Source organism: Sphaerodactylus townsendi, linkage group LG02 (assembly GCF_021028975.2).
Source record: "Sphaerodactylus townsendi isolate TG3544 linkage group LG02, MPM_Stown_v2.3, whole genome shotgun sequence".
Lineage (NCBI taxonomy): Eukaryota > Metazoa > Chordata > Lepidosauria > Squamata > Sphaerodactylidae > Sphaerodactylus > Sphaerodactylus townsendi.
The window spans coordinates 157,848,599-157,920,687 of NC_059426.1; positions in this window are offsets into that span (position 1 = coordinate 157,848,599).

Below are 72,089 nucleotides of genomic sequence, written 5' to 3' on the forward strand. Positions count from 1 at the left end.
GAACCTCGCTTCATGAGCGAGGTTTTTCAAAAGTGGTGCCTTCCACGCACTGTCGTGCAAACAGCAGCTCATGGAAGGTGGCATTTCCTCCCGCCTTCCCCAACTGGCTTACCTGCTTCTGCTGGCTTTCATCACGTTGTGGAGGCCAGGGGACACATACCCCTGGCCTCCGTCTCCAGAGCCATTGCTTTGGCCAGGGGGACATGTCCCCTGGCCTCCACAATGCGACGGAAGCCAGCAGGAGCAGGTAAGCCAGTTGGGGAAGGTGCAGCCTGTGTGAAGGCTGTGCCTTCCTCTGCGCTTCTACCAGAACCATCTGTGTGAACGGTCCTGGGGAGCACCCCACTCAGCGCCCATGCGGAAAGGGCCATAGTGAGAAGGGGGCTTGATGATGTTAACAGCCTAGTGTTATACAAAGTATAGAACTGCCCAAAGAAATCAGTAGAAACATTGAGAGACTAAAAATGGAATCAAATCCTAATATGGTCTCAGAGATGTAAAGTACTAAGGGGTGGATTGATGTGAAGTAAAAGTCGCCTCAGCAGAGATTATTGTTTCAGATTGTTTTATTTATTGTAAATAATTTCATGTAATTTTCAAGCTAAAGGACATATATAAATAAAAATTTTAATTGGTTAAATATAACCCAGAATCCAACAGTAATTTCCTCAGTACCACATAGCCCTTTGAAACTGCTCTAAAGCTCAGATTTTACCTCTGCTTCGATCATTCTGATCATCCTGATGACTTTGTGGTCAATTATTTGCTTGCACATAAAGACGACACAGTCTTGCACGCAGTGGCGAAGTTTTGTTACAGTGCTTTTAAAATCCAAAAAGCTTTCATGGGTTAATTTATTAGCTAAAGAGTCTTTTTTACAGATCTGTGTTGTGTAATGCTTGTTCTGAGCTCTGTGTTGGACGATGGCTGTAATTAATAAACTGAACTGAACGGAGAGATGCGGAAAGAAAGGAATAAATAAATAAAAATATTTTGCACCCATTACATTTATTTACAAAGAAATGATCGAGTGGTCGTCACACCTTACCTTGACTGTCTTCCCCCCCCCCTTCCTGTATCTGTCTAGTCTGCTGTGGGAGGGGGGATCGCACCTGTTGTTTATTTGAATTCTATTTTTAAATAACAAAAGAAAGATATAAGGATGAAATGCAGCCATAATTCAAAATTTCCCATTTCAAAGGGAACAGAACAGGAATGACAATTTTCAAATGTAATATATTTTGTCAGGTCAAAATGTACATTTGGTTATGTTTGAGGGTCGCTACTTTGGCTTCAGCTCTTAACACCGCCTCAGCAAACACCAAGAAATTTGAGGGGTGGTGTCCAGGGAGGGAATGTCTGGGCAGGCAGTGATGTCACTTTCCGGTGATGTTCTAGGTCTTTATCATAGAAATTGAGGAAATCCTTCGAGCCATTTTCCCTACTCCTTAATTCTTCGAAAGCAAGAAAGTGGGACTAGGGGGTAGGAAAATCTCAACCCTGGGTGAGAAACTGGAAGGTCTAGCTTTGGCACATTTGCTTGAGTAACGGATTTGCTGAGTACGTTTGCTTGAGTAACCATTTCTATTTAATCTTGGAGGAACTACTCGAGTTGTGAGTATGCTGTAGTAGTTAGTGTGTTGACTAAGCCTGCAGAGCCCCACATGTCTACTGTGGCCTGTTCCTAGTTCTATTGCATTGTTTGTTTGCATTGTTCATCTTATACTGTCTGTTCATTCTACTACTCAAATTGCCATTCAGTTTTGTACTCCTAGCCTTATTGGGCCCAGATTTGGATAGCATAGGCTAGCCTGATCTCATCAGATCTCAGAAGCTAACCTGGGTAAACCCTGGCAAGCATTTGGATGGGAGACTGCCAAGGAATATCATGGTCATGATGTGGAAGCAGGCAATGGCAAACCATTTCTGAACACCACGTACCTTGGAAGCACCACCAGGGGTCATCATAAGTCAAATATGACTTGACAAAAAAAAGCCCTATTGCGTTGTTTATGTGATGTCCTCTATTGTATTAGTGAGAAAGGTGAGCTATAAACAAGATAAATCAACCCCAATCAATAAAACACAGCTGAAAGGATCAGTCACTCTCTCTAATCCAAACCTAAATCAGGGGAGAGAAGACTTGAATACCAAAAAAGGAGATAATGTTTTTGGCTAAAGTCTGTGGAGCATCATGTTGTGGGCAGAGATGTGGCAGGATGAAGGCGGCAAGGAAGTTCTGCTGCACTAATGGAAATCCTCTTCAGTCAGTGGAAATTACGGCTGGATACAAGCCATGGTTTGTAGACCATTTTATCCAATCTACATTTTGATGTAGTTTCTCTCTTGTGAGAAACTGAATGTGGAGTCTTTATTTCCTCATCAGTTTCTCTTTCCTCAAGCCAGTTTCTCCCCATTAAAATCAACATGTTTTCAATGGTATTTTTTTGCATCAACTGCATATAAATGGTGCATAATATATAAAATGCATGTATATGGCATATAAATGGTTCCCGTACATAAAAACGGTGCTAAAACTTTGTAAGAGACTCTGGAGAATTATCAATGACAGCAGCAAGAATATGGCAAACAAAAAGCAATGACAGTTTACAAGATCAAAAATACCATGTTATCCCTCTATTCAGCAGGTAAATCAGAGTAGGAAGAGTTGAAATGTCTGAAAGCCACTGATCTAGGCAATCAAAATACAGTAACTTTACCAACCTAGCAGATAGAGATATTGTCATGCCCCCACAAAAGTCTTTATTATTTTTATTGTTAAGTATCAGTTTCCCATAGATAGCAGGGGTTTAGTCCTCTGTATAGTCTCTAAAGGGAGGGAATTTTAGTTAGCCCCTGCCCTTTTAAGAAGTTTCCCAAGAGGCAGTCTTTCTGTTATCTCCCAGCAATTCCCCTGTTTAACTCAGTTCAGTTCGGTACAGGTGCCTAAGGAGTCAGGAGGCAGCAGTATTTTGTCACGTCAAAGGTGTACAGAGAGCACAAAGTTCAGGTTTACAGAGAATAGTAGTCAGTTAAAGACTCAAAGAACTTAAAGAAGTGGACTTTCCTGGAAGCAGTCAAAGAAAGAACAAAAGTCTACAGCTTCTATTGTCCAGTCAAGCAAGTACTTTATTTTAGGCAGACCCTGGGAGGAGTTCGGGTCTCCATTCTTCTAAATATTAAACCTTTTGTTTGAACCTTGCTGGTGACTCTCCCACTCTGCTCCGGCCGGGCACAGGGCACCAGAAACAGTTTTGCTTGGGGAACAGAACAGATACAGATTATAGGGGATTTTCAAAATTTCAAATCAACTAAAAATTCTATGTCATATATCCTTGGCACGTGCCCACAACATCGCAGTTGCCACACTGATAGCGCGTGGGTGGGCAAATAATCTACTGGAGCTATCCAGTGCTTAAATTCAGAAAAGAGCTGTGTTGCAGTGGGAAATTTTGTCTTGTTTGAGAAATCTCTTTCAGCACAGAAAATTCATTCTGTGTTAAACACTGGCTGTGAAGTCTCCCTTGCTTGGCTTCCATTAAATCCTATCCTTCAGACTGACTAGTATTTGTTAGTCGTGCTAAAGGGTGCTGATCAGTTTGAATTATCAACATCTTTGTCCATGCACACCTGACGTGGCCTGGTTCAGTGAGCATTTGTGGTTGCTCGGCATGAACGGACAGACTGGGTGGTTGGCTCACATTTGATCACCACCCTTGAACATGGTAAGTTCAACCATAAGACATGTCTACAGTGAAATTTGCAGCATCCCCAATATACCTGTGTCCATGTTGTTGTGTTAGACAGCTGCCAAGAAAACTCTGACAAATGGATCAGTAAATGCTCAGTCTAGTAAAAGATGAACTGAGGGCATGTTGATAACTGCAGATTATGGTGCAATTCAAACTCACAGGTATCCTTTTTAAATGAAGGTAAAGATAGTCCCTTGTGCAAACATCTGGTCATTACTGATGCATGGGACTATATAACAGCACAACATTTACTGGGCAGATTTTGTTTAGAAGGTGGTTTGCTGTTGCCTTCCCTAGTCATCTATACTTTACCCCCAGCAAGCTGGGTACATATTTTAGCAACCTCAGAAGAATGGAAGGCTGAATCAACCTTGAGCCGGCTACCCGAAACTGACTTCTGTCAGGATCAAACTCAGGTCATGAGCAGAGCTTTGACTGCAATAACTTACCACTCTGCACCACCGGGCTCATTCAGGTATCCCTAACTGGCACTAAATGTTTCAAATCAACCTCAATCCATTCATTAATTCATACCTATTGAAATATTTATATCCTACCTTTCCCCAGCGTTCAAAATGGCTTACAATTCTAAAATAAAAACATAGATAATACTACTGTAATATTTCATTCTGTTCCTCATCTAGTCAGACCACAAGGAGGGGCACTGCCCAATTAAGCCATTGTGATGGTATGGCTGTAGCACATACAAGAGCAGCAAACAGACCCCAAACATCCGTGATCTAATTTTTTAATAATTTTGAGCATCTGAATGGAACTGAACATGTTTTCAAGTGTCAGGAAGGATGCTGCTCACAATTTGCGATCAAACTGTGAATGGTACGGAAGAATGTTTGCACATCTCTGGGGAGAAAAGGCAATGCAAAGAACAAAATCGTATGAAATAGCAGGTGGTCTGAAAGCCAGCTATCAATGCAGCTTGGGGAAAAAACATATGTTTTCACCTGGACGGCTCTCCCTCCTTTCCAGGGGATAGGGTAACCTCCGGCACCCCCACTATCAGTGTGGCATTTCAGAGCCACGCTGAGAAAAGAAATGGAGCAAATACTGAAAGTACTCAAAGATTTTTCATTGAGCATTAACTACATTACTTTCAATATAAATAAGCACAGCAAGAAAATAAGGTCTGAAATATAACCTTCCTTTGTATAGTAAAGGTCAGCTCTCGGGGCACACATTATCTATTTTATTTAAACGGATATAATCTGCAGTTTGGGATGGTATTTATTCACCTTCTCCTCTCTCCTTCTTTCTCTTTTTGTCACTTTTTTTGTGGTTCTCTGGTAACCTTCCTTTCCTGAACCTCACAACCGAGAAGAAAGAAAAAAAAACGATAACAACAGTGAACTGAAAAGCAGATAGTGCTAATGTCTATTCAAGCATCTGGAAGCTTGACAATTTTTTTTCAGCACTTTACAACAAGAAAAAAAAGTCAAGATGATTTTTAAGGTTTCTTTACTTCCCCAGAATGCAAAAAAAAAAAATAAAAAACCATCAGGAGATGCCGCCAGTTTAACATGCGCCACCATTTGTTGACAGTGTCCTTCCACACTCTGCATTGGACGAAAAAAACCATGCAAAAGAATAAATGGACACAAATCTGACATTACAAAATTCCAGTGTTTGGAAACCAGCAGGGAACATTTTAATCTTCCAGGACACACAACTGCTGATCTGAAGATGTCAAACCCCAAGCCCCTTGAGTGCTGCCATGATCGTCCAAGGGAGTTTGGGAGACTGTGATACAAAATAATTCCTTGCTTGTGCTGAGGCTTCCCAGTTATTGGTCGAATCCCCACTCAAAATTAATCGCATGGTACTCACGTGAAAAAAAGAGGTTTCAGGCATGCCTCCTCACTGCTTGAGCGATGAAGGGGGTTTCTTCCCGGTTCTGTCACTCGTCTCCCCCCTTATTCTGTGTTGTTGCCGTACCTCGTTGGAACTACAACCTTTTCCTTTACCATGCTTCTTCCCAGCCTAGAGGGGAGGAGCGGGGGACAAATCCTCACTTATTTCCCGCCCTGGAGCGTGACGTAAATCATGACGACCAATCAGCGGTCGCCGGGCGCTTAGGTAGCCGCCCCAGCACAGCACGCCAGTCAATGGGGGGGGGGGGAGAAAAAATGGAGATCAATTTGCTGTGGCGAGTGCTGGATTCACAGAAGCCCTCCATCTCTTTGCAGAATAAATCTGATGAAGGGAGGTTGAAACCCCGATTAAAAGGTGCAGTTTTTTTTTTAAAAAAACCCCTTGATTTAGACTTGGTTTTGACTTGCTCACTCAGCTTGAGAATGCTTCCATTTTTGGGGAGGACTGTCAGGAGAGGCGGTGCTTACTTGAGGATATAGACTGCTGCTTTGCATGGGAATGCTGGATTCAGCAAAACCCTTTCTGGAGTGCATCTGTTTGTTACTCTGATGCAATAAATCTGATTTCTGCTCCCCTGAGTCTGGTCACTAGGAGGAGGTCAATGGGAACAGTTGAAGGTGGTTGTTCTCCAAAAGAACTTGACATGTAGCAACCAACATGAAAGTGCCACATCAAAATTCACCTAATGGGTTGGATTTCTAACACGCTGTTGGTGGTAATAATTTGACATGTCACACTCCTTACATTAATTTTATTATCTCTTTTCATTCTGCATGTTTATTTTTCGTTACTATTGTTGGTTGGGGATGTTTGTGGAATGGTATGGTATGGTCCAGTCTCATCCTACCTTGCAAGTTGAGTAGAGTCGGCAGAGACGTAGCTGGGCCAGAGGGCGCCCGGTGCACACTCTGTGACTAGCCCAAGGTCACCCAGCAGGCTCTATGTGTAGAAGTGGGGAAACAAATCCTGTTCACCAGATAAGACTCCATCTGCTCTTAACCACCACACCATGCTCGCTCTCCAAAGACAATGGCAAACTACCTCTGCTTCTCACTTGCCTTGAAAGCCCCTTGCTGGAGTCACCATAAGTCTGCTGTGACTTGATAGCATTTTACATACACATACAGTGTTGGCTGGCAGTGTGTGGAATGGTATGGTATAGCCTAATCTTGTCAATCTCAGAAATTAAGCAGGGTCTAAGAATGGGGGGGCAAGGAAGATTCTGCACAAGAAGACAATGACAAACCACCTCTGCTTGTCACTTTTCTTGAAAGCCCCTCCACTGGGGTAACCATACATCAGTTGAAAATTGATGGTACAATATATTGTTGCTTGGGTGTATCTCACTCCCACTTAGGATAAACTGATTGCTTATTTCATTGGATCCTGTTTTACACCCATGTCTGTTTGTTACACGCACATACTTCTTTTTCTGCTCAGTGACTAGCCAGGTCCAATTGATGTACACTCAAAGGCATCTGAGGAAGCAGGTTCTGACTCACCAAAGTTTATGTGACAGCCTTTCAGATACTTAAAGAGGACAGTCATGTCCCCATTCAACCTCCCCTTCTCCAGACTGAATATTCCCAAGTCCCTCAGCCTTTCCACATAGGGCTTGGTCTCCAGGCCACTGATCATCTTCAACTACCTCTCTGTCAATGTCAACATCAGCTCAGATACCATGTCTTGCCTACTACCGTGTCTAGAGAGGTCTGTTCTCTTCTTCAGGGGAAAAAACTGAGACAAAATAGGCTTTGAGCCTTTCAACTTTCTTTTTGTTTTCTGTCAGAGTTTCTCCATTTTCACCCAACAGGAGTCCTATCATTTTTTTACCATGTGTTTGTTCCTCACATATCTGAAGAAGCTTTTGTTGTTATAGCGAGCCTCTCTGACCAGCCTCAACTCACTCAGAGCACTGGCTTCTCTGATGGGTGACCCATAGTACCTAGCAATCCATAGATATTGTTTTTCTTTAGAAGTATGTCCTTCCCACCATTTCTTGAACATTTCCTTTTTCTTCCTTAGTTGTATTGTCGAAGGCTTTCTTCCTTAGTTCATCATGGCGTTCTTGCTGCATCCACATTTATTTCTACCTTGTTCTCCAGCGAGGACCTAAAGTATTTGCCTCTCTTCCATGTTATCCTACAAAACCTTTTGATGAAAGTTAAGCGGAGTGTAAGTGATTTGCCCTAAGTCATCTACAGCGCAACCTTAAAAGGTAAGTCTCACTGAATAGACCTAATTTGGATTCTGAGTAGACCTGCTTAGGATTGCACTGTTAAACAGGGATGTGAATTTGGTTTTTCGTGAGCTGAAATTAAACATGAAATTAGCTATTTTGGGTATATCTAATTTATTCAACAATAATTTATCTCCCAGAATGTTTGGAAGTGTTTGGGTTTTTGGAGGTGAAGGATCACGGAAGAGGAGACAGGAAGTACCCCGAGCAAACTTGATTAGCGGCCCATGTTCCCTTCACTGTTTTAATGGTCGTTCTTTTCTAAGGGAAGACCTAGTCTCCACACTTCAGAGACTAGATTTACCCCCATAGAAATAATGACATTTTGAAACGTGTCACCAAACGGCTGAGGGGAGCACTAAACGCAGGGGAATAGATATGGTTTCTGAATCCAAGGCCAGGTCTACCACCCCTAAAAACTTTTGGACCTGAGGAAATGCTATAAATTGTTGTGTTCATTATCTCTATAATGATGGCAGTACAGATGATACCTGACAATGTGTCAAGAAATGGGTGAATGTGTCCTTTTTTTTTGGTTTTCCTTTGTTCTCATGCGTTCTTTCCTCACATTTTCATCGCTTGTGTTCTCTATTTACTTGCTCCTTTGATGCCCCCTTTGACACAATTAGCACATTCCAAGCCATTTATATGCAACTCATGCCACATTAATCTTAAAAACGTGAAAAGAAAGGCTCATGGGTTCACTCCGCACAAGGGACAATCCAAATGAAAATAAGGGTTTTTGAGCTGAACCAGCAGTGAGAAACTGGTAGCATCCATAAACATAAGTCGCAAAAAAGAAGAAAATTCTTCAAGTCTTTAAAGTGCCACTGGACTCCTGCTTAATTTTACACATAAGAGCTGCCAGTGGGCATAGGTCGATAGCATATATTTTTATTCTGAAATAAAAACCTGATGGAACTTCACATTAGCCCTGGAAGTCTTGCTGAGCTGAAGACCTTGGAAATTCAGTGGGGAGATAAAATCTAACTTGCTCACTTAAGTGGCTGAGTCCCTCCTCTGCTAATTAACTGGCTAAAACATGAAAAGAGCAGCTCTTGTACCAAGCTGTGCCCTCTGGACATTGCCTATTACCAGGTCTCCTCTGGTGGTTTCAGTACTGCATCTTATTTGTGGGTACGTTAATCCCACCACAATCCATCTAGGTCCAGGTAAACATATCTCTTTCCCACACAAAGAGCTACTAAAATGCCCTTTGAAGTCATTACTGACCCTCAAGGGGGCAGTGAGAGGCCCTGTCGAGCTGTTTGTGCTTCTTCATAATGTATTATATGTTCCCAATAATTTCCTTGGAGTAGACAAAAGCCTAATGAAGCTCTGGATGCATCTGGAGATTTTTGTCTTATTTTTATCGTGCAGAAAGAAGAACAAACTGAGGGTGTTGGGAGAAAGTGAGAAAAGTATCTTCTGAAAGACCACACTGAAATGTTTCTGAGGCAAAATTAACCTTTGAATGTCTGTCACATTCACTAGTGGGAGGGCCTGTTGTTGTTTTTGTTGTTATTTTTAACACAAAACTGAACAAGAGTCAAGGAATCTGCTCTTCATTTTTGCCTAAAATTGCCAACCTTCAGGTGGGGCCTTGCAATGTCTTGGAATTACAAGTGATCTCCAGAGTATAGAGAAAATGTGCTGGGGGGTGTGCTAGAGAAAATGACTGCTTTGGAAGGTGGACTTGCTGGCCTTTTACTCTGGTGAGATCTCTCCCCTCCCCAAAGCTTGCGTTCCCCAGACTCCACCCCACAGGTCCAGAAACTTCACAACCAGGAGTCAGAATCCCCAGCTGGCTCAGTTGCAGGACACATTCTGAGTTAAATCTTTGGTATCCCCAGCTAAATGAACTAGTGTGGCGTAGTGGTTAAGAGCAGGTGGACTCTAATCTCCAGAACCAGATTTTATTCCTCACTCCTCCACGTGAGCAGTGGACTCTCATCTGGTGAACCAGATTTGCAGGGGTGTACCTTAAGAAAATGGTGCCCTGGGCAAGTCATTAAATTGTGTCTCCCCCGCCCACAGACAACCTCCTCTCAAAATTGCACCCCTATCTGATCCAACCACTGGGGTTTCATGTTATGGGGAGTAAGGCCTTGCTTCAGTCCATTTGCTGAGTGAGGGGGTGGGCCAGGCAGGCCGGGTGGTGAGTGGGCGGGCCCAAAAGTGTAAGGAAATGTCAGGATTATTTGTCGCAGCTATTTGTATCCCATACTTCTGTTTAAAAATAAATACTTGAGACAGCTTCAAAATATTAAAACCCATGCAAAACAAAGATAGATAGCAGCTGCTAAATTTTTACAAACACCGGGGACCCAATGGAACTGAAAGGGCCTTCCTGAATACAAAATATTTTCACCGGATGATGAAGGAATACTAAAGAAGAAACAATTTTCACTGCAAGGAGTAAGTTCCAAAGAGAAGGTGCAGCTGCTGAGAAAGCCCCAAGGCCGGGGGGGGGGGGGTTGCCCCATTTGAATTCCTGTGACCAGGATCCCAATAATATGATCAGGGTCCTAATCAGTGGTGGGATTCAAATAATTTAACAACTGGTTGTTTGCAAACACCATTTTAATAACCGGTTTTGCCGAAATGGTGCAAACCTGCTGAATCCCACCGCTGGTCCTAATAATAAAGTTTCCCAGACAACCTTAAAAGCACAAGTCGGTTGGGATGCTGGCCTCCCTGATGGGCCTCTGCTGATTGGCAGCTGCAGCACAGTCTTCTTCCCAGATGTTGGGAAGCAGAATGCAACCACTGGCTCTTTCTTCCAGCAAGTTGTTCAGTGATAAAACAAGTAAAGTGTCAGGATCCTTTTTCTAAAATCTACAGCTGAGACTTGCCTGGCCTACTAATATTAGTATTCCAGGGCCTGTATAAATGGGGTGGGACAGGTGGTGGGGGACGACAACTAAGAATTGTCTTAATTGCTATGAGCAGCCTAGTGCTAGGGTGCCAGACTCAAGGTGGTGTCTGGAGATCTTCTGGAACAGAGATCAGTTCCCTCAAAGAAGGACTGCTGCTTTGGAAGATGGACTCTACAGCATTTAACCGCTCTGAGGTCACTGCCCTCCCCAAACCCTGCCATCCCCAGGCACCAACCCCAATATCCAGTGGTGGGATTCAGCAGGTTCACACCACTTCAGCAGAACCGGTTGTGAAAATGGTGCTTGTAAACAACCGGTTGTTAAATTATTTGAATCCCACCACTGCCAACATCTCCCAGCAATTTCCCAAGCCAGATTTGGCAACCCTAGCAGTGAAGTGTAGACGACACTCCTGCCCCCCTTTCACAACTACTCTGTGAAGCTGAATAATCTAAAAGAGAGAGTGACAGGCCCAAGAGCACCCAAACAAGCTTTTTAACAAATGTATACATACAGTAAGATCCTTAGCATTCTGAATTGTACAACGTGTGTGGGTAGGTGGGGAAATCCTGCCATGCAGAAAACTAGTGATCAGGAGAAAGATAGACTAGACCCTTTACTCTTCTATGGGCAGGAATGCAAACCCCATCTGTAGTCTGATGAAGTGGTACAGTCCAAAACCGCTTTGCTGGGAGCTGAGCTGTTTATTTGGCTGGCCGGCTTGTCTCTCACAATGCTGCAAAATAACAGAAGGGGTTCAGCAAGAGGTGGAGGAAAGCAGCGCCCATTACAGGTGCCCCCTTCGTCACACATTCTCCACCCATCCGAGCCAGCTGCAGCTGTTGTCAGATTCTTTTAGAGAGAAAGAATGGCATCTGAGGTTGGTCTGTGATGCACAGTAACAAATGTGACATACAATGATAAGCCGTGTTTGAAGTGTTGCTTGACTGAGTAGGGGACAGCATGCGTGTTGGAGAAGGGAAACGTGAACTGTCTCTCTAGATCGGGAGTCCTTTTCTTGCACCACTTCCAGGTTCCTTGTCACTCATAATATCCGAGGAAATGCTTCACGAACCAATCATGCAGCTGCCCTGAAAATCTTCCAGAGGAGCTGTCAAACACCCTATTAACACACTTACCGACACTGGCCACAGATGACTGTCTTTTAAACATGCCAGACTCAAAGTATAAATACTTTTGTTGGAGGATTGACTCCACAAACTGGAATATTAGAGCGCTGAATAAATAATGTTGTGTTTTACTTTAAAATATTAAAACGCAACTGCATCTAATGGGTCTCAGCTTGGAGGCTGCCTAGCCATTCATTTAGCCCAGAAGATTGAGGAGTATGAAGAAATCTGGTTAGCGCATCGCCGTGAGCCAATAATGGGAATTTGCATGTACATGGTGTAGACGAAAGCTGAATTGAGACATCCTGACAGTAAGGGCTGTTCGACAGTGGAATGCACTGCCTTGGAAGGTGATGGAGTCTCCTTTTTTGGAGGTTTTTAAACAGAGGCTGGATAACCAGCTGTCAGGAATGCTTTGATTGTGTCTTCCTGCACAATGCTTGCACAATTGGGCAGCGTTCCTCAATGGGTGGTAGGCTTGTCCTCTGTGGTACCAGTGCTTTTCAATGGGAGTCCTTCAAGCGGCTAAGATTCTCTTATGTGTGTCTGCGTATCCTTGAAGATAGCTCCTTAAAAAAATTTTTAAAGGAAAATTATATATTGCTGGAATTGGCAGGAAGAGCTGAGTACATGTATGTACTTTTCAGGCTGAAAAGGCACCCAGGATTTAAGCCTGCAGAGCAAACGTCCTGGGGCAGCCTTCAGCAAATGGTGGCAGGGAGAATCCCTTCAGAAGCAGAATAAATGTTGGGTACCAGCAAAGGGTTGAACTGGCCAGAGAGCTTACTAGTAAGGCAGGTAAAAGCCTGTTCCCTCCTCTGTGCTGTCCCAAAAATAAATGAGAGCTGATTCTTTTTTTAAAGACATCTCCAGGAATGCGGAATGGACCCATATTTCTGTGATTCTAGGCTTGGATCCAACAGAGAGTTTCCACAGGTGGAAAGATTTCTGTTTGAGGAGCAAGATTTTCTTGCCTCCCCCATCTGTGGCAACCCCAAACACACCACTGAATGCTGCTCCTGTAAAAGTAGGTTGCCAACCCACTAGATGGTGAGTGGAGATCCTCTGAGATTACAACTAATGCAATGATGGGAACTCCCAAACTTCCTGGTTCTGGACAAACTATTATGACATGCAATGTCCCAATCAGTTGAAACAACAAACATCGACAAGCCAGGAATCAAAATAGGGGCAGATTGGTTATTAAGGCAACTGGGGAAAGTCTTGGTGGGCTGATGGCCTGGGATTTGTCCCTGCTGGGTCCATTCTGGGGTTTCTTCTCCTCTGAGGACACACACACATGTAGGATACTCTGATCCCAACAGAGGATGGGTGTGAAACATGAGGATGGAGGTTCCAGCCTGGCCTCATTCCATTGGTGGGATCCAAAAATTTTAGTAACAGGTTCCCATGGTGGTGGGATTCAAAAAGTGGTGTAGTGCCAATGGAACTGGGTGGGGCACGACAGGGATGTGGCCGGGCATTCTGGGGGTGGGGCATTGCTGGGTGGGACTGTGGCAAGGACACAGCCGCTGCACCGGTCCTTGGGCGGGAAACGAATGCATGCAGGGACAGGCTGCCACGTACGCCGGTGCACCTCCTGCTAGACTGTTCAAGTTCTGCGCACTACTGCTGAGAGGAGGGGCGTAACTAAGGCAAAAACCACGTGGCAAAATCACCAATTAGTAATCCCCTCTTGGCACACACAACTATTTAGTAACCTACTCTTGGGAACCTGTGAGAACCTGCTGGATCCCACCTCTGCCTCACTCTGTCTACAGCTTCCAACCTCCAGGTCATGGCTGGAGATCTTCTGCTGTTACAACTGATCTCCAGGTGACTTGGATCAGTTTACTTGGAGCAAAGGCTGTTTTGGAAGGTGGATGCTATGGAATTATACCCCTTGACGTCCCTCCCATACCCCAAACCCTGCCCTCAAGCTCCATCCCTAAAATCTCTAAGTATTTCCCAACTTGAACCTGGCAACCCTACTTTACTCTCACAGTGTGAGTTTGCTTGCTTGGCTTGAGACAGGCTTAGCCTGTTTTCTCTCCCTCCTTGGGGAGCAGATAAGAGCCAGGTTGGGAAATACCTCAAGATTTTGGCATGGATCTTGAGTAGGGTGGGATTTGGGGAGGGAAGGAACTTCATTGGGGTACAATGCAATACAATCAACCTTTGAAAGCAGCCATTTTCTCCAGGTGAAATTATCTCTGTCCCCTGGATAGGAGTTGCAGTTCCAGGAGACCTTCAGCGACCATCTATAGGTTGGCAAATCTAGGCAGAGGCCCTTTGCCATGGCTGTTTCTTTCCTTCCGGTCCACCCTAATTTCAAACCAGGATTAAACTGTAGTTTGAGATTGTAACTATTAGGCCAGAGACTAAACAGTAATTAATCATGGGCCAGAGTTGACATGTCTTACCAAACTGAAATTCGCCTGAAATAGGAAGCCTTAAATTCCTCACAGGGAATTTTGGGGATGCAAAATATCTACAAAGATTTTTCACAAGAATTTTACATATATACACACACACACACACACATACATACACACGCACACACACACACATATATATATACACACACACACACACACACACACACACACACACACACACATTTTACATATTACATATATATATATGTAATTTACATTTTACATATTACATATATATATGGTGGCTTATATATATATATATCAAAATGGTGGGGGTGGGGGAGTGGGGGTTATTTTAATGTGATTTTCATTGTTGTTTTGACAGTAATATTGTATTCATAATGTTTGTGTTGTGGTTTTTATTGTTTTTAACCTTTGTAAGCCACCTAGAGATGCTAATGTGAAACGGGGTAGAAATAGAAATAAATAAATAAACATTTCTAAGATAAAAAGAGAGAGATGTTAGACTTACAGGAAGTGAAAGGATTCAGTTTAGTCAATTCAAGCAAGGCGGCAGTGAACTCTAGCCGAGTGACTGCACAATTATATTTCTCTTCCCCTCCCCCACAACACTCTGGTTGTTTATTTTACTAGGGGGGGAATGAAGTACACAAATGTAAGAAGGCTTTCATTTTTTCTTCCACCAGATCCAATTTATTCTATTACTAAATAGTGCCAAAGGTAATGTATTTAAAAGAGATGTTGAAGTGATCAGGTTAAAATTTATGTTCGTGAAAGGAAAGAGGTGGCTTAATTGAATTGGCGCACTTAACTCATTAACCCTTTGCCTCTAGGACTAATAAGGATGAACTTCAAGTCACTAATAATCACAAAGGTGCAAAGTTGTGCTTTTTATCCCTGCCTTGGAAAAGCGAGATGGGAAGGAGGAGGCATAAAAAGGAAGAGACAACATTTACTCAGCCCGATGAGATGCAGGCAAAACAAGACATGAATTATATTAATTTTAAATGATTTTTTCCCTCCCTCTGTAGAGAAATCATCACTTCAGATACAGGTATCTTGAAAAAGCAGGTAGCATTGCTTCCAAAGTTGCCGATTTCTCTGGTTCCCCTAGCTGTGGTGTGGACATACAGGGAAAGTTGTGAACCTCCTGGAATTAAGCTATTGGCAGGGACGGAGCGGGGGGGGGGGAACTGTGCCTAGGGCATGCGCCCTGCCACGCCCCTGCCACAGAATGCCCCCAGAATTCCCTTGCCACGCCCCCTTGGCACTACGCCACTGGCTATTGGTGTCTGTGGACTTCAATGCAACCCCAAAAAGAGAAGTACTTAGGGGTGGAGTCATAATTCAGTAGCACGGCACCCGTTTTATGTGCAGAAAATCCCAGGTTTAATCCCCGGTACCTCCATCTAAAGAGCACCAGGTAGTGAATAATGTGACACATCTTGACCTGAGATCCTGGAGAAATGTTGACAGTCACAAGAGACCACATTAACTTTAGTGGATCTGTGATCTGACTCAGTATGTGTCAACTTCCATGCACAGGGATCAAGTAATACATGATGCGAATAAGGATAGATCAATAAAAGAAACTTAAATTGGGGGATTTCTACGATCAAACCAAAAACGATGATCACTGTAAATAATGTCTAAACTTTTTTTCATCAGTATGTGATATTTTGCTCTGTTATATTATTCTTTCTTCATCCTTTATTGGCATTTAAATAATACACACACAAAAAAAACCTCACAGTTTCAACAAAAAATAAAACTTCACAGTTACTTTCTAGCTTCAACAACTTCTGCAAAAAAAATTAGCAGCTTTAGCAGTAATCTCAGGAGTAAGTTCATTTAACAAAAATTGCACAATGTAACTGGCAATCTAGAATGATATGTTGGATTGTGTCCAGAATGTTTGGAGAACATATCCATATTCTCTCCTGCAGTGAGACCTTCTAGAATATTCTGGTCAATACCTTTGAGGGAAGAACATTGAATTGGGCCAACATAAAGGCTCTCTACAATGTGAGGGATTATCTAATTTATGGAAGTAATGAGCCGTTCTTCCATAAAAGGCTGATTTTTTTAATATAGCAGGACAGCATACAGGTGGTAGAGAAGGGAACATTTTTTGATATTCCAAGTCCAATAATATCTGTTTTAGAGATCAAAATATGTGTTTGAAAGTGCAAAGGAGTTGATTGAAAATCCAAGGTGTCAGATTTTGGTTTGAACATCTGAAAACCACTGAATACTGTGGGGATCATTTTTTTTTACCCTGTTATATTTACTTCCTTGTCAGTTTTAATGGATGGATTTATTTCATTGTGAAGCTGGCTTGAGACTTTCTTTCTTTCTTTGGGGCTTTTTCAATGGAAAAGATGGACAGAAAGTACAAATTAAGAAATCATAGGTGCCCAAAACTTCTTTTGTTAAATAGCCAGCCAACAGAAGAGATTTTCTAATTCCTTTAATTTGCAAAGAAATGGGAGCCATCCCTGCTAGGGCAGACTCTACTTACCATCCATAATACACATATACAATTCCTTTCTTCCTTTCTCCCAATATGCAAGTCCCTCTTTGTTCCTCCACTGCGTAAGAGTACTTAGAGTTCCACCTACCCAATCTGCCTTATACATATCAAGAAACCCCTTCCTCATATGTTGGAAGCCCCTTACCATTCCATGTTCATTATCAACACCCCTTATTCAGCCTGGGGTGTGTCAGTTAATATATATTAGCTAATTAAGCATGCCTCTTGGCCTCTTACCCATAAAAACTGATGCCCTTTGTCTTATTTTCAAGCAGCTTGGGGTCTCAACTAGTCCTGACTGGTTTTTTTCCAGCCTGGTCTCATGATCTGCTCTGTTCTTGCCATGAAGAAAACATCCTGTTCCTTTAGCACAATCATACCACTATACCACAGTTGCTGTAGATGAATGGATTGTTGAACACTTCAGTGAAAACAATTATAAAGACTTTTTGTTTGGGCGCTGTGTGGTTTCCGGGCTGTATGGCCGTGTTCTAGCAGCATTCTCTCCTGACGTTTCACCTGCATCTGTGGCTGGCATCTTCAGAGGATCTGATGTTGGGAAAGCAAGTGGAGTATATATCTGTTGGAGTGTCCAGGGTGGGTGGAGAAACCTTGTCTGTGAGTAACAAAGAAGGCAACCAGGTCAATAGTTGAGGGCATCTGAATAGAGGGCATCTGAATACCATACATCAAGGGAACCACTGATCGCATAGGAAAACTGATGAAGAAGCACAACCTACAAACAATCTACAGACCCACCAAGAAAATTCAACAGATGCTACGTTCAGCAAAGGATAAGAGGGATCCTTTAGCTACTGCAGGAGTCTATCGCATACCATGCAGCTGTGGACAAGTCTACATAGGAACCACCAAACACAGCGCCCAGACACGTGATCAAAGAACACGAAAGGCAATTCGCAGACTATTTCAGCCAGAAAAAATCAGCAATAGCAGAACACATGGATAAACCAACCTTGACATAGAATATTATTTTGAAAAAACAGATAATTCTGACCACTCTTGAAAGCCACTACGCCAGACTGGCTAATACAGAGAAGCAATTAAAATCCATAAGCACATTACGGACAATTTTAACAGGAAGGAAGAAAACTATGAAAATGAACAGAACTTGGCTGCATACAGTGTTGAAAAAATACTAGGAGTTAGGAGACGTGTCTAACTTTCAGCTCTTCACAAACACAGGATGACCATAGACAAAAAGAAACAAAGTGCCAGATACTTCTATTCAGATGTCTCTCACCAGTGACCTTGCTATCTCCAGTGTTACGCCCATGCTATAGTCTTCATTGTTACTCATACTTCTATTCAGATGCCCTCAACTATTGACCTGGTTGCCTTCTTTGTTACTCACAGACAAGGTTTCTCCACCCACCCTGGACACTCCAACAGATATATACTCCACTTGCTTTCCCAACATCAGATCCTCTGAAGATGCCAGCCACAGATGCAGGCGAAACGTCAGGAGAGAATGCTGCTAGAACACGGCCATACAGCCCAAAAACCACACAGCGCCCAAGTGATTCCGGCTGTGAAAGCCTTCGACAAGACTTTTTGTCTTGAAGTAAATTCTTTGGCCCAGTAGTATAGTGAATACTAATCAAAGTTAAACTCTTCAAATCTACTAACTTCAATTGATGTATGTAGGTGTTAGTCTGTTTAGGATTGCTACGATAGTACATGATTTGGAAAGCCATTACCAGATATCATTATGACGTAATAAGTTCTGCAAGGGTTACACAGGCCTCTGGTGGAGTCACCCTGCCTGCTATGGACATGGAACAGTCAGTAATGGCTTTTGGCCAGAAGAACTGAAGAAGCATAGAGTTTACTGATAACAGAAGTACTGCCAATAAAGAAAGGAAATAGAGAGTCATGGCTCTATGGGATGTGAAGGTGGCCATAGATATAAAGGACAGATAGCCCATGTAGGTTCCAAATAGGGAAACACATCTAGTGCTATAAGTTTCTTCTTTAACTCATTTGTAGCAAGGCCCAGAGTATCTACTAGCTGTGATACGGTTGGTGTTGTTCGTGAGACTTGCTTCCAATGAAGGTTTCCATGAATTCAGGCAATACTGTAAACGTAAAAGGCATTAATGCTTGCTGGGAAAATGTGTGGTGTTTCTGTTCAGTTCAGAAATAGATTTTTGCAAGTTTGCAGTAGGCCTGGGAAGCTGGAGTCTCTCACATCAGATCTGTAATAAGCACAGGGGGGACTTTTCGCATCATTATTATTATCATCATCTGTGTTGTTATTGCTACTTCCCCCCTTTTTTGTGGAACATTATGATATTTCACTCTACTCTATTGCCGTTTATGTTATTACATAAGTACAGCAAATCACAAACTTGGGCCTACTGAGGTGTCCCCGTAAAGCACCATGTAAACCATAAATCATATTAGGATAATTTGGAGCCTTGAAAAGATTCAAAGGTTTGGAGTGGCTCGAAAATATAATGTTATTCTCTGAATACTTATGTGCAACAATCCTAGTTCGGCTGCTTAAAGAAGACAGCAATGGGAAATAGCAAATGTTGTAGCAATATACAGAAACATCTGTCTCTCCTGAATTTTTCTGCTCAATCCCCCTTTGTCGTTTTTTGGATGGAGTCAAAAGTTATACCCCATTACCACTGTGTATTCAAGAAGAGATCATAATTAAGTTTGCCTGGATGCTTCCCTTGCCCTCCTAGAAACGTTTTGCTATTTTATTCAAACTCTTTTAGCATCGCAAGGAAGTCCTCATTTCATTTAGTTCCAAATTCATTTTAATTTTTGGCAATTGGCGGGTAGGGAAAGGGGATAAAATGTATCCTTTCTTTCTCTTCTAGGCATGGAGCTCTGCTAAGAGAAAAGGAGTAATTTAATTTCCCATTGGTGGTCTGTAGGATCATCCAAGCCATTTATCTGTACACATTTCATATGTTGCTGCTTTATGCAGTTTCTCCATGAGTATTTCTGAATGGGCTGCATCTATATGCCATTCTATATTCTGCTATAGCAAATTGGCAATTGCTTGGAATCAGAGCGTCTTGTCAATATATCTGATTCTCAACAAAGCCAAATTCAGATATTGGAGCCATAAATTGACCTTTGGTCAGTTAAATGAAGCAGAAGATGGCAAATATAAAGAATCAGTGCCTAATGTGCATACTAATGAAGTGGAATTGATCTAGGGTGAAAGCATAGCTCCATAGTAGAGCATCTGCTCTGTATGCTTTGCAGTGCAACCCTATGCAGTGCAGAGAACCAGCATGGCGTAGTGATTAAAGGCAGTGGATTCAAATCTGGAAAACTCCTCCTCCTCCTCCTCCTCCTCCTCCTCCTCCTCCTCCTCCTCCTCTTCTTCTTCTTCTTCTTCTTCTTCTTCTTTTACTACTACAACCATTGTTACTGCCACGGTTGCCTGAACCATGAGCCTGGTGGAACAGCTCTGTCTTACAGGCTCTGTGGGATTGCTTAAGATCCCACAGGGCCCTTGTCTCTCTACACAGAGTGTTCCACCAGGCAGGGTTGAAAAAACCACAAACAGGAAGATGGGAAATCTACATCTACCTCACAGTGGTTCTGGGAGAGTAAAATGTATGAGTGGAAAAACAAACTTAAGAAAAGGTGAATTTAAAATGCAACAGACAAAATCCTGGAGGTCCAGATGCACTGTGTGGTACAAGGCCCCAATTGCCTATCCTTTCCCCTTCCTTTTGTTGGCTAGGAATCCCACAGTCCATAGCATGTAGGAAAAGACAGGTAGACAAAAGAAAGGAACAAACTGCAAAAATGACACACACACACACACACACACACCGTCCTCAAACTCAAAAGCATTATGTAAATCTCTGGGTTGCAAGTCGGTACCCCTATAGCACACGTCTAAGAACAGTTTTCCTGGGCGTAAGCCCTGCTGAATAAAATGAGACTCGTTTCCAAGTAGACCCACTTAATATTGCTCCCCTAGGTCTTCTTCTCTCTGACATCGATTAGGCAGACTCCTAGTCGAGGTCCAATGTTTAAATGTACAGCTTGTACCGTTGCACAAATGCTGCTGCACATTTCCGATCTGGCTTCAGATTTCCTGCTGAGATTTGTCTGTAAACCACCAAAGGAACAGAGAAATACATTCTCCTTTTCTTTCCTTCTTTTTTACATGGCTGCCTAGCTTCGGTATTTTGCACAGAACCAGGAGGAAATCTCTTTCCCATTGAAATGCTAATGGGGGAGGAAACTGTATAATAAGACGGCATCCCCTTTGGGCCCACATATAATTTACACATAAAATGAAACTGCACACGACCTTGTTTCATAGCATATTTGTTTAATTATCTTTCTTTAAAAGCTTTTTTCAATTAATTTTCAATATTTAAAAAAGGAATAAAAAATGTCAACTTATCCACATACCTGATAATTAAATAATGTTTGGGGAATAATTAAATTATCTAATAAAGGAAATTTGTCCAGCTGTGATGTAACTAACGCTGTGAAGTGAGTTTGCTAATCTCTCCTCATCTCTGAGAGTATTAACTAAAAAAAAAAAAAAATCCCAGGGCTGTCTTTCCACTTCCGTTGCTAACATCCTCCCTTTGCTCAAACTACATCTTCAGGGGTGTGTGCCACCATGACACCTGCTGCCACCCTAGCATAAGACTGGGACGGGGAGCAGGGCAGTCTTATTCTCCTCCTCCTCCTCCCATTGGCCCCCAGGTGGCACAGCCCGAAGCAGGTGGGCAATCATTTCTTCTTTGGTCACCTCTCTCTGCTTTTTTGTCAAAGCAAGTGAGGCAAGTGTAACCCCCATGCTCAGAATGGGTTGACCCAGTAAGGGGTGGAGACTCAGAGCAGCATGAGGCAGCAGACCTCATGTAGTTGGAGGAGACAAGGCTACCAGACTCGGACCTTGATTTCTATAAGCCCTTAACACCTTGTTAAGGGTTTCTTTTTGTGGTTGTAATGGGTGAGAGTTCTCCTGGAAACCTTCATCATGTTGAATCCTGTTCACCAAGCCCTTGGAATCTTCAGGAGCCAACCCACTTGCAAAGAAGAATTGGACTTGGCAGTATCAGTAGACTGTAAATATAAGGACTTGAAAATGCAACCTGAACAGGACCTTGAAAATGTGATGTTAAATGTTGATGTTATATGTTAAGAAAGTAAACCATTTTGTTTTTAAAAATTGTTATTGCAAACTCATTCCAGGTTCTGCCCCACAGAACCCACAAGCTGAGGTTACACAAGCAGAACATGTTCTATGCTTGCTCTTAGTTCCTCGTTGCCAGCTCTTGTGAGAGGACAGTTGCCTGCTTATGGCAGGAGATTTGCGGGCAGATGTGAATAACCACAGGACACGTTCTGGATTAAATTGGGCTGCAGCCCTTTATTAATGCTGAAGCTGGGCGAGCAAGAGGAGCGCATCTTACAGCCGGACAGCATCCCAGCTGACCGGGCAACAACCCCAATCCCTATTGGGGAGGACAAAGAGGTACCAAGTCGCCGGGCCCTTGCGGACCCCTAACTGCTGGAGTGTTGGGCTCGCCTGCAGAGGCCTGCGCGGCATGCTCCATGAGCCCAAGCCACTCCAAGCCTCCGTTGGAGGCTCCCAACCACGGGGAGGTCTGTCGCGTGATTTTGGCCTCCCCACAAAGATGTGCTCCTCTGCCCAAGCCGCCAGAACCGTGACTGAATAGCAGCACTGTTGAAACCCCATCCCTAAAGAGGGAGGGAGGATGGGTCAGTTTACTAAAGGCGCCAAAAGAGGCTGAAGCAACCGCGTGCTGCCTAATATGTAGGAAGCGTGCTCCACCCATTGCCCACGTGCGTGACGAACGACATTGCCGGGTGGTCAGGCTCCACTGATCGGCCACCTAGGGTCATGCATGCTTCTTACCCAGAGTTCACCATGTGCCCTGCTCCCTGTCGCAATTACGGGCCTTGTTGACTCAAGTGCCATTATTTCCAGCCGACTGAGAGAGCCGACGAAGTGTAATGGTTAAGAAGGATGGATTCTGATCTGGAGAACCGAGTTTGATTCCCCACTCCTCCACATGAGTGGCAGACTCTTTATTTGGTGACCTGGATTTATTCCCCGCTTTTCCACATGAAGCCTGCTGGGTGACCTTGGGCCAGCCACCGTTCTCTGAAGACTCTCTCAGTCCCACCTGCTTCACAAGGTGTCTGTTGTGGGGAGAAGAAGGGAACGGAGTTTGTAAGCTGCCTTGAGACTCCCTACAGGAGAGGAAGGCAGGGTATAAATCCAAACTCCTCTTCTCCATTGTAGCTCCTGCCTGCCAGTGCTCCACAGATCAGAAGGTGGAAACTGGGGTGGGGGTGGCCCAATCATCCTGTGGCAAAAAAAAAAAAATTAAAAGAAAATTAAGACCTAGTCTACTTGAAGAAAGTTCTGACCAAAGAGTTCCTGACAAAATCATAGAATGATCCAGAATGTAACTCTGGGAATCACCAGGAATTCTCTAGCCAGAGCTTCCAGTAAGCAGACATGGCCTTGTTTTTCTGCAGACCACTTTCCCAAGGAAAATATGTATGGTTTGCTTGTACCAGAACTCAACAGGAAAGGAAAGGTGGTTCTGTTTTCTTGAGCTTTGGGCCTTGGTTAAACATGAACAGAATGTTGTGCTGAAACTGGTACTGTAGAGATGGCCATTTTTCAATGTTATTGACTTCATGGTCTGAACTCTATTTTATTTTATTATTTCTGTTTTACCTGCTTGAAAGATCGATTCACTTTAAGGATAACATTCAAAAAGGTCAGAGAAAAATGATTACTACTACTGCTGCTGCTGCTACTACTACTACTCTACTACTACAGCTTACCAGGCCTTCCCCAGAGGCGTAGCAAGGGGGGAAAGTGCCCGGTAAACTGGTGTGTCCTCCGCCCTGTCCCACCCTGGAATACCCCCACCCCGGAACGCCCCTGCTCCGCCCCACCACGCCCCTGGAATACCCTTGCCACACCCCCACAGGGGCACACACCCAGTGTGTCACGCACCCCCCTGTCCCCTTGGATCTAACACCTCTGGCCTTCCATCATGATGGGAGGCCTCCCACTTAAAAGCCATATCGCCAGCCACAGTTTGGAGCAACAGTGGAAGAAAAATAAAATAAGTAACTGCAAAATCACCAACATTGCTGGACTTGGCAAACCTACACTACTACTACAATTCTAACAAATAAGCTCCACAGACAATCAATAAGCCATACTAACTTCTTAACTACCAGCCTACAGTCTGTGTGTCATGTCGAGGAACTCATCAAAGTGGGCAATAAATGCTGTCCAGTTTATAATGGAAGCCTGGAAATTTAGAAGAGTAGCAAGCAATATAAAGTTTGTTATTAGAGCATTTAGTGTAGTTGGAAAGCCATTGGCAACTAATGTGCTGTGCAGTAAATGACAGGCAATATCTCTCACGACTTAATTGTACCAAGAATTCTGGCAAAGGGTAAACACAACAGCAATAATGTCTCACAAATAAATGTAGCTGTTGCACTTGGAAAGAACGCTTCATTTAATGATTAAGAAATTAGATGTTCACAGCAGTGCATGAAATACAATCAGGTAATTGGGGGGCAAACTTGATAAGTTTTTATTGTTGCAGAGGGCAGATACAGGGTTTGTGTATATGTGTGGGAGTGTGCACACGAGCGTTTGTATGCTAGCCTCAGAAGTAAGGGGCTTAGTTTTTCACCGAGTTTAACATAGGCTGAGGAAAATAATGAGTTCATGATGCTCTTAGGCCAGGACTCAGAAGCCACAATAATTAAAAATAATACACTCTCTCTCTCTCTCTCTCTCTCTCTCTCTCTCTCTCTCTCTCTATCTATCTATCCATCCATCTATCTTCCAGTGCATTCGTGCTTTAAAGTTAAAAACTTAAACATCAAAAAGTAAATTACATACATATAAGGAATCACAAACGACGTTAGTCCCACTATAAAAATCACCAAAACCATATGCATTTTGGCCCATAGGGCTTTCTTCTGTGGTCACAATACAGTGTGTACACACATCTACACACAACAACTTATTTATTATAAAAGTGAATACAGAGTTCATGAGAAACAGTTCATTATTGGGACTCCAAATACAGACAAAAGTAAAATCAGGCCTGAACTTATCCTGGAGCTTCTATCAATCATGCAAACAAATGTGATGCAACCATGCTGCTATTGGCTGAAAAGCTTCCCACATGGGTTTGTGTGTCAACCAGTCAAGTATGTGATTCTTTGTATGTATGTAATTTACCTTTCGAGGCTTAAATTTTATGATTCTTTTTAAAGTGCAACTGCACTGAATAGTACATATATATTTATGTTTTTACTGTTGTGGCTCAACTTTCCAGGTTCCTGCCATGTTTCAGGAGTTGGTATGGCTCTCTTAGTTTTATTGGTTTCAGTTCTTAGGCCAGGACTCCACAACTTGTGATTTGCTGTGGCTGCCAGCACTGGGCTGTCTCAGTTGCAACCATTCTGCCTTGACTCTGCTAGGAGTTTAGCCTCTTGGCAGAGGCTTGACGGAGGAGTTTAGCCTGTTGACAGAGGCTAAACCTCTAATGCACAGGTGTTAAACTCGCGACCCTCCAGATGTTATAGACTACAGTTCCCATCATCCCCTGTCAGCCTCATGCTGGCAGGGGATGATGGGAAATGTAGTCCATAACATCTGGAGGGCGGCGAGTTTGACACCTATGCTCTAATGGTATTGCTCTCACCTTTGCTGACACACACAAACCCCTCATCATATGAAGTTATGTGTCCCATAGGAGAGTCATAAGGCATGTGTACACAAAAATGTAAAGGTTGTTTGTTTATCTTCTAACTAGCACTAAAGCCCATTTTAAATTAAAATAAAATGGGCTCAAGGAGGGAGGGAGGGAAGGCGGGTGGGGGACCCCTTCCTCCACCTTCTTTCCCTCCAGGAGAGTCACCCATATTGTTTGGGATAGGGGAGGCTCCTTGGTTGGGGAAAGGTGGGCAGAGACAGAATGAAATGTTGTGAGCCCTCCACACTCATTGGCTGGGGGTTTGTCATCAGACATTACATCCCTTCCAGGGCTGTCAAACTATGGCCCTCCAGATGTTCATGAACTACTATTCCCGTCAGCCTTTGCCAGCATGGCCAACGCCCATACTGGGAGGGACTGATGGGAATTGTAGTCCAGGAACATGTGGAGGGCCACAGTTTGACACCAGTGCAAGCAATTATGTATAATGTTCTGCACCCAAGTGAATCTGTTTTTAGTGCCCTGTACTTAACTAGGACAGTGTGGAAAGACACATGCCAAGTTCAACAGTTCTTACAATGGGTTTATTACTGGAGAGAAACAAGACCTTAACTCCTCCCTTGGGTCTATCTAAGTCAGAGTACTTGCTTGTCTTGAGCAGGTTTGAAGCTGTAGATTGTCTTCTCTTGGTTGCTTTAGGAAAGTCCACTGTGTCTTGCTTCCTTTCAGCTCTTTCAGTCTTTTTCTAGTTTTAACTGCTATTAAACTTGACTTGTACTCTATGGACCACCATATAATCATATGGACGTCACGAATATTCCGATCTCCAGCTACCCTTAGCACCTCTCTCAGACTGACTGGCTATAACTAAAACAGGGAATTGCTGGGTAAAGAAAGGAAACTGCCTATTGGGAAATGTCTTAAAGGGACAAAGGCTAACTAAAATACCCTCCCAAAGAAGACTTAACAAAGAACTAAAACCATGCTAACTATGGGGAAACTAAAGCTTAATGGGGAAATAACAAAAGCCTCTGTGGGGGCATAACATATAAGGATAGTGTGCCTTTAATTTGGAGGCAGCATTAGATGCTGAATGTGGGGAACAATATGTGCCCAGACATGCCCAATCCTTCAAATTGTTCGGATGGGGGAAAACAGTGCATCAAGTGGGCTGGGCTGAACTGGCAGGTGACTGAGCATTTCTGCCTTTGACATCCAAAAACACAAGACCGTTTTGAAGTATTTTTGGCTCTTGAGGCTCAGTTAGATTTCAAGTCCATCTCAAAGTAATCATTTTTATGAACCCCCATAAAAATTAAATTCCCACCAAAGGTGAGCTTCACTATCAAGGCTCCATTGACTAATTGAGCTTTGTCTGTAGAAGCTAAAACCCTGCAGGTTTCAGGAAGTGCTGCTTATTTAAAGCTTCCAGCTCTGGCTCAGTGTGTTTAATGGACAGAGAAATCGAAAAGACATTCAGGAAGAAGGAATGGTCTTCACCTTCCTTTACCCTGTCCTGTTTCAAAATGGCATGACAGGAGGGGGAGCAAGGAAGAACGGAGCATGACATTTGGGATAAGCAAATGTACCTTTGTTTTTATATTTATTTTAAAAAAATTGTTATTACATTTCTATACTGCCCCTCCCCTCTTGGGCAGTTTCTGTTCTCCGCTTTTCAGCATCGGATGTGCAAATGTTTGTATTATGTATGCATGTTATATGGGTTTTATATGCAATTTATTGAATATTAATTCATACAGTAGATGCCATTCAGAAACAAAATATATGTGTAACATTCAGGGGAAAGAGCCACGACTTGCGGTAGAGCATCTGCTCAGCGTACAGAAGATCTCAAATTCAATTCCCAGCATCTCTAGCTAAATGGATTATGTTATTGGTGATATGAAAGACCTCTGCCCGTGGCTCTAAAGTGCTTTGGTGAGTGGCGTAGTGGCTAAGAGCAGGTGTACTCTAATCTGGAGGAACCGGGTTTGATTCCCCTCTCTGCTGCCTGAGCTGTTGATGCTTATCTGGGGAATTCAGATTAGCCTATACAACACACACCAGCTGGGTGACCTTGAGCTAGTCACAGTTCTTCTGAGCTCTCTCACAGGGTGTTTGTTGTGAGAGGGAAAGGAGTTTGTAAGCCCCTTTGAGTCTCCTATAGGAAATAAAGTGGGGATATAAATCCAACTCTTCTTCTTCTTCGAAGACAATTGGTTGTTGTGGTTTTTCAAGGCTATATAGCTACATCTGGTAGTTTTAGTTCTTAATGTTTCACCTACAATGTTCAGTCTCCCAATCAACTCTCCAGTTCCTGAACTGACACTTCCTTTTATTTCTGGATTAGGTTTAAAACCTTATGGAAAGTAGCAAATTCTACTTCTACTTTGGAAATATTTTTGCTTCCATCTATGGTTCCAGCCAGGATTCTCCTGAGATGTACCTCTATGCCACAAAGCCCCAGTGAGTTGCCCCCAATATTGCCAGCCAACCCCTTCTCTGAAACCTGCCTAGTACTTATATAAAGTGGTTGGGGCTTCTGCCCAACAGGGCTTATTATTGTCATCTGATCTGATTAGCCGTGCAGATTTTTTAAAAAGTTGTTTCAGCAGCAGCTGCCATCACAGTACAAGAATCTTCATTGCACGACAAAAGGTAACTAGTGTGTTTGCAAGTCCATTTTAAAAGCCATCCTGTTAAGCAAAACTTCTATTTGAAATGCTGAAGAGTTAACATTAGAGTTACTCACAGTCACACTTCCTGATGTTTTGTGTTTAGTTCCGCCACTTCTGACAGCCATTTTGAGGTTGGCTGCATCACCTGCAGCTGCCATTTTGTGGTTGTGCCCACCACTCTGGGTCAGAATCCTACAGATGCCCACTAGCTCAAAAAAAGTTGGGGAACTCTGCTCTACTACACCTCTAATTTTCAATCTGTGAGAATTCTGAGAATTCTTTGTTAGATAGCTAGAATTATGAATCTCGGGGTTCTGTGAAGGAAATTAATGATGGCCAGTTTAAGACTCCAACTCTGATGCAATTAAAGAGAAAGAGATGTGTAGTGATGAATAGGGATACCATAGCTTTTCCTGGCAAGATTTGCTTTTCAAAAAAAAATCACATGCCCTGTTTACCAAACACAAGCAATGCTATCTAAGTTAATTGCTCAAGAAATGGCGGGGGAGATTTAGTTGAATTATGGATCAGCCCAATAGTGTGTGTGAGTGCAGTTTATAGAAACTTCCCAAGACATAAATGTAAAAGGTACAACTTACATTTATTCAAGCATCTCCAGTTCACAGCTTTGTTCCAGGAAAAAGGTAGATAGGAAGAAACCCTAATCAAAGAATTACTTTCCCTACGACAAGTGGGCACTCTAATGCGCCATCACACGTGTGAAAGTGAGAGAGTGCTTCAGTGGAAAAGCTCCACTGAGGCAGGCAGCCATTGTCCATGCGCTCAGGGCAAAGGTTAGGTCAGAAGTGTGGTCAGCATGGGGAAGAAAGGAAGTTAGTGGGCGGTCTCCTGGCCCAGACAAGGAGAGCAAACAAGAGAGGCAACAACACCGTTAGAGTGAGATACACAGCGCCCCCCAGTGTCCAGGCATGCAGAAGTCGCTCATTCCAACAGAACCCGAGCCTGAACATAAGAATCATGTGTACAAATCACCTCCTGCTCAAAAGGTCAAGCCATTTTGCTGTTTTTCATGTTTAATAAGGTAAAGGGGCCATGGGTCAATTGATGCAGTTTCATAGGTTGAATCCCTGGCATCTCCAGTTAAAAGGATCACAGAGTAACTGATGGGGAAAACATCTGAGATCCTGAAGAGGTGCTGCCAGTCAGAGTCGGCCATACTGACCTTGATAGACCAAAGGTCTGACTCCATATAAGGCAGCTTGATATATTTTCCAATATCGGAGGAAAAAAGTAGGAGGAGGATGAGGAGGAGGAGGAGGAGAAGAAGAAGAAGAAGGAGGAGGAGGAGGAGGAGGAGGAGGAGTTCGGATTTATATCTCCCCTTTCTCTCCTGTAGGAGACTCAAAGGAGCCTACAATCTCCTTGCCCTTCCCCCCTCACAACAAACACCCTGTGAGGTGGGTGGGGAAGCAGATGGGAAGGAGTAATGTCATTTGCAACCAATAACAAGCATCTCAAATTTGGATATGAATTTGAGCACATTTCCTAGCTGGAAAGCCCCGAACATCTATGTCATCCATGCTAGAAGCACAAGAGATGAGCCAACGTAATCGCTGCTTGCTGTGATCCCCTCGGTTTTTTTTAGTCAGAGATCATGTTAAGGGGGCTTTGCCACTTTTCTCATAAGCTTTCGGCACTTAGAAGTATTTTCTACTATTCTTAATTTGCCTGGAGCAAGGCTTTTATCGAGACTTTTAGTCAAGAAGCACCTACTGAAATATTCATTGGCAGAAATTGTGCCATGGGTGCTTTTCCCCATTTGTCCAGTTGTGTGTCATTATAATGAGACCGAGTTGAATGGAAATAGTATTTGACACATAAGAATGGCGTCCTCACAAGGGCTTCTTTAATAGGCAATTAACCCTTTTTAGACAGAAAATGGTTGGGCTAATGAAAGCTGAAAATTAGCCTTCTGTCATAGGGGATGGGTTATTTTTTTAGGGATTTTGGCATTCTACCTGCAAAAGCCTCACAGGGTGAAAGAACGATGATTTCCTGATGTTCTAAGTCTTGCTTTTTAGTAAAAGCTTTAGAAGCATCTGTACTGTTTGCAAAGGTAGCGGAGGTCGGATTGATTCAGTGTGAAATTACGGAAATGAGAGGCGAACATCTCTATCGGAAAGATATCTTCCTGTAGCAATCCTGCTGTATGTACAGCAGGATGTATAAAACTCTGTGCATAAGAAATGGATTGCAAAGAATCCAAGGGAAAATCTTTTCCAGGTCATATAAACCTATGAAGCTTCCTGATGCAGAGTCAGGGCATCGGTCGATCAAGAATAGTCTTGTATACTGTGATTGGCAGCAGGTCTCCAGGTTCTCACACAGAGGTCTATCGCATCCTCTGTAACCTGAGCCTTTTAACTAAAGAAGCCTCAGTTTGAACCTGGGACCTTGAGCATACAAAGGAGATGTTCTACCACTGAGCCCCAGCTCCCATCCATTAACACCAATGTGTGTGTGTAAAGGGCCATAACGTCACAACTGACTTATGGCAACCCATCAGGGTTTTCAAGGCAAGAGATGAACAGAGGTGGTTGACTGTTGCCTTCCTCTGCACAGCAGCCCTGGTATTCTTTGGTGGTCTTCAAATCTGCTTAGCTTCTGAGATCTGACAAGGCTAGCCTAGCCTGGGACATGCAGTTCAGGGCACTGACACTAATACATTCAAGTATTATACATTCAAGTATATAAACTGGAATTATAAACTAGTTCGTGGCCCCTGTTGGCAATATGGAAAATGTCAAGTGAACTTTCTTTATAGCTAGATCATAGCATTGTTAAGAGAAATTCTAAATTCCTCTTTACCCTTTCTCCGTTAAATTGAGCAATCTATTCCTTTACTTCTTTTTAGGGACTTGTTTCTAATCAATTCTGCTTTGACGAATGAGAAATTCAGAGAGGAAACAAGCAAGGAGGTAGGTTCTACAAAATTTCGTAATTTTACTCTACAGATGCTCAGAGGGAGGAAAGATCTTTTCAAACCATGCTATTGTCCTGCTAGAGCAACATCCTTTGCTATGTACTGTCAAAAATACCCTGCAAAGGCTAACATTACAAAATGGCTTACAGAGGGGAAGCAGAAAACTGCAAAGAGAAATGTAAAAAGCAATTCCTCTTTGGATAGTGAAAAGAAGAAACAGTGGCTACATTAAAAAAAAGTAAATTACAGAAAGAAGAAGAGTTTGGATTTATACCCCCCTTTTTTCAACCATAAGTAGTCTCAAAACAGCTTACAAACTCCTTTCCCTTCTTGTCCCCACAACAGACACCTTGTGAGGTAGGTGGGGCTGAGAGAGAACTGTGACTTTTTCAAGGTCACCCAGCAGGCTTCATGCAGAGAAGCAGGGAAACAAACCCAGTTCTCCAGATCAGAGTCAACTCCTCTTACATACTATACTATTCCACTCTGTATAACACTACTGGACCATGAATGATTTTTTAAGCTGGCTTTTTTCCCTGTTCAGAATAAATTTATTAGTCATAAAATCCAAACATCCCTGTTATGAGGTATCAAGCAATCAATGTCAGATTATCAGTAATGATGGTCTGGAAATTATTATCAGTTTATTAACGGCTGAAAGATTGTCATTGTGTGCTGTTGGAGGAAATCTACTACACTGCTTCTATCGGTGTTTCTTTACAATTCTAGATGGAAAACAAAGGAATTATCTCTGAATGGGGCATTTTAGCAGGTGTGCCATACTAAGATACATGAAGAACCAGTGATGTCATTATATTTGCAAATAATGTGTTAAAATCAAACTTACCTACTGATAACTTCCATTTTCTCTTGAGGCACACCCTCACATATTCACTTTGAAGAATCATTAACAATTATGTTTGAGCTGCATTCCTACTGGGTGTGCACAATTGACAACATTTATCATCACAAAGATAACTGACTGTTGGCCCATGTTCAGAATGTTTTGGATTGGCAGAGTTGGCAGGAATTACAATTTTTCAGCCATCCAGTTCAGCTTGGGAGGTACAAAGTCTACAGTTTCAGCAACCTCAGAACTAAGTCAACCCGAGGAAGAGTAGGAAAAGAAATTTACAGGAATGACAGGTCTCCATTTTGCATGTGTTTGTTGGAGCCTATATGCATTTTTGGAAGAATCCTGTCAAAAGATCACAAATGCTTACTGAGCATTTTTAACATTTGACAGGGAAAAGGCCAACAGCTTCAGATAAAGTATGGGGACATTCACTCACCACAATGGAGAACCTTTGCCCTGAACAAGATGGCTTTGAAATACATCTGACATTGTTTATGTAATAATAAATTAATATCTTCCAGCACCTGTCTGAAGTGCCTTTTCTTTTTTGCAACCGAATGTGAGACAGAGCTATAATCATTATAATCAAAGGCTCATTCCGCACATGCAGAATAATGCACTTTCAAACTGCTTTCAGTGCTCTTTGAAGCTGTGCGGAAGGGCAAAATCCACTTGCAAACAGATGTGAAAGTGGTTTGAAAACGCATTATTTTGCATGTGCAGAAGGGGCCAGGGATATAATCCTGATATAATGCAAGTTTGAGAAGGGCACCAGCATGGTCCTGATTATAATGCTTCAAATGACAAAATTGATGACCATGTTATGTTTATGCCTTATCTACCTGGATATTAAATCACGTATTTTTTTAAACGGTCATTTTTTTCTAGAATCAAGTACTAAAGCCCAAACTTCCCCTAGTACTGAACTTCTCAATGTTTCTGAATGGAGTGTGGTCAGTTGGCTACAGGAAGGGTTGGTTAGAGGCTGGGAAGCCATTGTATAGCCTATCATTAAATGACCCCAACAAATCTCATTCTAACTGACCATCATTTTTTCTAAGGATCATGGGATTTGTAGTTTTCTCCCCCCCCCCCCAGCTTTAGTTCATTGCTCATTAATGAGAGGCCCCCATGAGGACTCTTCTGTATCTAGTGATACGCCACCAGGGGAGAGAGTTTTGTAAATGCTTGTAAGAAGGGACTGAAATAGGAGATTGGGTCCATGCCTACTTCTAGTTTGCCTCCTAACTCTGCACCCTGAGACAGATGCGTGGCAGCAATGGGGACATCCGGGGCGGCTTGTCCTGGGTGCCGCCATTGCCGTAACATGTTGGGGGTGTGGCGCGGGGTGTAGCGGGGGCAGGAGGTGGTGTGCGGGCAGCTCATGCCCTGGGCGCAGTTCCTTTGTCACTGAGACAGTCTCATTGCTGGCAAGTCCAGCACGATCTCCTACAAAGATTGTCTTCTTGCCACTCCTTGATAATCCCCTGCCAGGAGGAGAGAGAGCCCCCAGGCCTCCCTACCACAAGGAGATTAAACAGATTCATGGAGGATAGCTCTATCAGTGGCTTCTAGCCATGGTGACCAAAAAGAGCCTCCATATACAGATGCAGCAAAGCTCTGGATACCAATCACCAGGAGGTAACATTAGGGGAAGTCCTCAGACTCTACACCCTGTCGTTGACCCTCCCTAGTAAGTAGTTTGACCACTGTGTGAGACAAGAAGCTGGATGAGATGAACTGCTCTGGTTCAGCAGGATTCTTCTTATGTATGCTTTTGTTATATGGCTATTTTCCACCACGTCACTCAGAAAACTTACTTAAATCCCCAGCAGATCTGCAGAGAAGAACACTGGCAAAGACCATGGGCTGGGATGAATCTCTGATATTCTCACTGCTCTTGTTTCATAGATGCCCAGTTTAATCATTTCCTCTCTGTATTGTTCTGGTCCATTCAGACTGTATTTGAGCCAAGGAAGAGGGAAATGACACACCAGATTCCTACTGTGGCGATCTATATTTGATCTATGTTAAAGACAGTGGTGAGGGAGAAATACAGAAAATATGCTCATAAAATAGTGAACTTTCTATGTTTTAATCTTTGATGCCTTTTCAGGTTCAGTTAAGATGACATTTCATGAGCACCATTTGAGGATTCAAGTAATGCATCCCAAGATTGATATTTTTGCAAATATGTGTAAAGGAAATTTGATCTTTTTATTTGACACTGTTGGCCAAAAATGTTACTGGGTGTCAAAGCAAAAATATTAAAATGTCAAAGCAGAATGTTACAAGCACATAACACTTTCATAATTGTGATTCCTTTGAAAGGGGGGAGGGAATGTGTAATGTCGGTGACATTTCACACCAACTGTAATTGTTGATTGTGGTTATTATGATGATCAATACATAAATAGATGATGTGGAAATTTCTTTTCTTCCAAAGCCTGAAGAAATACTGCCAGTGTACAAATATCCTGCAAGACAGCCAGTTAAAACTATATTGTTTCTGGAATTGTATAAAGATTTGATCTCATTCAGGTTCCTGCTGATTTTTCATAGTCACCCCCATAGAATCTGTTCATTCATTCATTCATTCATTCATTCATTCATTTCTCACCCCACCCCACCCCCAATACGCACACACACAGACACACATTACTCCATAACCAAAGTAAGAATCAACAATTAATATTGGCAAAACTTTTTTTAAAAGTTTCAACAATTTTGAGACTCGATGCTGCATATATGGATGAATTATACCTGCCACAGTTACCTGCCACAGACAGAAAGAGACTTTTTATTATTAAAGAAGATGCTTTCTGTCCATGGCCCTTTTTGCACAAATCAAATACAACATTTTGAGGCAGGAAATAAAATGTTTCCTTCCCAAAAGTACCACATGGTTTTTAGCCCAAAACGTTTTATTTCCTGCCTGAAAATTTTTTATTTGCATGCTGTTCCCTAATGATTCTTTTTTTGAAAACATTTTGAATATGTGTTTACTTGTGTGATCTCTTTAAAAAGTTTCCATCTCCTGTCTGCAGGCCTTGGACTTCCTTATCGGCATCATTTTCTCAGCTCACACCTTCCATCTCATGCTGTGTTTCCATCAGGGTTTTTAAAACATTTCCGGGGGGTTGTGTTTGCATAGCTACATACACACAACCCTTTGAGAGCTGCAGCATGAGGCTTTGAAGCTTTGTAGCTATGAATCTAAGAATATTTTTTTTAAAAAAAATGAAATGACGAAAAAATGGCAGGAAGTGTTTTTGAGGGGGTGAATGTGGACAAATAGGGTTTTTAAAAAAACATTTGCAAAACATTTTCAGGGGCTTGTGCGGAATGGACCAAGATTCAAATCTATGCTTTGCCATGGAACTTTGCTGGGTGATTTGGCTGAGTCATAGTCCATTCCGCACAGCACACCCACAAAAAAACATCTGTGGGATGTCTTAAAGAGAGGCAATTGCTTCTTTTCACTCCATACACCCAAAATAAGACGTCCTGGGAACATCTTAAAGAGAGCCAGCAGCTGGTTTGGTTTTGGACATTAAAAGCATCAGAGGGGAAGAGGCTTTTTTCTGCCCAATTGTTTTGCTGTCTCATCAGTTTCAGCCTTGGCTAGCACCTGACAATTTGTGTGCTGGTAAAGGGATCATGACTTCATTTGCTGAAGGTTGCCCCAGGGCATTTGATCCGATTCGGGGCAGGGATGCAGGGCTTGCGTGCACCTGGGCAGAGTTTCCCCTCGCTCCGCCTCTGCTTCACACTGTGCCACAGAGAAAAACACATCCTGCCTCTGAAGATGGCAGCCATAGATGCAGATGATATGTTAAGAGCAAAAACTACCAGACCATGGCCGCTCAGTCCAAAAAGTCCACAACACTTGATCCGCCTTCCATTTTTTTTTTAAAAAAAACTGTTCTCTGTCTCCTGGGGATCAGTTGTAATCCCTGGAGGTTGGCAACCGAACTTGAACACCGAATGTCATGGCACAAACCTGTCAGGGCTACTGTAACACTAGTGGATGATTGTTTTGAGACAGACAGAATTTTGCCTTTGCTAATCATGGGTTAAGCTGAACAGGTGCCAGGTGGCAAGCTTTCATAGCCTTGCTCATTGGTATGTTTATGTTGAAATCCAAAGCACCGGCTGCTTTTCCATTAGGTGGTTATGGGCCTTTTTAGTCAAGTTTAGTCAGACTAAATGGTTACTCAGTTTTCTTTGGCTATGGCAAAGAATGCTCTTTTGATGCTTCTCCATTAAAATCATGTTTGCTATTTACTGCCGTTTCTCACCCTTCACGGGCCTATCTTTCATATTTAAACACAGCCAAGGTTGGCATCACTTTAAACTTAAAGAACATTCTCGAAAGTGCCAATGTTATTTCCATCAGTGTCTTTCAGATCCCACAGCTGCATTAACTCAATGAAGCAGTCAGTCTTGTCTTAGGCAATTTGGATGCAATCAAAAAGTGCTCTGACACCCTTGGCTGCACTCACGCTTCTAAGAGGGGAGCATTATGATTTTATTTTCTTGGAAAACACTGTTTATGCTACATGGTAGCAAGGAAAAACACTTTCAAGGAGGAATTTAGAACAGTGAGCACCAGCCACGGAAACAGACAGGCATCTTCGTGTGAGACATTTTGATCAACCTTCTTGAAATCCTGTTCTCCGCCCGCCGACGTTTCCTCAGAGGATCTGCCCTGGGTACCTGAGGATAAGACAGAAGATGCCAAAGGAGCCATTTTTTTTTTACATAGTGCTTCATCTCTGGTAGTGACTTCTCTTAAACATTTTTCCCATTGGCAAAACTGTTGATTTTCTAACTAGGGTACCAACCTCCAGGTGGGGCTGGAGCTCTCCCCAAGTGACAACAGGGGTAGATTCTGCACAGCAAATGCATGATGGGTTGCAGTTGTTGTAAAGGAACAACGTGTTTTCCTTTTCCCCTTTTGCATGCGTTCCCTGTATCCATTCCGGCAGCAATTGGAGCCCGTGGGAACAAATCTGGGTTACTTTTGTGCCTTTGCATAGAGACACTTCCATTTAAAAAAAAAAAATCCTGCAACACATTTGTACAGAAATCAGCCCCCGCAGACATGCCAATTGTCCCACAACATGATCAGCTGTACCTACGTAGCTGTCCATGTGCAACACAACAACAAAAGAAAAAGGGACCTTCCTGCCACAGCCAGACAATAATGAATGTATTGCTGCAGAATCACAAATGTCAAACTCGCAGCCCTCCAGATGTTCTGAACTACAGTTCCCATCATGGGAACTGAAGTCCATAACATCTGGAGGGCTGCAAGTTTGACACCTATGCTAGATCAATCATACTTGATGCCATGGGGAGAAAACATGCTCGGGGAATGGATTGTCGAAGGCTTTCACGGCCGGATTCAACTGGTTCTGGTGGATATTCCGGGCTGTGTGGCCATGGTCTGGTGGATCTCGTTCCTAATGTTTCACCTGTGAAACAGACTTCCCTCTGTGATACACCTCTGAAGATGCCAGCCACTGATGCAGGTGAAACGCTAGGAACAAATCCACCAGACCACGGCCACACAGCCCAGAAAACCCACCAGAACCATGCTTGGGGGACTTTGTACCTTGCTGGGTGCTCAGAGGATCTGCTCACAATCTGCTGGGTTATCTGCACAGGATGGCCGGTGGGCGGATTCTCCCTGACAATGGTTGGCATGGAATTTACAGTGAACAGGTAGAAGGGGAGGAAATAAGGCATCTCCTGCTTGGTGTGTTTGCGCTAGAGCGCCCCCAATCCTGGATTGTGCAAAAGGGTCACTGGTTTAGCCTTTTTCAAAAATCCTAGGTTGAGGGGAATAAAACGGGCCAAACTCATGTTGGGAATGGGGCCTGTGCAAAGTCCCTCCCTTCCCCCACCCCCACCCCCAATAGCTCACATAACATCCTACACCCATTATATTTGACCTGTGCAGATTCCACCAGACCTCCAGACTACGAAGATAAAGAAGAGTTGGGTTTTTTAATATCCCACTTTTCTCAGCCATAAAATATCTCAAAGGGGCTTACAAACTCCTTCTCTTTCTCTCTCCACAACAGACACCTTCGGAAGTAGGTTCTGGCTGAGAGATTTCTGAGAGAACTGTGACTGGCTCAAGGTCACCCAGCTGGCTTCGTGTGGAAGAGTGGGGAAATCAAGCCTCCAACATGCTGGCTGTCTCATTTCCCCCGGAGGGAAGAGCTGCTTCAAGGGCAGTAGTGTTGGCCAGAGACTATGGGGAGGGGACATGGGGGCATTGACATGTCAAGAGCATGAAGGCATTTCTAGGTCACGACATTCTAGGCTTCAGCAGAAAGTCTATGGCTTACCCACTCTCAAATCTCCTGGAATTTCTCAAACTGGAGTTGGCAACCCGTCTTGGAGCATATGACTGCATTCTGTATGCGTGAACCAGTCTTCACTGAAGGGCGCACATCCTCTGCTTCTATTATTTCTATTTGTGCTGAAGCGTATTTAAAAAAAACAGTGCTAGCTAGCAGCAGAGCAGGTGTGCATTCATCAGTGGAAGTTGTCTCTCAGGCACAGCTCACAATCCTCAAATCCAAGCCCAGGTGTTTTTGGAACATGAAGTAGCCACTTTTCGAATTAAGGAGCAGGCCTTGACTCTTAAATGTCCCCCACCAGTCAGAATTATCTTGCCTCCGATATGGGTAGCCTGCCTTGATTAAGTCCTTGCGATAAAGTACCCAATTCTCCTGTGAGGCCTTTCAACTTCTTCACAGAGAGGCATCAAATCTAACCAAATGTACATATCTAACCTATAGAAATCGCACAGGATTCACTCACAGTTCGCTTTAAATTCCTTTTGGAAAAAAAAAATCAGACATGAGTTACCGAGATTGTACTTTTCTCAAGGAGCAAAGATTTATCAATTTTGTATTTAAATCTGAAGCTCGGAGCTCTAATCGTAATTTAATATGACTAAATACGTGCATACTTTATGGTCAATCATCCAGATCTTTTACAAGGTCCCTTAGCTTTGGAATTGCTAAATCTTAAATGGTACTATATATGAGCCTTGTCTGACATGACATATATTGAAACAGACTGCAGAACGATCACTTAGTGATGAGAACCTTACTACAGTTTTAGTGAACCAAAGCTAAGAGGCAAATTATTCAATTATAGTAAATTTACAGTAGCTTAATATTTGATAGAAGTGGTTCTTCTATCATCAGAGCGTTGCATTGAAAACCCTTGAGCGGCAAAATAGCTCCGGAAATTCCGAGGATGTTTTAGCCACTTATTAAGAAAATTCATCTATCTTGATCTTTTATGAACACTTTTGCGCCTCTTATGGCGTGTGTGCAGTAATTATGGTAACATATTTTACATGCGCACATTTGACTCCTCAGATTAGTCCACAAATGTGAAACAATGTGATAGGGGGAGGAGGGAGGAAAGAGGCCGACAACTAGCAAAAGGGTGCAGACTGCAGCATTGATTTTGCAAGCCACTGATTTTGCATCTGGGGCCACTAGAAACTTGGTCACTATCTGTTATGGTGGAAACTCCAGGCCCCAAAGTAAAAGGGCAGGACTATTCTTTGGAGGGGCCATCATGGCCCCACTGCTTCATCCTGACATGTCCCTGATCAGAGGCGTTCCAGGGGTAAATGGTGCCCGGAGACAAATTGTCTCCAGGATGCCCCCCCGCCCTTGATGCCCTCAGGCTCCACCCCCACTGCCCTCGACCCCGCCCACATCACCATGGACATGGGCGAGGTCTAGGGTGCCCACCTCCCCCTCAGACTCGCCCTGCTGGCTGGGCTCCCAGCTGGCAGCCTGCAGTCTCTTCTGACCTCCCCTCCAGGCAGGCCAGAAGAGACTGCAGTCCCGGCCTCAGAGACCTTCTTTTATAAGCACTGAGGCCGGGGGATGGGGCTTGGGGATCAGGAAGGGGTTGGGGCACGCGGAAAGGGGTTGGGGCACGTGAAAACGAGGAGACAGCAGGACTTCCTGGTCACGTGGGGGGCTGATTTTGCGCCCCTCACGTGACCAGAAGAGTGGCGCCCGGGGACAAGGGGTACCCCTTGTCCCTAGGTAGATACGCCACTGTCCCTGATACAACCATTTCTCTCTTTCTTTTTGCCATCAAGTCACAGCCAACCGATGGTGACCCCATAGGGTCTTCAAGACAAGCAACCAAAGCTGATCCTTCTTAATTTCCAAGGCCTGTCAAGATCGGGCTAGCCGCTAGCCTCAGCTATCCAGATCAGATCATAAAGGTTTCTAGGCTACCCTTAATCTTTTTGTTAGGGCAATGGTTTAGTTTAGGGATGCTCGAAAATTTGCCTGTTTGGGTCAAATCCTGTGCAGCAATAGTGAACAGAGTCCAATTTTCTACAGACCGTTCAGCGAATTGTCAACCCATTTGTGGCTGTTCAGCAAGTTGCTTTACCTTATTCTTTCCGTACCACTCGATCAGCATTTTGCACATGCACATTCTCATAAGCATGACTGAGATCTTCTCCCCTTAGCTCTTTGCTATGCCACTGCTCCAGTGGTTCACACAGACGGTTTAATCAGTCACACATCTGATTAATCACTCCATAAACAAACACTGTGTGTTTTTAAAAGCCGCTATTGTTTGTCTAAGTATTAACATTGTTGGCTGTTGATCTATTTGGTTTGGTAGCGTTCTTGAACATATCTAGCTGGGGAAGAATGATACAAAACTGCTGGTTCCGAAGTCATACGATGCCGCACCAAACAGAACTGATGCTTGGCCCATGTCTGACAGCCTCAGTGAAATGCAGTAAAATCAACAATTGAACATGTATGTTCAATGCAAAATCTGCAGCATCCTTAGTCTGGTTTGATTTTTGCTTCCCTGTTATCTTATTGCGTATGTTTTCAAACTACCAGCATGGTGTAGTGGTTAAGAGCAGGTGGATTCTAATATGGAAAACCAGGTTTGATTCCCCACTCCTCCACCTAAGTGGTAGAGGCTTTTCGGGAGAACCAGATGTGTTTCTGCACTCCTACGTTCCTGCTGGGTGACCTTGGGCTAGTCACAGTTCTTCGGAACTCTCTCAGCCCCACCTACCTCACAAGGTGTCTGCTGTGGGGAGAGGAGGGGAAAGGAACTTGTAAACCACCTTGAATCTCCTTACTGGAAAGAAAGGTGGGTATAAATCCAAACTCCTCCTCCTCCTAATATGCCCTTTGTTTTTCAGTTCTGGTCAATAAACTCTTTCGGACAGCCCCTTGTGTGATGCCTTCACATATGCACGAACAACTACTGGAAATCTCTGGTATGCCTCCACCCACCCCAGTCCTCCACCACCCCAGTCCTGCACGAACAACTACTGGAAATCTCTGGTATGCCTCCACCACCCCAGTCCTGCAAGGACTGCGCTGTGATTCAGCCTTTTCTGTCTATGTCCCATTACTGAGTATGCAAGTATTTGTACTTGCAATATATGCTGACCGGTACTGGGCACTGCTGGCTTCATGGAACTTTACTATGCTATCATAGATCAAACTATAGTCATTTTGGTATCAATTCCAACACCTTGCTTTTAAGGAGAAAATGCAGGTGATTATCAGAAGTGATAATTTTACAGGAAAAGGAATCAGTCCATATAGGCACAGTTTAGATTGTATCATTGACCTAACTTTATGCACTCAAATTAAGCATCTCCTTAAGTGTGTATAGTCTGCAGCTGCATCTAATCTTTTTTTTTAAGTGCAGAAGAGTTTTACATTCTACAGAAAATGATTGTGGGGTTTGAGTACCTGCTCTATAAAGCATAGCTAAAGCACCTGGACCTATCGTTTTGTTTTTGATTTGTTTTTTAGTTTAGAATAGCCACTGAGAGATGGCATACTCCAGTTCTACAAAATGATGCACATGCAAAGAAGGTGAATAGACAGAGGCTTTTCTCTGTTAACCGTAACTACTAGAGTCAGGGTGACTCTGTGAAATTGGCTGGCAATGGATTCAAAAGGAACAAAAGTAAGTATTACTGAACCCTGATGTACAACTCCCAGGCCCACCCAGTCTCATCAGATATCAAAAGCGAAGCAACTTGAGCTTAGTACTTGGATAGGCAAAGCCAAGGAAGTCCAGGGTTCTGCCTCTGTTCATCTCATGCCTTGGAAACCCTCTGGGGCAGTGGTTCTCAACCTTCCCAATGCCACGACCCCTTAATACAGTTCCTCGTGTTATGGTGGCCCCCAACCATAAAATTGGTATATATAAAATATAAAAGACCGTTTTCTGATGGTCTTAGGCGACCCCTGTGAAAGGGTCATTCGACCCCCCAAAGAGGTCGCAACCCCCAGGTTGAGAACCGCTGCTCTGGGGGGGGGGGTCATTGTGACTTGATGGCATTTTTCCCCCACACTTAAATACAATGTTAAGTTGGCTTATGGAACAGATTGCCAAGAGGAACAAGGAAAGCTGCTGGCTTGTATGGATTTAAAAGGAGGGTTGGACAGATTTATGAAGGAAAGCTCTACCTTTGGCTGTCACCCATCACAGCTTAATGGGACCTTCAGGATCAGTGGCAGAATGCTTCTGTGTGACAGATGCTAAGGAGCAACCAGCATGTGAGGGCTGTTATGTGCAGGTCTTGCTTGTGTGTTTCTCTGTCACAGGTGACTGGCTACTGTTGGACCAATCAACTGATCCAGGACAGATACTACTTATGCATGAGCTACCTAGCATATGATCAAAGCACTCCTGCATAATAACTATGACAAATGCTGTGACTTCGAACACAGATTTTGGAGCTTTGGAGGTTCTGTGCTCCATGACCATCTGACTACTCTCTTAGAAAGCTGCTGTGGTGCAGTGACTAAAGTACAGGAAGTTGATCCAGCATGACCCTTCGTGTGTTCTTATATTCTTATGCAGTTCAGATCTTATATCAAAATCAACTGAGTAAATAACCTAAGTCAATGGGCTTTTCTGGAGCGATTCTAAGAAAATCTACTCAAAAGTAAGTTCTGTGTTATTCAAAAGAAGATGACTTAGTTTTTACACCCCACCTTTTCTACCCCGTAAGGAGTCTCAAATTGGCTTACTGTTCTGCCCCCCAAGTGAATCTTTTTTTGGTGCCCTGTACTTGGCTAGGACAGAGTGGGGGAGACACCAGCCAGGTTGAACAGTTCAAACAATAGGTTTATTACTTTGGAGAATTGAGACCCTAACTCCTCCCTTGGGTCTGTCTAAATCAAAGTACTTGCTTGTCTTGAGCAGATTTGAAGCTGTAGACTGTGTCTTCTCTTCGCTGCTTTCAAGAAAGCCCACTGTGCCTTGCTTCCTTTTAGTTCCTTCAGTCTTTGTCTGATTCTAATTGCTGTTAACTTTAACTTGTGCTCTATATATCACCATAGACTACTATGGACCACCATATACGTCATGAATATTACAATCTCCAGCTACCCTTGGCACCTTGCTCTGACTGACTGGCTAGAGCTAAAACGGGATTGCTGGGTAAAGAAGGAAGACTGCCTCTTGGGAAATGTCTTAAAGGGACAGGGGCTAACTAAAATTCCCTCCCTTAGAAGACTACAATGAACTAAACCACTACTAACTATGGGGAACTGAAGCTTAATGGGGGAATAACAAAAGCCTCTGTGGAGGCATGGCACTTACAATCACCTTGCATTCCTCTCGCCCAAAGCAGGCATCATGTGGAAGGTTGGGGAAACAAACCCCATACTCCAGACTAGAGTCTGCTGCTCAAGTGAAGGAGTGTGGAACTAAACTCAGTTCTCCAGTTTAGATTCCGCCACTCTTAACCACTTTACCATTCTCACTCTCATCTTATTTCCAGTGCCTTATATTCAGGAAAGTATTAAATTATTAGGAAGTAATAAACATCTGTTTATAAAGTTGCTGTAGGTTCACTCGAATAGAATGTGTGAAAAACCCTGAACAAACTTCCCCTCTGTAAAATTTCTAATTGCCATCTTCTTGAGGCAGGGGCTTAACTCTTTTGCTTGTTAAACTCTGTGAACTGTCATATACATTTGGACTCATCCTCAACATCTTTCTTGTTTTCCTTTATTTTGTACGTTTTAGAAGAAAGTCGGTAAAATTTCTTAGCCACTGAAGACCTGTTGGGTGGCAGACAAATGCTCTTAACTAACAGCAAAGGGTTGTTATGACAGTGTTGCTAGTAGCACACGGAATAAAAGAAAAGAATTATTTGATAGTTCACATAAGGAGTCTGAAAGTAATATCCAAACTAACCACCACTTTCTCATTCTTGCATTCAAATTTACATTAGCCAGAGGGGTTGTTGTGAATAAACAATGTATTCCTCCCCCCCCCCCACCTTTTAGAATGCACGTTAAGAGACATTCATCTTACAAGCAGTATGTGTGTTTTAAAGCCGCTAATCCCTCTTTTTTGCTCGAATCGGGAAACAGGGCCGCGGAGCAAAGAGTGTGTGATTAATAAAGAGGAACCTGCTTGCCTTTCTAATTTCATTTATTAACATGTACACCTTAGGCTGGTCCGAGCGGAGAGACAACAGTATCTCTGGAAAGAAGGGGGGAGAGATCATCCTTTACCTTTTAACCCTGGGATTGTCAATTTCTATCAGCGGCAGCAAGGCCTGACACTTGGAGGGGAGCTGGTGCCTGATTTGCATACTGTGAATTCTTTCATCAGCAGCAGGGATGGTGACAGGGGCTAATTAGCATTTCCACCCCTCTATTCAGTTCTTTTATTTTTTTGGATGACAAGTGCCAGACGCAGCAAAGGAAGTTTAACTAAACCCAGATATTTTTTTTTTTTTTTAAAAATGGGCTCTGCTTTTGGAAGTTACAATAATAACAATAGTCATAATTGAGCCACAATTTCTGCCAAGATGGGGGGGAAAATAGTAGGAAGAGGACAGTAAACTGGAGAAGGGCGTTAAGTTCAGGAATGAAGGACGCAGGTGCCAGGAAGCACCTTCAATGTATCGACGACGCTCCTTGAAGAGATATATACTCTACCTACAAGGCGATTTCCAACATATAACAGGAAAAATTAAGAAATGAAACCAATAACAAATTGATTTACACATTTAGGGTGTTTCTTCGTCACTTGTCCAGCTAGATGCCTGAGGTGGCTGACAACAAAACCCAAAAATATTTAAAAGCAATTAAAGATATAAACAAAAAACCAATAACTAACATAAAAAAAGAATAAAAAGTAGCAGTGGTTTAGAGGTGTGCACTCCAAAAAGCAACTAGATTCATTTGGGATCTGGATTTTGGGAAGGAAGCTAGTATCCCGATATCGGGGAATTGCTAATTCCATTACACGATTTCATTTCATTTTTTTCTGACTTTTGAAATTTAGGTCTGATTTTTTTTTTAAGTTTACCCCCAACCCCCTTCAAAGTCAGCAGGTGGGAAAGGAGGGAAAGAGAAGAAATGTCTGGCCCTGGGGGAACAGCTGTTAGTGTCTCTTTTCCCTTTAAATTTTAAAAGGCCATTCCCCATGCAACATAATGACCCTTTAAATTTTAAAGGGAAGAGTTTTTCTAATATTGTTGCTTCTTTGTTCTGTTCTGCTGATGCACGTCACAAATGAAAGAAGGGAAAGGAGGCCACTGTACATGATTCCCACCCACCATTGCAGACTAGTGTTTCTGGTGGGTTTTCCGGGCTGTGTGGCCGTGGTCTGGTGGATCTTGTTCCTAACGTTTTGCCTGCATTTGTGGCTGGCATCTTCAGAGGTGTATCACAGAGGGAAGTCTGTTACACACTGAAGATGACAGCCACAGATGCATGCGAAACATTAGAAACAAGATCCACCAGACCACGGCCACACAGTCTGGAAAACCCAACAGAACCAGTTCAATCTGGCCATGAAAGCCTTCGACAATACACTGCAGACGAGGTTTCCCAACACTGTCTCAGCAAATGCCAAATGATTGGAGGGCTGTACCTGGGAGAGATAAATTTGGGGAAGATGTGATGTCATTACAGGCAATGCTTTATGCTGACTGGCCAAGTGTCTATGGTTTTTGCATAAAGAGTAGTGGAAATTCCTGGAGCGCCATTATGTGGAGGCCATTAAATCTCCTTTTCCTCATTTCCCCGTGGACAGCAATTAGAGATGACGAGGATGAGTAATTTCTCTTCCCAGGTGGGTAAATGGAAGGCCTACCGCTGTCCCCCAGTCCTGTGGCACATTTTCCTCCCTGATCTTTAGAGAGAGGTTTGGAGACAAATTACTATCTGCTTGTGAAAGGAGAAGGAGGAGAAACTTCTACACTACCAACATCTTCCACCAACTTTTTTGGTAATTCCAACATACAGTGTATGTATGTGATTTCTACAAATAGCATTGCTGAATCATACAAATTGCCAGTGCAAGAATCCCTGAAGACACAGATCTTTTCTACATCCCCTTTACTCCAGTAACCCCATTCAAGACTTCTCAAAACTTAGGTACTCTTCCACACATGCAGAATAATGCACATTCAGTCCACTTTCACAATTGTTTGAAAGTGGATTCTGCTATTTCACACAGTAAAATCCAGTTTCAAAGTGCATCGGAAGTGGATTGAAAGTGCATTATTCTGCATGTGCGGAAGGGGCCTTATAGAGTTGCATGAGCCCAGTAAAAAAAATTGTCGATAAAATTATGCATGGGATAGAAAATGTTGACAGAGAGAAATTTTTCTCTCTTTCTCACAATACTAGAACCAGGGGGCATACATTGAAAATGCTGGGGGAAAGAATTAGGACTAATAAAAGGAAACACTTCTTCACACAACGTGTGATTGGTGTTTGGAATATGCTGCCACATGAGGTGGTGATGGCCACTAACCTGGGTAGCTTTAAAAAGGGCTTGGACAGATTTATGGAGGAGAAGTCGATCTCTGGCTATCAATCCTGATCCTTCTTGATCTGAGGTCGCAAATGCCTTAGCAGACCAGGTGCGCGGGAGCAGCAGCAGCAGAAGGCCATTGCTTTCACATCCTGCATGTGAGCTCCCAATGTCACCTGGTGGGCCACTGCGAGTAGCAGAGTGCTGGACTAGATGGACTCTGGTCTGATCCAGCAGGCTCTTTCTTATGTTCTTGTGTTCTTTCTTAAATTGAGATAGGATAAAACAGCACAGGTGAGAAATTCAAAATCATCCTGATTATAGAATATCTGTAACTCTACGGCTGCAATCCAAAGCACACTTTTCTTGGGGCTAAGTATGGTACTTTTCAGTAAAACAATACTTATGTCTGAGTAAATGTGCTTAGGATTGCTCCCAAATATATTTTAGGGCGGGGGAGAGATTATGTAAATGTATACTTAGTAATAACATTGTTTAAAAGGCACCCCTCCCCCCAAATCGCACACAAAGTCACAATAGATATAGTGACAGGAGCAAGTGCGGGAGGGTGTTTCCTGCTAAATAGTGTATGGAGAAAGCTAACTCACTCTCCATTTTTTCCCTTTGCTTCCATCGAAAGAAGAGACCAGTTCAGGGAGTTATTCATCTGGGCTGCAAAACAGAAATAAAGTTCAAGTCCTTGATCATTACTCCAAGGAAGACCAATCTCTACTTTGAAGCAAACTTCCAGAGGTAGTAGCCTGTGATGCAATGCATCACCAGACCACCTTGTGAGGGACCTATCAAAAAAAAGACAATGGCTGTTTTATGGGTTTCCTATCAATATATCAGGGCAATAAAGACTCCCTTTAGAATGGCACTTGCAATTGGGGTGCAATGTGCAGAGGATGATGTGGAGATGATTTGCCTGGTGGATCTCTAAGGAGGAGTTCGGGGTGTTTGGGGGGTCACTTAAGGACTTGCAAACCTATTCCCTTTTACAGCTAATTTTTGCATGTCTAATTTATGACCTTGGTCAGCACATTCTAACTAGGAATGAGGGAGAGATTTGACTCAGGTTATTGGAGGGAAATCCAAGCATATACTGCAAGTCTGAGAATTTGAAGCTCACCCCCAGGTGCCCCATAAATCATTGCATAGTGAGAACTTGAGATGCCTTTTTTTGCTTGAAGTTAAGATCATTTCTTTTCTCTGCTTACTACTGAGCAGATTTCAAGCTTTGGTCTTTCCTTGTTCCTGGTGGAAGATAAAGCTGAGTGTGATTCTACACCAGTTAACTGTGGAATTATTCCATCAATTCAGCAGGCAGTTTAACAGTGGTTCCAGACAGTGGCAGAGCTACAAGGGGAAAGGGGGTGTGCCGTGCACCGGGCGCATGCCTGGGGGTGCATGGAAAATCACCCGCCGGCCCCTCCCCCTTTCCCCCATCATCCACCAATTCCAGAAGGTCTGCCATGCTTTGGCCCAGTCCCTCACACTACAACTGAGGAGGTGGCTACGGCCATCAGAAATATGAAAAACCAGAAGGCCCCTGGCCCAGATGACATGCCAGCAGACATTTGGAAGCTCAAGAATAACACTGAAACATTAACTTGACATTCTTAAACGCCATGACCTCCACCAGCCAACCACCCACCAGCCAACCGCAGCATTGATGATGAAATACGGGAGAGAGTCAATGCGACATGCCTGAGGTGGAAGTAAGTCACTGGTGTTCTTTGCGATAAAAGCATGCCTATCCACCTGAAGTAAAAAAATCTACAAGACCATGGTTCGCCCTGTAGCACTCTATGGGACAGAGTGCTGGCCCATAACGAAAGCAGCTGAGAGACGACTCCATGTCATGGAAACGTGCATGACTCACTGGACCCTGGGTGTATCCCTCCTTGACCACATCACTAATGGCATGGTCCGCAAACCATTAGGCATTGCACCCATCGAGGCTAGTTCGTCCATGCCCTGGATACTCTTGTCAGCATCGCCTATCACATTGAGGTTATTGGTTGGTAGCCACACGGACGGCCAAAGCAACGATGGCAAGATACCATCAATGCAGATATGAAAGTTACAGGCCTGCAACCAAACACTGAGCTCAGTCAAGATAAGTGGCATTTAAAAATCCGAGCAGCGGACCCTGCATTAGTGGGACAATGCTAGGAAGAAGAAATTGTAAGAGCAAGAGATCCTGGAGGTGGGCAACCCTAAATATGGGGATAATAACGGTAGCTAACCTTCTGAGGTCAAGAACTATCCCATTCCAATTTCAGTTTATCTCATCCTTCACCACGGATGCCAGGGTAAATGCATAAAGTCTTTGTGAAATTCCAGAGCATCCGCTATATCATTTTCAGCTTTATCTGGAAGTGACCTTTGTGTGCAAGTGCAATGCTAGTTTCCATCTGGGGGTTGCTAGTTGTATGGCTAGCTGCATTCTGCCACCCCTGCACCACAGCCCCACATTGACAATAAGTGCATCGTGATGGTTTTGGCTCATTCAAAAAAGCTGCTACACAAGTTGGGGATGGAATGGGTTGGGTACAATAAGCCCTTATCTCCTCTCCTAGTGCCCTCCGGAGCAGATCTTCCTGCTACTCCCTCCCCTTCCCCAGTTGCTTCTGAGAGTCAGGGGACAACTGAGGAAAGATGGGTTTTGGAGCTCCAAGGCAAATTGGCAGGAATCATCCTCTTTGCTCTTGCCTGAGCTCTTCCATAGGAGTTTACACAGAAAGGGGGAAATGGTCATCAATTACATTTCTTGCTCCACCTCCAGCCCCTGCCACTCCATTCTATTCTGTTTTCAAAGGTCTCTGGAAGAAGGAGAAATGGTTTTTAGACCCCCACTTTCCCTCTAACTTTAAGGAGCTTACAATTGCCTTCCCTTCCTCTCCCCACAACAGACACCTTGTGAGGTAAGTGGGCTGAGAGAGTTTGGAAAGAACTGTGACTAGCCCAAGGCCACCCAACAGTCTTGATGTGGAGGAGTGGCGAAAACAAACCCTGTTCATTAGATTAGAGTCTGCCTCTCTTAACCACTTAGCCGCACTGGCTCTCTAGAGGCCCTTAGGACCAGCAATATTAGGGGTGCAGCAATCTGGAGGGGGAATGTTCACCATTCACTGGATCCAGTGTAATGTATTTGAGGTGCTTGGAGCACTTGAGCCATATAAATATGACACAAATACTAAATATTATTATTCCTTTCTTTGTAGCTTTTTCCCCACCACGCTCACAGTTTTAATGCCTTCCAATGAAAACAGTAGAAAGCAAATGTCTTTGATTTCCAGCAAGGAACCCTACACAAATAAGCTTCTACCTGGATTGTTCTTTAATTACAGAAAATTAAATAGAAGAACACGCACTGACAGTCCCATGCCTCTAACTGTGTTTGCGAAAACGTTCCACGCTTTCAAAAGTGCAGAACTTCGGTGCCTTTAGGATATAACCGTGCTTTATTTGGATTCAAATGATTAAAGAGCTAATTTTCTTAGTGGGAGGTTGGTACATTTACACCACGTAACTGCATTATAGGGATATGGGTACTTTGCAGTTGCATGACAGCCTAGGGAATTTCAAGTCACCCAACTTTGTGTGAGCAGCCGCTCAGACTCTGAACTGCAAGGAAGGAAGGAAGGAAGGAAGGAAGGAAGGAAGGAAGGAAGGAAGGAAGGAAGGAAGGAAGGAAGGAAGGAAGGAAGGAATGCTCAGACTCTGAACTGCAAGGGAAGGAAGGAAGGAAGGAAGGAAGGAAGGAAGGAAGGAAGGAAGGAAGGAAGGAAGGAAGGAAGGAAGGAAGGAAGGAAGGAAGGAAGGAAGGAAGGAAGGAAGGAAGGAAGGAAGGAAGGAAGGAAGGAGGAAGGAATGCTCAGACTCTGAACTGCAAGGGAAGGAAGGGAGGAAAGGAAGGAAGGGAAAGGAAGGGAGGAAAGGAAGGAAAGAAGGAAGGAAGGAAGGAAGGGAAAGGAAGGGAAAGGAAGGAAGGAAGGAAGGAAGGAAGGAAGGAAGGAACCTCACTAGGTACAAACAGCTTCTGAAGGCACTATTTATTACATAGCTGCAGCCCCTGTTCTCTTGGGGGCTGACTTGTGCAAATGTGTTTTATTTGATCAAGATCTGCTAGGTTTAAATGAGTGCATTCATTTATATCACAGCGTTAATTTCCTCTGTATTGTGCTGCGGGAGTTTTGGATGGTTTTTAAATATTGTTGGAATGGTTCACTTTAGTCCTGTTTTTTTAAAAACAAAACAAAACAAAAAAGTCCCCCAGATTAAATGAGAGTGAGTGAGTGAGTGAGTGTGTGCACACACCACCCATGTAAAATTACTTATACACAAAGTCATCTGTTCTTTAGTCCAAAATTGAGGTGCTTGACTCCAAAGCAATTTATATACACAGAGGCATACAAGCGATAGTAAGGGTTACAATGAATGCTTGTAATTATGAAGACAGCCTAGTCTTATAAATGATTAAACTGCAATAACTGCTAAATTGGTTTCAATTTGTGGGGAAGCTATAGTTTGATGGTGGAAAAATTAAATTAGAAGCATGAATTGACAGCAGTGTCGGATTTGCTGAGGTCCTTTTCATCCGCTGCGGGGACGTCTCCTGTTGGCGAGGTCTATGCTTCTTCTTTGGAACGGGAAGGGCTACCTACTTCTCAGAATATCCAAATCACTACATTAAAATAAAAGGCTCGACCAAGCCAAGTTTTTCAGGATCTTATTTATTTATTTATTTATTTATTTATTTATTTATTTATTTATTTATTTATTAGGTTTATAGACCGCCCTCCCCCGGAGGGCTCAGGGCGGTGAACAATATAAAGAGCACAATCAATTAAAATACAATATAAATATAAATTAGGATGGCTCTGATAAAAATAAACCTTACTCTATTAAAATGCAGCATTAATAATTTAGTTCCAGATGGCGCCTACTATCATTCCCACAGAAGCCCCAGAGTGGGGGTTTATAGGTCTTCATGATGTCAAAGAAGAACAAGAAGGGAGGGAGGGAGGGGGCCCCTATCAACGGCTAGTCTCCCCAAAGGCCCGGTGGAACAGCTCAGTCTTGCAGGCCCTGCGGAACTCAGCGAGGTCCCGCAGGGCCCGGACAGCTGGAGGAAGAGCGTTCCACCAGGCTGGGGCCAGAGCTGTAAAGGCTCTGGCCCGGGTGGAGGCCAGCCATATCATGGAGGGGCCAGGGATCACCAGTAAATTGGCCTCTGCCGAAACCAATTTATTCAAGTTGAGTTGGGCATAGCATTGCCTGTTCAGTCTTGGGAAATTCCTGGAGATTGGAAGGCAGTGCATGGGCAAGATGGACTTTGGGGAGCAGAAGACGTTCAAGAGTTCTTTTGTGTATGTATATGTGTTTTACATGCTGAAGAGAAATGGCTTCCTCCTCCCTTTGCTTCTCCCCCCCTCCTTCTCCAACCAGGCACCAGAGATCTGGAGGACCAGATTGGAGGGCAGAAAATGCAGTGTGCCTAACAACACCGGTAGAGGGAGCCAAAAAGGGGTGGTAATATAAGAGCAGGCAGAAACCGGGGGGGGGGGGGGGGGCTTTTGTCTTCTTTTGTCTTGGCTTCTTTGTTCTGAGGAGAGAAGGGCTCTTGCCTGAGCTGAGAAGGCAGCGGCCATTTCCTAGGCCGTGTGATCAGCCAAGTGATGTGAGGTCTTCACAAATGGCAACTGTTTAAGCTCTGAGGACCTACCCTGCTTTCCACCATCGATTAGGCAGGGTACGTAATAGTGATAGGGAAAGGGGATTTGCGTTTTGTCTCCTTTTATTTGTTATTCCTTGCTTTACCTGGTTCGGTGTCAAAAGGTTCTTATGATTGTTCTACAGTTAATAAATACTTTCTTTTCAAACCTTACATTTGGTGGACGGTTCTCTGTGCCACGTATGCCCCACTGACTTGGACATGCTATTTGAGTAGGAAACTGAGGCAGAGGCCTTGCTTGCAACAGGTAGAGGAAGCTGGGAAATCCTGGTCTTTCCCAGTGGGCAGTCCTCAAAGGATCAAGTAGTGGCAGCATTCCCTGAGAGAAAAATAGCCATCTCCAGGAAAAAGTTGATAACCCCTGGGAGAGTGCAGAGTGCAAAATAGGGTCTGCCAGCCATAAGCAAGCCTGTTTCGCCACACATGCCATGAAGTCACTTCTGACTTATGGTGGCCCAATGAATTAATGACCACCTGACTATCCTATTGTTAACCAAAGTATGATAGTCTCAGGCCCCGTCCACTTGGGCCAATAAACAGGGGTGTAGGACTGTAAATAATCTGTTTTGGGGGAACTTCACAAAGATCCCGCCCCCCAAATGAGCCTCATGTTATTTCCCCCAACCCGGGTTTTTCGAAAATCACTATATACGCAATCCTTTTCAAAAAATCCCAGGTTGCAGCCGCTCAGGAGTGAATGGCCAGACAGGAGGTGCTTTTTTTTTGGCTTTTTCCTTTCAAAAAATTTTGTGGCTTGCATCTGCATAGCTACGCAGGTGCAGCTGGTCATATTGTGGGACATCGGCATGGCTGTGGGGGTTCATTTGTACATACCTGCGTAGCTATGGGAAGCAATTTTTTTTTAAAAAAAATAGACATGTCTCCGTCTGGTGGTGTGATACCAACCCAGATTGTTTCTGAGGGCTCCAATTGCTGCCTGCGTGGATGCATGTGAATGAGAAAACCGGAAAAAGGGTTCCTTTACCCCGACTGTAACCCATTTTACATTTGCTGTGCAGAAGGGACCTCAGTGTGGTCATTTTAGCTTCCAGGGAGAGTTCAGACTTAATTTGATCTAGAATCTATTAATTGGTCTTTTGAGCATTTCATGGAATCCACAAAACTATCTTCCAGTACCACATTCAAATGTGCCCTACAAAATGTGCCCTATCAACAAAAATGTATTCTTGAATAACTTCTTAGTCCTCTTCACTTTTTTGTGGGGGGGAATGATTTAAACTCAGCACTGAATTCCCCTTTTAAAACTTTTTGGGCTGTTAAGTCACAGCTGACTGATGGCAACTCTGTAAGGCAAGAGACGGTTGTTCCAAGGTGGTTTTCCGTTGATTGCCTCGGTGTCATGCCTCTGGTATTCCTTGGAGGTTTCCCACTCAAACGCTAGCTGGGGTCAGGGCGAAAGTGTGTGACTAACCCAAGGTCATCTTGCAAGTTTCCATGGCAAGAGTTGGAATTTGAACCTGGGTTTTCCAGATCCTAGTACAGAACTTTAACCACTATTCCATGCTGACTCCCTTTCAAACAAATACATAGTTATTCAACAAACTCAGAAAGATCATGAATGCTTTGTGGTATAACCAGTGGTGGGATTCAAAAATTTTAGTAACAGGTGGGATGTTGGTGGGATTCAAACAGTAGCGTAGCGCCAATGGGGCTGGGTGGGGCACAATGGGGACGTGGCCAGGCATTCCGGGGGTGGGGCATTCCTGGGGGGGCTGTGGCAAGGATGCAGGGCGCACGCGCCCCAGGTGCAATTCCCCTTCGCCCCGCCTCTTGATTCAAATAATGACTGTTTAAAGTATTAAAAAAAAAATATACCGTATGGTAGTGTATTATTTCTTTTTTTATATAATTATATTGATTGATTTTAAATAATAACATAAGTAAGGAGAGAAACCAAAAACTGTTTACAATTGTTAACATATTACAAACATATCTAATTGTCTATCTAACCCTCCAACTAAAACATCCTATATTGCCTCCCTCCTTCTCATATTTCCCTCCCTCCTTACTTTCTACTTCCTCTTCAGGTTCCTATAACTACTTTATCTATTCCACTTGAAAGAAAACTAACAGAGGGAGAGATCCAAAATCCTTAATCTAAAAGAGTAGTTTAAACTCTTCTCTTTCCAATATAAATTTCAAGGGGAAAAAAAGAAAATGAAAAATCTTTACTTATAATACTTTCCCAACCTTTATACCAATGAACAAAAAAAATAGAATTTCTATATATTGTATTATTTCATACAGTTCATACACACATGGGGGGTGCCATGGGGGCAGGGGGGCCACAGGGGGCCCTGGGGGGCAATTTTGCACCCCCCCACTTGATGACATTTGTTGTACCCAGAGATTTGTTGTACCCAGAGATTACCCCCTTGTCCCTAGTGGAGTTAATCATTAATAACCGGTTCTCCGAACTGAGAAAATTTTAGTAACCGGTTCTACCAAACAGGTGCGAATAGGCTGCATTCCACCTCTGGGTATAACCCCAAAAATAAAGAAGTTGTGGATTGCCCCCCCCCCCCAATTTCTTCACATTTTGCACACTATTTTTTTCACATGTTGCACACTATTAAAGTTTGTAAAAAGTAGGCATTTGCTGAGAAACGTTAACTAATTTGGAAGGGAAAAGTGCTACAAGGTGTTACAGAAGGAACCACAGCTTCAAAGTCAGTCATTTCATGCATCCAATAATTTAGGCAAGACTGAAGAAAGCGAGAAATCATTGAAACAGATAGCTAGACAAGGCAGATCTTTCAGCACAGGGGTGATATGAACCCAGTATCCAGCCCCCACCAATAGCCCAGCTGCCCCATTTTGGACAGTTTATAAGGCAAATATATGTAATTACAGCAATCTAACCTGGATGTGACTAGAGCAGCAAGGAGTGGCCATAGTTCTCCACTTGGGGTTTCTGCCTTCAACAACCCTACATAAAGAGTTGTTATTCTAATTTGCTGTGCAATCCTAAGGTGGTGGGGTAGGGCTGAATGTGCTTAGAGAACCAACTGGCCTCTGTGAAGGTGTTTTTCTGAGACAAGTCAGCATTAGGGCCTGTTAGTTTGGGTCAAGCACCCAGGGATGCTGTGTGACTGGTGGGTGCCAACGCAGCCCTGCCGCTGCTGCCTCTTGGCACAGCTGAGGTGGAGACCCATCTGAGTTGGAATGTCCCTGTCAGAGCTGGAAAGTTACGCCAACCAAAAAACACAGCACAGCCCATAGGCGCCAACTGTACTCAAAAATCAAGCTCCCCTGCTCCGCTGCCTTGGCCACATCAACTTTCCCTGTAAGCTGTGCAGCTGCTCATTTCCTTCCCCCTCAAATGTGAGAAGAGTAATGTCAGCTGTGTTGCTATGTCACTTCTGAGGAAAATCTGAAATTGATGTATGGTAGCTCTAAGAATCGAGTACAACTACAAGCTTTAGTAAAGCGATAGAGTTTCTGGTAATTCCTAGAACTATCCTATGCCATTTCCAGGTTTCCCCAGAGGTGATAAAGTAACATGACTCATATCACAAAGTTTTTCCTGTCTCCTACCACCACTTGTAGTAGTAGTAAGTAGCTTGGATGAGAGCAAGAGGCCTCCTCCCATAATGCTCTGTGTATGTTCCTTGATTAAAGGGACATCAAACATACAAAAAATCCAGAGAGGAGCCTATATGACTTTTGGACTCACACCTGTAACATTGTTTATGGTTATAGTCCCATTGGAAATACACCCCCCTCCCCCCACACGCACACTTTCAGGTTTTCATTTACATTTTCTTTCTTTTTTTAAAGTAAGGGGTTAGGTTAGAGATATGTAGGCCCAGTGAGAAAACAAGGAAAAAATGTATTTTAAAAAAATTTCAAGGACAAAATGGAAGTTTTTAAAAAATAAAAATTAGAAATTTTAAGGGAAAAATAGGAAAAAGAAGAAGAAAATCCCCTTGAGATAAAATAAATGATTTTTAAGTACGCTTTACTCAAAAGATACAGTATGAAAAATTTAATATAAAATAAGCTATAAATGATGGATTTTATGTAAAACAAGTTTATATCTGATTGGAAAATAAATATTGCATGTATTTCAATTTCAATTTCTCATGTCTAATCTTTTGACCTAAAAATCCAAGTTTTGCATATGCTTTGCCCTTGTGCAAATTGAACCCACAACTTCTTTTTCTGGCATCTTTTTATGTTTCTTTGTGCCAAAAGTGATCCCGTTTGGTTGGAAAAGCAGCATGGAAATGTTTAAAACAAATACAGAATTTCCATAAAATGAACATTGTCAGTGGTATTTGCACATTAATAAATCTTCCTCCCTTTCTCCCTCTAAATTTTGCACTTAATATCATTCAAGTTTCCAAAAAAGCCGTACACATGCCACACAATGAAGATGAACCTCCAAAAAACCAACGCCAGAAAGCACAGAACCAAGACTGTTGATGAAATTACAAATGAACATAAAAAAGCCAAGATGACTGAATGGAACCTTCATAGCCAGAGGCAGTCAACCTCTGAATACCAGTGCTGGGACATAACATCAGGGCAGGACATGGCCTCTATTCCCTGTTCATTGGCTCTCCAGTGTAACTGTTTGATCACTGTATGAACAAGGAGGCTGGGCTGGATGGAGCATTGGTCAGATCCAACAGAGTTTGTTCTGACATTATGTAAAGAAACAAAACTGGGGATGTACTCATTCCCCATTTAGCCCATTAGATCCCAGTGCTTTGCTGTTCAAAACCAGTCGGGCACGAAAGTCACTTCGGGCCACTTGAAGAAGCTTGTCAGTGAGTCCGGCTTGCTGTCAACCCATAAAACAGAGAACATGAGAGCTGCAAGTTACGACAGCAGCAAAAATGAAGTTCTTTCCTCTCTCTCCCCACTCCCCTTTTTAACATTAAACAAAAACCCCGCAAATATATGCACTTGAGCTTTTGAGATCTTTTTGGCTGAAAACAGGGACAGGGAAGGGAAACTTACAGCTTTAATTGCTTGTCTATTGTTAGTAGAATTTATAAATTATGATATTGTTACCTGAGGGCTTGCTGACAGACAGCTTCGGTACTCTTCAGTCTGGCTCTAATCCCAGCCTTTATTTCCCCCCTTTTGAATTCTGGAATGCAGACCCGGGGGTGGGGGCGGGCGCCGGGGAGAGGCTTTCATTCAATAAGCCAACTTGCCTGAACCCAGATTACTACGCTGTGTATAACTACTACTACTGCTGCTGCTGCTGCTGCTACTACTACTACTACTACTACTACAAAATAAAAAGGGCCAACATCAGTATCCATCAGCAACATTATAAAATATCCATAATAAGGATTTCTTTTCAAAGGAGTAAAGGCTAATTCATGCACTCGTTTCCAGAAAAATTAAATAGAAATGAAGTTGTGTGATTGAAACAGTCAGCTTGCTTAGATGTTGCATCTATTTGAGAAGAGATCTTTGAAAACACAACACTGTGATGCATAAATCTCTGCACGTTGTAGGAAAGCATATTTGGAAAATTGTGGAGTCTTTCTTGAGGCTATGCCCAGTGGCGTAGTGCCAAAGGGGCAGGGGGTGCACGATGAACCGGGGACCCGCCAGTGCAGAGGTGTGGTGGGGATGTTCTGGGGGCAGGGCAGGTGGGGGCAGGGCAGGGATGCAGGGTGCACGCATGCCCTGGGTGCAGTTTCCCCTTGCTCTGGCCTTGCTTATGCCCTTTCAAAAGAAGAGAGTTATCAGATCTTACCAAAAAAGAGCAGGGTTCAGTCACTTTCTGAGCACCTGAATTTACCCTCATAAAATGCCCAGAGGTAAAGTAATCTTTCGCTTAACAGATTTGGACTCCAGCTTTGAAATAACATGAGAGGGTATTCCCGGCATATTTTAGCAGCACAGTTGCAGGATTACTTTTCAACAGGCTTGAGCCTGAGATGGTAAGCCTGTGTTTGGACCAGACCACTTTAGGTTAGGATTGTCATGGCAGGTGCAAATCTTGCTAGTGGCGGGACCCACCCACAGACAGATTCTACACCAGAGCCTGCAGACTCAAGGCAGGGAGTAAACCAGAGCAGTCCAACCTGTCACAATCCATATTTATCTTCTGCCAGAAGCACCCACTAAGAGCTAAAAAGGCACAATAGCTAAAAAAGAGGAGACGTGAGAGCTCTGTATCTTATAGATTTAGTCACATGGATAGCACAAGTACATGCAGCATATCATTAATGGATTATGTATTTAGAATACATGCTGGAAAACAATCCACCCATTTTACAGAAGCTAAATATTGAGGCTAAGTATTTTTTTTTCAAAAGGAAAGGACTGCATCCTTGATTATGGTTGTCAACCCCCAGGTGAGGTCTGGAGATGTCCCAAAATTGTAGCTGTTCTTAAATGTTGCCACGTATCCCCTGCCAACTAGCAGGGAGGGGTGGGTGGGGACTTACCAGCCAAATATTGATGCCTAGGCCTCAGCCTAGTTGGCGTACATGACATCATTTCCAGAAGTGACATTATTACATCATTGATGACTTGGGAGAGGTTCTGGCATTTGGGCAAAACGCTATGGTAAATATAGCTTCCATCAAAGAGTTTTTGTCCAAATACCAGAGCCTCTCCCATGTCGCCAGCTACGTAATGTCATGGCGTTGATGGGGCCAAGACCTAGGCCTTGATTTTTAGCTGGCAAGACTCTGGAGCGGTCCCACAGGGCAGGGGGGCGTGTCCCCTGGCCTCGGCGATGCGCCCGAAGGTCGCAGGGAAGGTAAGTCGATCGGGCGATGGCGCAGCGCTGCACCGTCTTCCCTGTCTTTACTGGGACCGTGCAAACGGTCCTGGGGTGTATGTGTCGGCGTCATATACGCCAACGCACCCCCCAGTGTGGCCATGCAGAAGCGGCCATAGTGACATAGAGACAATTCTCCAAAGCAGTAATTTACCTTCAGGGGATCTCTGTATAGATTTAGTGTAATTCTGGGAGATCTCCAGGTTCCACCTGGATGTTGGCAACACTAAACTTTAGGCCCACTTGGAGATTTGCAGTTCTCGTTAAAATAGACAGATATAACTTCTCACTTTGGAATGTAACGTTCATCAGAATCCTGGAATCCAGGCCTTAATGAGCCCTTGGACACTTACTGCTTAAATTGAATCAGATTAAATTCACACTGGTCTTTAAGAGTGCTGAATGTACAATTAGGCTTTTGAGGTTTCAAGTAGATTTACTCTGCCCCCCTCCCTTATGCCCCTTCATCATAAAATATCTGGCTACAGCCCTCTGGGCAAAGCCGCTCTGAAATGTTGATGCTGTTCTAAAAACATTGAGTAATTTGGCCTTAATTCCCTCCTCTCAGGTGGATATTACTATCTAACTCTTATAACTGAAAGAAAACCGAAGCCAAAAGAAACATATTTCTTGCCCAAGGTGACACAGGATATCAGTTTCCAAGCCATAAACACGCAGGGCTTCTCACTCGCCTGTCCTTTCTGTAGCACCCCATTTGAGTTTGGGCTTGTAGAAACATCTACAGATTTGCCCCACCAGTGAACACTCGTGGGTCATAGGTATAGGTGTACCAGTGGTCTCTCGGTCAGGCACTTATCTAAATATAAATGAAGGAGTTTGGTCATGAAATCAAGCATGGCTATATGAGGAAAACAATTTTTTGAATAGTTTCCAGGATGGCCTAGTTCATTCCAGGTACACGCCCTTCCCCAGAAATGTGTTTTCTCATGTTAGGAGCTCCAGTACGGCTGTTCTGATAAACTGTGGTTATGAAAGGATCTGCTTCAGGCATTGTCGTTTTGATTGAGAAGAGTGCTCTAGAAAGGCAGGATGGGAAATACGGCTTCGTGTGTGCATACATGTGCATGTCTCTCGGTGTAAAGAAAGCTGGGAAGAAATTATTTTGAAATTAATATGGCTGAGAAAAATAACAGTTCTTTCGGCTCTTGTCGGCTTATCCATTGTGAAGAATATGGTGTGTGGTTTGTTCAGACTGAGACTGGTTCAGACTGGTTTGTTCTGCTCACTATGTAACAATGAGAGGAGAACATTTGGGTGTCTGGGTCTCCAGACAGACGCTTCCAAGTTCAGTTCCTCTAGTTGAAAGGGTCAGGTCAAGGCTGGTGTCAAAGAAGCTTACATGAGATCATTGAAGAGCTGCTGTCAATCAGAATATAGAATATTGACCATCATAGCCCAACTATCTGCCTCAGGACAAGGCAGCTTTATGTGTTCATGTGAAAAGTATACGCATGAACAATAGAACTAGATATGGAAGGAAAACAGATTCTTGACCCATTGTGCCCCTCATCATGTATGGGGGGTGCTGTTTAATCCTTCTACCGATTCTCACCTTGCAAATGCTTTTCCCTAGCTGTCCCACCAACATCACCAGGCTTTGAAACTGGAAGTAACCCTTGCTGGAAGGAACTATGGGGAGACAAACATTCAAGTTCTGCACTGTTAGGTCGCTAGTTTGTACTTGATTTGAAGGAATTAATCAGTGAATGAACTTAATCCTGGTAAGATGGAAGTCATGTAGGTCAGTAAAGCCAATGTCATGGAGGCCATCTTCCAAGCACATGTAGCTTTATCAGGCAGATTTAGCCAAGTGTTTCTCTGTATTATTGAACACAATTCTTTTGCAGGAGAAACAGTGACTTCATGTGACTTTGACAATTAACTGTTGCTTGACTGAATGAAGTAGGTACTTGTAAAATCCTCCTCGAGTAAAACCCTTCTCAGGTGTCAGCTTCTGAAGTCAAACAGGCATAATTTCTGATAGAGATTCTCAAATTTCATCTTGGTAAGTGGTTTTGTCAGTATGTCTGCTATAATTTTCTTGTGTAAAGAGACTAATTCTTCTTTTCCTGCCATCATCCATTTTTCTTTTTCACATGGAGGCAACTTCATCATTTTATCCCAGCTTTTGGGTTCATTATGACTTTGCACATTTGTGTGGTAGGTGTATCTCTTTGGTGCCACCCCTTTGTGCACCTTTCTGACCTTCTCACAGTTACTACAGTCTCTCTTTCTCTTGGTTTGACTCCACCATCTTCCCCTTCAGCTTGGGAAGTCAACAAGGGACACAGTATTGGCAAGCAGTGCTGTCTAGAACTGAACACACTTAAAACCGTAGAAATGGTGGTAGATTTCAGGAGAAACCCTCCCATCCTACCTCCCTCTCATTAACAATAACTAGACAACAATACTACAGTATCAATAACAGTAGAGACCTTTTAAATTTCTAGGGTCTCCATCATATCTCATGGACCTAAAATGGTCAACCTAATATCAAAAATGTGCATCAAAAAAAGCACAACAAAGAATGTTCTTTCTATGCCTAAACTCAGGAAGCTCTAAACCGCCCTAAGGAGCTGCTGATACAGTTCTAATAGAGGAATCATTGAGTCTGTCAATCTGCACCTCTATAACTGTGTGTGTGTGTGTGTGGGTTTGGTTCTGCAACCCAACAAGATCGCACACAATGGTGGACTTCAGAGAATAAATAATCAGAACTGCAGAAAAAACAATTGCTGCTAACTCTGCCTTCCATTGAGGACTCCTGTATACTGCATCGGGTCAAAAAAAGGGCTGTGGAAAATATTTACTGACCGACCTTCACATCCTGGATTAACATAAACTGTTTCAACTCTTTACCCTCTAAACGCCGCTGGCCAGGAAGCACTGGCACAATAAATTCTTCAAGAACATCAACTTACAGATTATTATAGCAGAACAGTTTCTTTCCTGAATGCCATCACTCTGTTAAACAAATAATTCCCTCGATAATGTCAAACTTATATCCATTTATTATATATTTTATTATATAATTACTGCACTTCACTTTTCTTCATCATTCCTATTACCCATCTCCTCCCAATTAAGGACTGTATGACTATAGCCCAGCTGACATTTCATTTTATTTTATGATTTTACATTTTATGTTTTTATTACTATTGATTGTTTCCTGATTGCTTACTAGACCTATATGACAATCATTAAGTGCTGTACCTTATGATTCTTGACAAATGTATTTTCTTTTATGTACACTGAGAGCATATGCACCGGAGACAAATTCCTTGTGTGTCCAATCACACTTGGCCAATAAAGATTCTATTCTATTATCCACTCTGTAAACTTCTTTGGTAGAGTCATCTTGTTTTGAAACACACAGAATGCTTCTTTCATCTACGTAGGCACCATTCCACAGTTGGACATCATAGGTCTTAGGATTCATGACTTTGTGGCCTCTTGAATTTGGATTGTAGCCAACTAATAGTCCAACTTCAGCTCTTAGATCTAGTTTTCTTTTTCTCTCCTTGGGAATTAGTACATAGGGTTTTTGCTCCCAATGGTTTCAAGTGTTTAAAACTTGGTTTCTTCTTATGCTGTATTTCAAAAGGAGTCATTCCAATGGGTTTGCACAATGTTCTATTATAGAGATATTTAGCTGTATTGACAGCTTCAGCCCAACAGATGTCAGGTAGTCCAGTCTGCATTAATAAACTACATGAAGTTTCAAGTGTTGTACAAATAAGGCATTCTGCTAGACCATTTTGAGGAGGCAAGTATATTGCTGCATACCTTCTTGTTCTAGGTAATCTTGGAATTCTCTTGCACTGTATTCAGTGCCATTATCTGAGAATAAAATTTTTGGAGCTCTTCCATGCTTGTTTTAACAGCTGCTATGTAAGTTTTGAACTCACTCAATACTTGATCTTTTGATTTGAGTAAATACACATGGGCAAATTTGCTTGCTACATCAATAAAAGTCAATATGAATTTGTTTCTACCAACAGTAGGCATTACAGGTCCAGTTCCCTTTGGGGAAGGGCAGTCTATAAATTTAATAAAATAATAATAATAAACAATAATAATTAGGTCTGAGTGTACTTCTGTTAGCACTTCCTTTTCTCCTCCTCCTTGATGCCCTGAATAATGAGAAGCAGTGCATTTGGCATTAATTTATATTCACTAAGTTCAGTACTTTTGTGGCATTCAATTAGTTTTAAATCACACTCTTTTATGAGTTTTCTCAGTGAGTTTATACTTCTGTGGCCTAATTTTACATACCAACCATAAACACAACTGGAGTGAGACCAGTCTTTCTTTTTTATGTGATAAATGGCTCTCTCAGCACTTTCAACATCTCTTAGGCCGTTTCCGCACGGGCAGAAAATGACGGCCTGGAGACGGTAAAAACGCCGTCTCCAGGCTGCCATTCGCACGGGCGGCGCAGCTGCAGCGCAGCCGCGCCGCCCGGCTGGCCCGCAGCTGGCGTATTCCGAGAACGCTAAGAAGCGTTCTTTTTGGAATACGCCGCCGTGAAGCCGCTGCCGGTGCTTAACGGCAGCGTTTCCTCCCCACGGTGCCTCCCCGACTCAGGTATTCTCACCTTATCCCCTCCGGCGCGTCAATGCCGAGGGCCTGGGGACACGCTCGTCTGCCCGCGCCGCTTGAGCAGGCGCTGCCAGGACCAGGGGGCGCGTCCCCAGGCCTCGGCGACGTTCGGCAAGGCTGCTGGGACAAGCCGGGTCGCCGGCGGCGCGCTCGGCGCCCGCCTGGGCGCCGGGCTGCCCGCCTCTTCCCGGGACCATCCATGCGGACGGTCCCAGCGTCTTCGGGTCGGCGCGAAAAGCGCAGACCCAGCCGTTTCCACTGCCATGCGGAAACGGCCTTAGATAGAAAACAGTTCCCATCTTTTCCACTTTGAACTCTATATCAAGTTTTGGATTACAATGCAACACATTTCTCCATCCATTGCAATCTTGTTTCCACCTTTCAGCAATCTAGGCACTGATATTAAATTTTCACTAGCATCAGGTGCATACAATTTTTCTATTAGGTAATGCTGGACTGTCTCTCCTGTAGAACTCAAAACATCAGTTCTCACAGTACCTTTTCCATCTACTTTCATTGGTTTACAATCAGCTTTCAAAAGTTTCTCTTCACTTTTTTCAATTCAATAAAATCTTTCATTATTGCAAACACCCAGAGTCTTAAAAATAAATAAATAAACTTTATTGTTGCAATCATTTGTAATCATGTTTGCACATCTTTTCTTTGTTTGCCTCTTTTCTGTAACTGAAGTGACTTTCTCCTGTTCTTTGTCTTTACCGCTAAAGTTTTAGTAACATCACCTCTTCTATAAGCATTAGTTGGTTCTTTCCCTTTGCCTCTCCCACTGATTTTCTTTCATGACAATATTTCAAGACACATTCCCCTTTTTCCACAGTTAAAGCAAATTACTTCATTAGCATGATCCAGCCTAAGCCCAGATAAGCCTTTCATTGAATTTGATGCTTTGCTTTCTGCATCTGTATTTCTTAGGCAGTTCAGAACATAATTCAGGTCCAATGATTCTCTGAACTCAAACACAGAGACCTGGTTTTCAAAACGTTCAGGCTACAGAAATCACATTTTCATCCTCCAAAACTTTTCAGCCATTTTGAACAGTAACTTCCCACTCATGAGGATTTGGAGGCATTTCTTGCTCAGTCACATGGGAGAAATTCTGAATAGCAAGAAGATGCTTCATATGAAATTGCCAGATCAAAAATTTTTGCTCATTCAAATGAGAGAGAGCAGGTAGTGTCACTGCTTGCCAGGGCTTTTTTTTGGGGGGGGGGGGCTTTGTACTGCACCAACATTTACTGCAACAGTCGTTACAGGGTTAGAGGATCTGACTGAGGCTTCTTGTTTGTTTGTTTGTTTGTTTGTTTGTTTGTTTGTTTGTTTGTTTGTTTGTTTGTTTGTTTATACCCCACCCATCCCCAAAGGGCTCAGGGTGGCACACAACGATAATCAAGCAATACAATCTTCATCGGTCATCTTGCTTCTTCAGGATCTTCCTTTATATAAGCAACTCACTTTGCATCAGAGAGAAAAGTATTTGCAGTGAATTAGCAGAATAAATAATAGGGCAGAGATGTGAGTTGTTTTGTAGCACTTTACTGGATAACAAATGAATCTACACTAAATATAGGAACTGCAAACTCTGTCTATCCAAGTGCTCAAGTCTGGGTGTCTGTGCAGTCTATGTGTCTGCCTCTCCTTTTTTGCTGGAAGAAGGAAGCAGAGATTGTTCCAGAAGCTCATTGCTTGACTGAATTCTAGTCATGTGACTTCAACAGTTGGCTCTTACTTAACTTATAAAATCCTAAAACACACTAATGGCTTTCCTTTTAGGCCCATCAATGGCTACTAGCCATGATGATTGATGGGAACTTCCATCTCTAGAACAAGTAACCTATTTGTGCTCGGAGGCAACATCAGAGGGAAACCTTGGATTCGAATCCCTATTTGTTGACCCTCCAGGACAATTGGTTGGCTACTATGTGAGACAGCATATTGAACTAGACAGTCCACTGCTCTAATCTAGCAAGGTGCCTGTTATATTCTCATAGGGAGGTGTACAGTCCATCAAAGCTCAATCATGTGCATTTTTACTTGATGCCTCCATTTTTTTGCACCCCATGAAATGGCCTCCTTGCTGTAGCTTTCAAGAGAAGCTGTAAGGCTACGCTTTTCAGAAGGGTGTTTGAGGATTCGTAGAGGGCAGCAGTATTGTTAGATGGCAGACTGTTTCTGCATTCTATTCCTGACTTCTGACATGTTTTAATTGTGTGTGTTTTTTTAAATTCTGATTTTGTTTCATGTTGTCACTCACCTTACGCCCTGATTTTAGATAAACAGATCAATAAATTATGGTAACCCTAGTGCCAAGGAACACATTTGAGGAGCTTTTTTGGTTTAAAGAGAGCTTGTGACAAAGAAATTCCCAGTGAATTGTGCCCCAATTCTGCATACATTTCCTTTAGAATATATGCAAAACACACAATGGAACGGAAAGAAAGAAAAGAAATCTGTCTCTGTAAGCTGAATAATGCAATTGTGCACTTCACACATTCTCAGAGGGGAGGACAATACAAGGTCAATGCATTTTTGTCTCACTTTGTTCCAGCTAACGGAACGGACAGTTCTCCATGTCCCCCCCCCTCCCCGCCCAAGTAAACCTTTATATTCATTTGGTGTTAATCCAATGTGCAGATAGAGATGCACCGGGGAGGGGACTGATATTGAAACACAAAATTGCCCCTTAGGAGCTCGGCCTCCTGAAGCACAGCGAGAGCGTCTTCTGGCCAGCAACGGTAATCTATAGTTCCTATATCTCTTTGTCTCTTTTCATATCTCCTAATAGAAACGTTGTTGTAGCTGCTGGCTAGAAAATTAGCCAAGTGAACTCTTGCTGTCTGTCTCTCTCTCTTCTCATCAGATTAGTAGGGAAATTTAACAGGGCCTTGCTGGCTTACTTGCTCTTTTCTTTACAGGCTGGTAACACAATGCATAGGGAGGAAAGAGCAAAAAGCATATTAATTTAACCCTTTCCCCCTGAAACATCAGCTGAAATGTATTTCCCATTCTGTTTTCTTGAATAACCTTATGAACTTGGGTGTGGGGATTCCTGGAGATCTTGGTGGTAGACCCTGGGGATGGTGGAATTTCTGGACAGGAGGGATTTCAGCAGGGCTGTGATGACATACAGACTACCCCCCCCACACACACACACACACTCGCGCGCAGCTATTTTCTCCAGGAGAACTGATCTCTGTCATCCGGAGATCACGTGTAATTCTGGAAGTCCTCCAGGCCACACCTGGAGATCAGCAACTGTAAATATTTCCTGGCAGCCACCTAGAACTATACCCTTTCCCACAGTGGTCAGTGGTGGTGGTGGGGTAAACAGGCGGACCTCGCTTGGTGATTGGAGAGGTGGGAGCATGGGAAGGGAATGGGAAGGCTGTTGTCAGGCAGGCAGAAGCTTGGTGTTTGGGCTGAGGGGAGGGTGGGCAGGAGAATGGGGAGGCTGGTGTTTGGGCCGGGGAACACTAGGCACTAGGACTCAATGGGAGCATGTTACAAGGAAGGAAGTCCAGGAAGTGGCAATGGATGAATTCAAAAAATCTCCTGAGATCTTTTGGTGGGAAAAAGTATAGCGATACTAGAGTTGCCAGGATCCACTGAAGGCGTCGAAACACCTTCCCCCATTCTCCGTTGTCCACCCTCTCTGTGATAAGCAGTGGTCCTTTCTGCACAGTAGAAATAAGATATTCTGCAAATGTTTTAAAAAGATTCATTGTTGCTTTTTGTGTTCCCACAGCATGGAGAACACAAGCGTTGCCAGTCAAAATGGTTCTTTTCCACACCTGCTGGCCAACAGAGCTCTGGTCAATTTCAGAGTTCCACCCACCATTTTGTGTGTTGCTGCAGAGGTTCTCCTGCCTCTGCCATTTACTGAAGGTTTTCCATGGAGGTTTTCCCTGCTTGCAGTTCATCCATGTGTGATTTCCATGTAAAAAGTAGATGAATAAAGTTTTTGTTTTGAGGGGAATCTCTGTGAAGCTACAACACAAATATGCACATGTTGCAGTTACTTTGTTCATAACATCGTAGCTTCACAGACATACCCCTCAAAAAAAAAGGAAAAACGACACATGTATGGGATTGCTAAGCTAAACAAACTTTAAGCATCCACTTTTCACCGCAAAACAGCAAAAAGAGGAGCTGCAAACAGAGGACGCCTGTATGGGGAATCTCCAGGGAGAATCTCCTGCAGCACTCAAAATAGTGGGTGCAAACAGCAAAAGTGAAAATAATTGAGTTGGGTGGGAGAAATAAAGCATTTCCTGCCTGCTTTTGTCTCACACCAGGCAGGAAATGTCTTCATCCCAGGTTGGGTGAAAAAGATTGCTAGTTTAGCAATTTTTGAAAAACCTGGGTTGAGAGAAATAAAACTTTTTGAAGAGGTTTTGGGGGAGAGAGCTGTGCAAACTTCTTCCCCCAAGTGGTTTTTAAAATGTCCTCAAGACATTTTATTTCTGTTGTGCAGAATTCACCAATTGGAAGAAAACTGGAGAGGCCTCACCTTATGTTTTGACATCACATCCAGAGGAAGACCCAGAAGTAATTTTACTACCCCCTCACACTGTGTGATGCTTTAGAAACTGACCAAATGTCCATATTTAGCAATTTTGAAGTGGATGAGGGCTAATCAAGTGAAGATTAATCCCATCTATACCGAAGTGCTACTGATGAGTGGAATGTCTTAACTTATATTGTCTAGTATTCTGGTTGCATTTTCCTTGAAGGAAAACATCCACAGTTTGGAGGTGCTCTTGGACAAAGCTGCCAGGGTCACTTCCTTCAAACAACAACCCTTTTAAAGGAACGCTTGAATTTGGAACAACTGGCATTTTTAACTGGATTTGAATTCTTAATATTTTATTGTGTTCATCCGCTTTGTTTATATATTATAGGATGTAAACCGCCTCTGAGCCCCCTTGGGGAGGGCGGCATAAAAGTGGAAATCGTAATAAATAAATAAATAAAATAAAAGGGTTGTTGTAGGCGTCTTCCCGGCGGCACTGTGCAAAACCAAGGCTGCCGGGAAGACGTCTTGTCTTCTTCACATCTTCACGATGGCCTGCTGGCCATGGAGGCAAGATTCCTCGGCCACACACTCGTCCCTCCCACCTCAATCAGGGGGGTCAGGAGAGAGAGAGAGGGCAGCGTGGGCGGGGCTTTCCCACGGGCCAGCAGAAGGCTAATGGCATCGGAGACATCGCGTGAGAGTGGGGCGGAGAAGGGGGAAGAGGCGGCTCCGTGCGGAAACGGCCAGAGACTCGCCTGTCTCCTGCTGCTGCTAACTCCCATTAGTGAGTGATGATGTCTCATTTAACATTTCCTCAGGGGAGCAGTAGTGGAGTAGGAGGTTAAGAGCTCATGTATCTAATCTGGAGGAACCGGGTTTGATTCCCGCTCTGCCGCTTGAGCTGTGGAGGCTTATCTGGGGAATTCAGATTAGCCTGTGCACTCCCACACACGCCAGCTGGGTGACTTTGGGCTAGTCACAGCTTCTCAGAGCCCCCTCCTCAGTCAAGCACTCCACTTCATACAGGGTGGCAGGTGTTTGTTGTGTGGGGGGAAGGGCAAGGAGATTGTAAGCCCCTTTGAGTCTCCTGCAGGAGAGAAAGGGGGGATATAAATCCAAGCTCTTCTTCTTCTTCCTGCCCCTTGTTTTGCTGCTTTAGTGCTCTTATCTTTTTGTATATGTATTTTAGCTTTATTTTAATTCTTTTAATGACATGTTTTTGTTTCATTTTAATGGTTTTCTACATTTTAATGTATGATTTTAATTCATTATCTTCTTTCTGCCCTCTACCCCCACTTGCCCGCCCCTACCAAATTCCTCCTGCCTGTGCCTCATGCACTGGCAGACAAAGGAGTGGACTGCCAGAACTATAGGTATAGTACGCTTGCTACAAGAGGGTATCCCTGCTTCCCACTATGACAGTAAAGGCACAGACACATTTAGATGTGAGATAGTTCATTGATGCTGAAGGATAATACAATTTCTCTTTAATATGCAAGAGAAATGCTGATTTAGAATTTGGCATCTTGAGGAGGTTGTGGATAGCATTATTAAGAGAAATTATCTTCATTCCTCTTTACTTTATTTCTCTCTGAAATCCATCAGGTTCTTAACCTCTCTTAGAGATTTTTTGAGTCTGTTTTAAATTAATTGAATTGTGATCAAAAGATAAATTCAAAGAAAAGAAGGAAGGTTCTACGAAATTGCAGTATTTCACTCTGCAGATGCTCAGAGGCAGGCTATGTCTTCCCAAACCTTCCCATCATCCAGTTACAGCACTTACCCTGTAGTGTGTAACATAAAACAACTGGAAGGTGTGAGGTTACAAAAGGATTCATAGATTTGTCTACAAAGAGGAATTAGAAAATGAAAGAGAACCCCCTTTTTTAAAAAAAAGAGAAAATAAGAGGAATCCATTGGCATATCTAAAAAATGACTTTTAGAAAAAGAAATTCTCCTCTTTATAACAATACTGGTATGGCATGCATGATTGTTAGGCTTGCCAACCTCTAGACAGGATCTAGAAATCTGGAATTACGGCCCCTTCCGCACATGTAGAATAAGGCACTTTCAATCCACTTTCACCATTGTTTGCAAATGGATTTTGCTATACCGCACAGTAAAATCCAACTGCAAAGTGCATTGAAAGTGGATTGAAAGTGCATTATTCTGCATGTGCGGAAGAGGCCTACTACTGGTCTCCAGATGAAAGAGATTAGTCTCCTGGAGAAAATGACTGCTTTGGAGGGTGGACTTCATGACACTCAGGCCCCACTCCTCACCCTTCACCTCCCCACCCTCCCCTGGCTCCACCCCCAAACCTCTAGGACTTTTCCCACCTGGAGTTGGCAGTCTTAAACAGGGTTGGATTTCTTTGGAAAATCAGATTGTGCAAGTGAGGGAAGTAAAGATTTTGCCTGTCTCACAGCACCTTGCTGTTTTGAGCATACTGTTAGTATAGCTGGGGGGAAAGATGACTGCAGTTTCCGTCCTGAGAGCCCAGGTCAGAAATTGTGGTTTTCAAACTCTGTGTTTATGGAATTCAGTAATATCGATAATTTTAATTAGCAGCATAAATTCTTGAATGCTCTTCGCTAGGCTTGCTAGATCTTGGTCAATAAGGATTTACCCACCTGAAATTTAAGAATTTCTAGAGATAAAGGTCAGATTTCTTAAAATAAATAATATATTTATAGAACTTAAGTTTAAAGTATGTTTGCCATTTGCCCACTGACTGTAGGCAACCCCTGCCACTGTTCTTAATTCCTTGCCCTTAATGTTCTGAGGGGTGGGATAACAATGGAAACAGGAAGGGGAAATTCTCTAGGACCATAGAGATTGGAAGAATTCTTAGAGTGTCATGTGGAAACCAATGTCACATCCTCCAGACCTAAATGTGGAAGTTACATCACATTCTTCTTGACTCTCTAGAAATTGTCCCAGTCCAGTCAAAGATTGACTCTGTAGGAATTGCCCCTGCCCTGTTGAAGATTGGATAAATTCCTAGAGCATCATGGTGGGTATGAAACACATCTACTGAAACTCTGCTCTCCCCAGGTACTGCCACCAACATCTCCTGGCATTTGCAAGTACAGGCTAGCAACCCTAGTTCAAAGTGTGTTGTTGTTTTGGCATACTGTAAAGTCCTAAATAACTGTTTGAATTCATTAACAGTATTTTAGTACTTAAAAGACATGGGAGCCCAGTGTCTGCATAATGGCAGATAAATGATGAAAGCAATATTTATTCTTTGCATGCATAAGAGACAGAGGGAGCGAGAATATTCTAATACAAACAAATCATCTCCTTTTTTTATCCACACTTCTCTCTTCTTACTCCTTCTTTGTTATAAATTATCCTTAGGATGAGCTTAATAATGAATGAAAACAGTTGATATTTCTAATGACACAAGGTAATCTTGAGGTGATGAGTTTTCTTGTTTGCAAAATCTTTTTTTTAAAAAAAGCATTTTTCACTGAACTTGATCGTCAGAAAGATTTATATTATTCACTGGGGGGGATATAAT